Source organism: Megascapheus bottae, chromosome X (assembly GCF_031878675.1).
Source record: "Megascapheus bottae isolate mThoBot1 chromosome X, mThoBot2.hap1, whole genome shotgun sequence".
Lineage (NCBI taxonomy): Eukaryota > Metazoa > Chordata > Mammalia > Rodentia > Geomyidae > Megascapheus > Megascapheus bottae.
Window position 1 is genome coordinate 82053735 of NC_143547.1, and position 72089 is coordinate 82125823.

At 35.0% G+C, this 72089-nt stretch overlaps 1 pseudogene; it reads left to right on the plus strand.

The window, feature by feature from the left end:
• Positions 1-15994: 15994 nt before the first annotated feature.
• Positions 15995-46677, plus strand: LOC150041461 (NEDD8-activating enzyme E1 catalytic subunit pseudogene; annotated as a pseudogene).
• The last annotated feature ends 25412 nt before the right edge of the window (positions 46678-72089 follow it).

Genomic DNA, 72089 nt, shown 5'->3' on the forward strand with positions numbered 1-72089 from the left:
TATTCAAAATAAATGGTATCAATAGATAATAGAAAGTAGTTGAGTTAGACAGCCATGGCTCAGCCTTGTAATTATGTGTATTTGAGAATTACTGGTTAAAGGAAGCTCATGCAGGGATGACACATTTCCAATTAATTAGCAAAAAGCTAGAAATGAAACCTGGCTCAGCCTTGAGTGACGGGTCAGTGCCCAGTCCCTGATTTCAAGGCCTAGTACTAGCACAAAATAAGAAATCAAGCAATGATGATATCATTCTTGACCTAATCACAAGGGTATAATCTTCTAAAAACTTTGAGAAAAATAAATAGCAAATGTTAGGATGAGGGTGAGGATAATAAGTAGAAAACTCTATCAACTATCATTTAAATGAGCACTTTTATAGTGTAATGTCTTACCATCTCCTTATATGGAGGAGTGGGAAAATTAGTTTGGTAGTAGAGACTTACACAATTTTTTAAAGACAATTGTTCAAACGAATAGTCTTGTAGTTCCTTGTATATGCTATCTTCAGGAATAGATCTCTAGATTCTTATCTTTGGAAATCAATTCATAGTACTCTAGGTAAATCATTGAAAATTATATTAGATAAAGGAACTTAGGCTCAATGGTTTACCTCATTTGTCATAACCAGTAGAAACCTTGGGCTCTACTAGCAGAGATCTGCAATAGAGCAAAACCTTGATATATAAAGCCATATAGTATGAAGCTAATTGAAAGGACCTCCAGGATACTGAAACAAAAGCCATATAATGAATGATTGTTGTCCTTAATGTACTATGTTATCTTTCCTCTCCTTTGCTGTCTCTTGGGTATCTCATATTGTTGCAGCATCTCACTTTGTTATCTGACATATTGAATTTATTGGTATTTGGTTATTTGAAATTTGATAGGGAAAGGGGGAAAACCAAGAAGGGGGGTGGGTAGTGGGTGGGGGGGAGGGTGATGGGTACCAAGACATGTGAAAGGGTATCAATGTATGTGAATTAATGCACCTTCTATCTGGCAAATATCGTGTAACCCTTTTATTAATTACAATAAAAATTATTAAAAAACAAAAAAGAAAAAGGAACCTGTCCCAAACTCAATGGATTAGATAATCCACTATCACAAGTACACATATTAAACTTTTTGAAGATACTACAATTTCTATCACTTAGTATTAGACACTCAGACCCACAATCATAATCAAACTTCTTTGTGCATTAATATTTTAGGAGAAATGTTTTTCTACTTCATATGTCCTGTCCTCAAATGTGTCCAAATAATGAAATACTTTTGTGTGTTACCAACATTGCCTTAAGGATTGAAGAACATTTGGGTACATTATGTAATAGAAAATTCAAATTAGTTAACTTGTTCTATATTTTTCCTAAGATAACATGAGTTCAATATATTCTTGCTTAACAAAGTAGTATTTCTCAGTCAGTGCCGACCATTCCTCTCCATGCTTTATTTATGTTCCAAATTTTATATTTGGAGGGAGGGAGATTAAATCTACATGATATTCATAACCATAGCAAATATAGCTGAGAAAAATGTTGGTATATTTAGCAGGTCATATTCCTTTAAGATTTTGGTACATTTAACAAGTCATATTCCTTTAAAATGTGCACATATGTACATCAAAGAACACTATGCATAAGTGTGATGTAAGTTCTTAACATTTCCAATTGGATGCACACTGAAGAATCAAACGCCAAGCATTTTGAGATTCATATAATTTTGTGTATTTGATGATATTTTCAAAAATTTCATGTTTTCTTTATCAATTTAAAACCTTGTAATTTTCATTAATGTATAAAATAAATATTCAATAAACCTTCTATATTGCTTACTAACTTAATTTTGAATGATTAGAAGAAAAATGACATCTGAAAGCATATATGAAAATGATAATTTTAGCATATCAATTTAAATTTATGATCATAAATTTAATACACATACATTTGGACAGGATTATTTCTTGTGGTTAAATATTTTATGACTAAGAATAATATGAAAATGGGTATCAATAGTAATCTATAATATGATATGAATTTCAGTAATATGGCTATCAATTATTATATGAAAGGCTATCAATTATTATATGAAAGGCACAGAAAAATAAATTATATGGAATGGATATTTATAAATTATCAGTTATGTTCATATATTATCATTCATTGAATTTATATGAGATAATCAATAACAAACAGAATGCTAATTAATTATTAATTTTCTATACTTTTCAAAATATTAATATTATAAAACAGTTCCCTCATGTTTTTTAACATATAAAAGGAAAGGACTAGCTGGGAGGATGGTGATGGTTCAGGGTGAGTCTTTCTGAACTCTCGCCAAGATACCAGTTTTATCATTGTAGCAGAAAGTTTATAGCTAAAGAATGATACTAAGTAAGCTGTAGTAGCACAGATTTCAGTCAGAGAGGAAAAAAATCAGCAGCCTGCTTATGACGACATTTTGATCCCACATCATTGGCAACGGCAGCACCTGCAGCTGCAGCTCTCCAGTGCAGTTGGGCTAAGATAAAGATAGCAGAGCCAGAGTGCTCAGCACCTCACTTACCTGCAGCACAGACTAACCAGCTGTAGACAGACACAAACAACCAAGGGGAATAGCCAGTACCTCACTAAAGACATTCTCACTCCTGCTCACAAAACAGCATTGGAAAGGCAGCCTCTCTCCCACCAACCAACAGCAGCACCATCTTGGCTACTGGCAAAGACCTTGCTAGAACAACTAGCACATAACTGGAACCTGAGAAGTGGTGGTGTCAGCAACGCTATCTCTCAAAAGGGCAAAAAGTTTCTGACCACTGTCAGCTTAGCCAAGGCTTTGGTTTCCTGCCCTGGAGGATGCAATTCCTCCCTGGCAGGGCAGCTTTCCTCTCCCTGTAAACAAAGCCAGAGGAAGCTCAACCTCTAGGCTCTCTGCTGAAATAGATAAAAAAATATTGGCCCCAGGCTAGATCAGAGTGAGTTCTGAAGCTCACCATTGAGTCCACATAGAATACAACTCCATTCTCGTTCAAGCTACCAAAAACTGCTAACTTTCTCCTGCAGTACACATAAAGCTCATCACCCTGCTAGTAAATTAACCTGGGTGAGCAGTCACAAAGACCGCAGGTCTATTAGGCAGAACTATTTTTGCCCAATCAAGCAAACTTACTGGAAAAGCAAACTAAGCCAAAACACAGACAAAAAGAGACTTCTTAAAGCATCTGGATCCTGAATTTAGTGGAAACATGTTTCCCCCCAAAAACACTGAGGAATAAATTTTCCAATAATATTTTTTAAAATTTTACTATTTTTAATTTTCATTTTTACTTGTTCCTCTTTTTTAAAGCCATTTTTTTCTTCTGTCATTGTGGTCATTCTTAGAAACATAGTGACAGCAATTAGTAGTACCATGCTTTCATTGTATACAGACTTGTTTCAAATAATATTATTTACTCAGTCCCCTGCTTTTTATTCTTTCAGTTTTTAATCATAAGATTTCTTCTTTAAGAACTCATAATTGTGAGGTCTCTTTTTATAATCATTGATCTATTTTATATGTATTTTCTTCTTTTCTTTCATATCTTTTTATTATTCTTTTTTAAGTTTAATTTTTTAATTGTTTATTCTTTTATTTTCCCTATCACGTTAGGTCACAGTTATCTTCACTCTATTCCTGTCCTTTATTACTATATTGCTGTTACGCTTTTACATTACTCTTATCTCCCCCTCAAGTTTTTCATAATATCTTTCTGTCTCTGGTCCTTTGTTCTTTTTAATTTTCATAATGCATGGATCTATAGTTGATTATTGATGACCAAGACAATATATGTATTTTCTTCAATTATACTTTAGGTCCAGGGGCTGGGACTTTGGCTTAGTGGTAAAGTGCTTGCCTAGCATGCATGAAGGCCTGGGTTCGATTCCTCGGTACCACATACATAGAAAAGCTGGAAGTGGTGCTGTGGCTCATGTGGCAGAGCGCTAGCCTTGAGGAAAAGTCCAAGGACAGAGCTCAAGCTCCAGAACTGGAAAAAAGTATACTGTAGGTCCAAAGTGATTTAAATGTCATAGAGATTGAATTATGTGTTTTTTGGTCATAAAACTGTGTTCAGTGGTTATGCTAGGTTTGATTGTAAGAGCACAAAAGGAGAGAGAGAAAGAGAGAGAGAGAGAGAGAGAGAGAGAGAGAGAGAGAGAGAGAGAGAGAGAGAGAGAGAGAGCAAAAATACCTGTCTAAAATTGTGAACCTCTGTAGTCTGGGCAGCTAAAGAGCACTAGGTTGGTTATTTTTTAAAATTTTAATCTTGTATGGTATTAGTCTTTTTTTCATATATTTTTATATGGTATTAGTTTTGCTCCCATTTTCAAATGGGAAGAATAAGAAACTCAAGAAAAACAGCAAATCCAGAAATAGCATCTCCCACTCAAATTAAACAGGCAATAGAGCAGTCAATGGAAATTCTAGAGGAGAGTCCTCTAAATGCTCTACAAATGCAATTGGCAAGCATGATCAATGAAAAGTTTGAAAACATAAAGAAGGATATACGCGAACATGAGGAAGATAATTAAAACATAGTGTAGGAATTTATAGAATTCACAAACTGAAAGCTGATTGAATTCCAATAAAAATCCAATGAGAATAAAGCTTCTGAGCTAAAGGACTTCAAAGAGACCACTCAAATTGAAATCAAGGAGGTAATGAGGTCCATACATAATCTAAAACTAGAGATGCATGGCATAAAAAATTACAAATTAGGAGGAAGGGAAATGAAGAACAAAATAGAAAGTATTGGTAGCAGGTTAGGCAATGGGGAAAAGAGACTCTCTGGAGTTGAAGATAACCCCGAAGTTACAGAGAAAAACCAGAAAATGATTCAAACCAAATCTAAAAAATATGACAGATCTCATCAGGAGCTCCAAGATACAATTAGGAAGCCTAATTTAATGCTAATCAATATTGAGGAGATCCTGGAGAAGGAAGCCAATGGAATTGGAAATATATTTCAGGGAATCATTTCAAAGAACTTCCAAAATATCTAGAAGGACAGGCCCATCAAAATGCAAAAGGCATTTAGAACCCCAAACAGACCTGATCAGAAAAGGACATCCCACTGCCACATTATAATCTGTACAGGATCAATGGAGACCAAGGAAAGGATCCTAAAAATGGCCAGAGAACAATTATCTACAAAGGAAAACTAATAGAATAAGCACAGATTTCTCAGCAGAGAACATGCAAGCAAGGAGAGCTTGGAACGATGTATGCCATGCCCTAAAGACAATTAACTACCAACCAAGATAGTTGAGGGAACATTAAAAATATTCCATACCAAGTAAAAGCTGCAACATTATGTAGTGACAAAACTAGCATTACAAAATTTTTTCAGACTTTCTGCACATTGAAAATCAATGCAATCATGCTACTGACAGAGAAATGAGAATTAAAAATCATACCATCTAATTAGAGAAATAATTGATATATCACAGGCCCTAATGAAATTTTTAAAAATGGAAGGAACTGGTAAATATTTTTCAATCCTAAACCTCAATACCAATGAAATTAACTCACCAATTAAATGGCATAGATTGTCTAGTTGTATCAAAAAGCAAGATCCATTTTTCTGCAGTCTGAAGACTGCAGAGGCATATCTTGCCCCCTCTTTAAAAAATAAACATATTTTGAGAGTGAGAGGCTGGAATAAAATCTGTCAAGCTAATAGCCCCCATAAAAAGGCCAGAGTTGCCCTCCGCATACCAGACAAAATAGACTTCAAACTAAAATTAGTGAGAGTAGACAAAGAAGATTATTACATACTATTAAAGTGATGTCTCGTCCAGTAGGGTATAACAATCCTAAATATCTACACACCTAATTCCAGAGCACCCAACTTCACTAAACAAACTTTACTTACACTAAAACCACACACACACCCAACCATAGTAATTGTTGGTGATGTTAACACACCACTGTTACCTCTGGATAGATCAACCAGGTAAAAACTCAACAAAGAAACCTCAGAATTAAACAATTGCATAGACCAACTGGACGTAACAGACATCTGCAGATGTCTACCCAGCAACACCAGAATATATGTTATTTTACAGTAGCACATGGAACATTTTCTAAAATAGAACACATTTTAGGGCATAAAGAACACCTGTGCAGATTCAGAAACACTGAAATTATTCCCTACATTCTCTCAGACCACAGGGCATCATCAGCAATCACCACCATGGAAAACCCTGTAACTCATACAGATTGAGCAACACATGGATGAATCCCAAGTGGGTCATTGAGGAGATCAGAACAGAATTTCAACAGTTTATGGAATTTAACAAAAAGAAGAACACAAAATACCAGTTCCTTTAGGACAGAGCAAAGGCAGTACTCAGGGGAAAATTTATAGCTCTGAGTGCCTACATTAACAAATTGAAAAAAATCACAAGCCAATAGTGTAAAATGGTGCATCTTAAGCTCTTGGAAAAAGAGCAACAAACCAATCCCAATTGAGGTGGAAGGAAGCAAATCCTTAAAATTAAATGAATTATAGTCCAAAAAAATCAACAAAACAAGGAGTCGGTTCTTTGAAAAAATTAACAAAATCGACAGACCCTTAGCAAATCTTACCAAAAAAAAGGGAGCAAACCCAAATAAATAAAATCATGGACAAGAATGGAAATATCATGATAGAAATTAACAAGATCTAGAACATCACGAGGGAATACTTTTCAAACCTTTATGCCAAAAACTTGAGAATCTAGAAGAGATGCAAGAATTTCTAGCCAATATTTACATAAACAAACTGAACCAAGAAAATATAATCCAACTACATAGACCTGTTTTAAGTACTGAAATAGAAACTGCAATAAGATACCTCCCATCCAATAAAAGCATAGGACCTGTTGGATTCACAGCTGGACTCTATAGTGCCTTCAAAGCAGAGATCACACCAATACTCCTCAAGATCTTCAATGAAACTGGAAGCAAAGGCTCTTTGTGAAACTCATTCTATGAAGCCAGAATAACTCTAATACCAAAACCTGACAGGGACTCATTGAAGAAGAAATATAGACCCATTTCTTCAATGAATTTCGATGCAAAGCTTCTCAACAAAATACTAGCCAACCATCTTCTGCAACTCATCCAAAAATTGCACACTATGATCAAACAGGATTCATCACAGGGATGCAAAGCTGGTTCAGTATATGCAAGTTAATAAATATAATTCAATACATCAACAGGATCAAGGACAAGAATTATACGATTGTTTCAATACATGTAGAAAAGGCATTTAACAAGATACAACACCCCTTTATGCTAAAAGCTCTGGAGAAACTAGGAATCCGTGTAACATTCCTCAGTATAAAAAAAGTCTGTGTATGACAAACACAAACCTATCATTACACTGAATGGAGAAAAACTCAAGCCATTTTCTCTAAAACCAGGAAGGAGACATGGATGCCCAAAATCTCCACTCCTCTTTAACATAATTATAGAATTAGTAGCCACAGCAATAAGGCAAGAAGCAAGCATAACGTGGACCCAAATAGGAAAAGAGGAAGTGAAACTTTCACTCTTTGCAGATGACATGATCCTGTTTTTAAAGAACACTATAACCCACTCCTACGTTCCTTGGGCTTATTTGATACTTTGGTAAGGTAGCAGGGTATAAAATCAACTGCTTTCCTGTATGCCAACAACATGAGAATCAAGACAGAAATCAGGAGAGCAACTAATTTTGCAATAGCCTCACAGAAAATACTTAGGAATAAACTTAGCTAAATGAGTAAAGGAACTTTATGATTAAAACTTTAAAACCCTGAAAAAGGAAATTAAAGAGGAACTGAAGAAGTGGAAAAACCTCCCATGCTCCTGGAATAATTAACATCATGAAAATGGCAATTTTGCCAAGGGTTATCTACAAATTCAATGCAATACCCATCAATATCCCAATGTCATTCTTTAAGGGAATAGAAGAAGCATTCTAAAATTTCATATGGAATAATAAAAGACCCTGTATAGCAAAAACACTTCTTAGCAGAAAGAACAATGCAGGAGGAATATCAGTACCAAACTTAGTCTATTACAGAGCTATAGCAAGCAAAGCAGATGGTACCGGCATAAGGAAAGACCTGAGGACCAATGGAATACAACTGAAGACCCAGAAATCAACCCCGCAGAGGTATAGCCACCTAACATTGATAAGGGAGCCAAAAAATAGAATGGAAGAAAGACAGCCTCATCAACAAGTGGTGCTGGTAGAACTGGTAAAGCACTAAATTTGGATACTTCTGTGTCACCCTGCACCAGGATTAATTACAAATAGATTAAAGATCTTGAGGTAAAACCAGATACCCTGAAAACTTATAAGAAGAAATAGGGGATACACTAGGTCTCCTTGGCACAGGTCGCAACTTTCTTAATAAAGAGCCAGAAATACAACAAATTAAAGAAATTTGGGCAAATGGGACTGCATTAAAGTGCATAGCATCTGTATGGCAAAAGACATAGCTAGCAAAGTAAATAGAAAGCCCACAGAGAGGGAGAAGATATTCACTAGCCATACAACACACATAGGCCTCATATCTAAAATATATCTACAGCTAAAAAAATTGAATCTCTCTAAAGAAAATATTCAGAGAAATAATTTTCCCATTTAAAGATGGACTAAAGACTTAGAGACTTCTCTAAAGAGGAAATAAGAATGGCCTATAGACAGATGAAAAAATGCTCAATATCTCTGGCTATAAAAAAATCATGTTAAATGAAGTAAGCCAGACTCAAAGGAACATAGGCTCAATGGTTTCCCTCATTTGTCATAATCATTAGAATCCTTGGGCTTTCCTAGCAGAGATTTACAATAGAACAAAGCCTACATACATAAGGCCATATAGTATAACGCTAAATGAATGGACCTCCAGGATATAGAAAGAAAAGCCATATAATGAGTGATCGTTGTCCTTAATGTACTATGTTGTCTCTCATCTCTTTTGCTGTCCCTTGGTTATCTCATATTGTTGCAGTATTTCACCTTGTTATCTGATATATTAGATATATGCACATTTGGTTATTTGAAATTGGATAGGGAAGGGGGAGAAACAAGATGAGGGGCGGGGGTGAGGGGAGGGAAATGGGGACCAAGACATGAGAAAGGGTATCAATGTATGTGAAGTAATACACCTTCCATCTGGAGAATATAATGTGACCCTTCTATTAATTACAATAAAAATACATGGAAAAAAGAAATGCAAATCAAAACATATTTGAGATTATACCTCATTCGCATTAGAATGGCCATTATCAATGAATTTAATAACAACAGATGCTGGTGGGGATGTGGCCAGGATGGATCGCTACTACAGTATTGGTGTGATTGTAAGCTTGTTCAGCTACTCTGGAAGTCACTATGGCGATACCTCAAAAGACTAAACATAGCCAGGCTGGGTTGGTTATGACTGTTATTATAGGTACTCAGGAGGCTGATATCTGAGGATCAAGGATCAAAGCCAGCCATGGGACACAAAAGGACCTGAGACTGTTATCTCCATTCTAAGCTCTAGAAAATGGAAAGTGGGTATTGGCTCATAGTAGGGCGTTAGTCTTGAGCTGAAGAGGTCTGGGACAATGCCCAGGGCAAGTTCAAGCCACATGACCCACAAAAAAAAAAGACTAAACATAGATCTCCCCTATGACCTAGAAATTCCACAACTAGGAATTTACGCAAATATCCAGAAACCAGTACATAGTAATGACACTAGCACAACCATTGCAGCAATATTTGCCATAGCATAGATATGGAACCAACCCATATGTATCCCAGTAGATGATTGAATCAAGAAGATGTCGTGTTTATACACAACAGAATTCAATGCTGCCATCAGAAAGAATGACATTGCTTCATTTGTAGGGAAATGAAAAGAGATGGAAAAATTATATTAAGTGAAATAAGCCAAAGGAACATATGCTCAATGATTATTCTCATATTTAATAATTATTACATCTGTAGGACACTCCTAGCATTCAATTACAATAGCTCAAAACCTGTGTAAATAAAGCTATACAGGATGAGACTAAATGAAAGGATCTCTAGGGTATGGAGACAAGAGCTTTATCTTGTGTGATTGTTGTTCTTAATGTACTGTTATTTCTCTTCTCTTTTGTTGTCCTTTCTTCAAGCTCTTATTGTTACTGTGCCTGACTTTGTTACCTGGTATATTGTATATATGTTTATTTGATTATATGAAATAGGAAAGGGAAGCAGGAAAACAAGATGATTGGGAGATTGGGGGAAAATGGGGACAATATCATGAGAAGGGGTATTATTGTGTGGGAAGTTCTATGCCTAATATCTGGCAAATGTAACTGTAACTCCTCTATACATTACCTTGACAATTAAAAAATAAAATAAAATTTAAAAATTATAAAGGAAAATCATACATTTTTATTCAAATAATTGTTAACTTGATGAGAAAATCAAAATGTTAAATTATGGTTGTCAAAATGTATTCAGATCTCTTGAATTTTCTTTAGCATTTCAGATATCTTAATATGTTATTATTAATAATACCATGCAAAAGCTTTTTTTAAATAATTTTTTGTTTCCTTATCCTGGAGGTCCTTACATTTAGTGTCGTACTATTTGGCCTAATGTCTCTAGATTCTGTTCTATTGTAAATCACTGCTAGGAGAGCTCAAGGTTTCTACTGATTATGACAAATGAGGGAGACTATTGGGCCTATGTTCCTTTGAGTCTGGCTTACTTCACTTATTATGATTTTTTCTAAGTCTTTCCATTTCCTTACAAATGGGGCGATGTCATTCTTTCTGACTGCAGCGTAGAATTCCATTGTGTATAAACACCACATCTTGTTGATGCACTCATCAACTGAGGGACATCTGGGTTGGTTCCATATCTTTGCTATGGTAAACAGTGATGCAATGAACATCACTGTGCTAGTGGATTTAGTATGCCCTTAATTCTGGATGATTGGGTAAATGCCAAGTAGTGGAATTGCTGGGTTATAGGGGAGCTCTGTGTTTAGTCTTTTGAGGAACTGCCATACTGCTTTCCAGAGTGGTTGAGTGAGTTTATACTCCCACCAACAATATAGTAGTGATCCCTCCTGGCCACATCCCCTCCAGCATCTGTTGTTATTAGATTTCTTGATCCTGGCCATTCTAACTGGAGTGAGGTGGAATCTTAGAGTTGTTTTGATTTGCATTTCTTTTATGACCAGAGATGTCAAGCATTTCTTCATGTGTCTATAGGCCATCTTTATTTCTTCTTCAGAGAAGACTCTCTTTAAGTCTTTGGCCCATCTTTTAATGGGATGGTTGATACTTTGGAGTTTTGTTTTGGAGTGATTCAATTTTCTGAGCTGTTGATATAGTTTAGATATGAGGTCTTTGTCCATTTTATGGTTAGTGAAGATCTTCTCCAATTCTGTAGGCTTTCTAATTAATTTACTAGCTATGTCCTTTGCCTTACAGAAGATCTGCAGTTTAATGCAGTCCCACTTATCCAGCCTTTCTCTGATCTGTTGTGTTTCTTGGTCCTTATTGAGAAAGTTTCGACCTGTGCCAAGGAGGCCTAGAGTATCTCCAATTTCTTTTGTAAAGTTTTCAGTGTATCTGTTTTTACCTCTAGGTATTTGATCCATTTGGAATTAATCCTGGTGCAGGGTGACATAGAAGGATTCAAACTTTAGTTTTCTGTTGGTGCTTAACCAGTTCTGCCAGCACCACTTGTTGAAGAGGCTGTCTTTCTTCCATTCTATTTTTCTGCCTCCCTTGTCAAAAATTAGGTGGCCATATGTCTGTGGTTTAATATCTGGGTCCTCAGTTCTATTCCATTGGTCTTTAGGCCTGTTCTCGTGCCAGTGCCAAGCTGTTTTGTTTTTTGTAACTGTGTAACAGAGTCTAAAGTTTGGTATTAAAATTCCTCCTGTGCTGTTCTTTCTGCTAAGAAGTGTTTTTGCTCTTTGAAATTTGATTTTTTTTTTACCTTTGTTGCGTATTTACCTGCTCTCTGCCCTCCTGACAATTATTGAGGTCCAGATTTCCTGTATAAGTCTTAGAGCTAAGATCAGTAATAAAGTCATATTAGTGAAAGTTAGAACCTAGAATTAAAAGTTCTCTATGGTATGACAGGCTGAGTATGTCACCTGCTTCAGCTACCATGATAAAATTAATAGCTGAGTAACTATTAAGGCTTTGTCTAAAATAAGCTTAATTTTATTTATTTATTTATTTATTTATTTATTTATTTATTTATTTATTTATTTATGTATTTGTCAGTCATTCGGCTTGAACTCAGGTACTGGATATGTCTCCAGAACTCCTTGCTTAAGGCTAGTGCTCTCTCACTTTGAGCCACTGCTCCACTTCTAGGTTTTGAGTACTTAGTTGGAGATAAGGTTCTCATGAGGATTTTCTGCCTGGACTGGCTTGAACTACAGTCCTCAGATTTCAGCCTTCCAATTAGCTAGGTTTGCATGCCTGGGCTAAAATAAATTAACAATGCATGTCATGCATATTACTTGTGGTAAATAAATATAAATGCTGATTATAGTCATATAGGATAAATACCAATATAATCTAATGATATCAAGGAATTGACATTTTGGAAGAATAGCATACTTTATATAGCCTGAAGTTTCTATAGAATCTCTAGGTCTTGGGCAATATTTTGACATGCAATACAGAGTATCAAGAAGAGAGTTTGACAAGAAAGATATGATCATGTTCACTGGTGTTGAAAAACACAAGGATATTATAATAATAGTACTAAAGCTGCACAGACAGAGAAAACAAACAAAAAAGGAAAATCCTTGCTGTAAGTCCTAAATGATAATATATAAGAAGAAAAATGTTCTTTCTTTTCATATTTTGAATTGGGCACTTTATTAACACTGAAGAAAAAAAGTCAGGGATAATTTGTATTTTATTTAAATTCATCTGTTCTATGTTCTGATCTCTGATCTAAATAAAAGTGCTGTTTACTAGTAGTTTTCATTTAGTTCAGATAACTTATGGGAAAAGTCTTTTTGAACTTTCTAGCGTTGATACCATGGTACATTTTATTTTTCTTTTTTAAAACAATTTTAATGAAATTATTTTTATTGTGATTAATAGGATTACATTATATTCACCACATAGAAAGTGCATAACTTCACAAACATTGATACCCTTTTTTATGACATGGTCCCCATTTCCCTCCCACTCTCCCTCCACTTATCTTGGTTTCTCCCCTTTCCTATCCAATTCAAATAACCAATTAAGCACATATAAAATATATCAGATAACAAGGTGAAAAATTGTAACAATATGAGATAACCAAGGGATGGCAAAAGAGATGAGCAATAACATAGTACATTAAAGACAACAGTCACTATATGGCTTTTGTTTCCTTATGTTGGAGATCCTTACATTTAGTGTCGTACTATTTGGCCTATTGTCTCTAGATTTTGTTCTATTGTAAAAAAAAAAACCTGAAAAAGGAAATTAAAGCAGAACTGAGGAAATGGAAAAACCTCCCATGCTCCTGGATTGGAAGAATCAATATCGTGAAAATGACAATCTTGCCAATGGCTTTCTACAAATTCAGTGCAATACCTGTCAATATCCCAATGTCATTCTTTAAAGAAATAGAAGAGGCAATCCAAAATTTCATATGGAATAATAAAAGACCCTGTATAGCAAAAACACTTCTTAGCAGAAAGAACAGTGCAGGAGGAATTTCAATACCAAACTTTAGACTCCATTACAGAGTTATAAAAATCAAAACAGCTTGGCACTGGCACAAGAACAGGCCTGAAGACCAATGGAATAGAACTGTGGACCCAGATATTAACCCACAGACCTATGGCCACCTACTCTTTGATATTGGAGCCAAAAAAATAGAATGGAAGAAAGACAGTCTCTTCAGCAAGTGGTGCTGGCCGAACTGGTTAAGCACCAACAGAAAACTAAAGTTGGATCCTTCTTTGTCACCCTGCACTTTAATTAATTCCAAATGGATCAAAGACCTCAAGGTAAAAGCTGACACACTGAAAACTTTACAAGAAGGAATAGGAGACACACTAGGCCTCCTTGGAACAGGTCGAAACTTTCTCAATAAGGACCAAAAACACAACAAATCATTTTATTTTTCTTATAATAGATTAGAATCTCAATGAAAGCCTAGAAGATATCATTGTTTGTTCTTTGCTTAAAATTATTTTCCTTTTAGTGTTCTCTAGTTTTGTGGGCATAGGTTATGAGATCACTGAAAATATAAAATGTATATAGCCTTGAGCTCTTTTGATAATATATATAAATGGATAATCAAATTCTTAAGTCATTTATTAATAGCAATTTTGTTAGGGAGCCTGTTATTGGCACAGTGCCCTAGCATACAATATATATGAGCAATAAAATATATACATACAAGATTTTAGTATCCACTCAAAAGTGAACAAGCGATTTTGCTTCAAGAAATACAGAGAATATTTTTCAAATATTTGTTAAACAAAGCTGTATCTAATTTTGTTTTGGCTTTCTGAATCGTTAGCTGCTTTACTTTGAATTATGGATTCAAAATTTGAATAAAAATGTATCTCAGCCTCACAGACATTTATAGAGACTGAGAGAGAAGGATCAGACATTGCAATGTGTTAAAAATACCAGAACGGGTCCTCAACTTCATCTTCATAAAGAACATAGATAATGGCTAACAAACATAAACATATCCCTAGAAAGACAACTAAATTAGCACAATGAGGATTGAAAGACCTTACACATGTTTCTTTAGTTCCTCTTCTCAAGGTAGTTGGAGACAATGAGAATTTGAAAGATTTCTCCCTATCCAGTATTTGTCAATACTGTCCTACATCGGGATCCTTTTCCAGAACTCCTATGAATGTCTCCTGGAAATACACAATCTCCTCATCACACTCGTACACTGTAAAAGAGGCCTACATGTTGTGGATTAACTGCAATTCTTTATGGACTTGAGGACCACAGAAGGTATGGGAATGCTTTTTTATGATTTGGAGAGTCTTATCCATTTTTGACAGACGTTAAGTCAGGTGGCACTATGCTCAGTGGCTTCTAAGTTTACAAAAGGAAGGGTTCATATGGATACTTTGGAGATCATTGCTGGCTGTGAGAATTTGTTCCTCCTTAGTGTACCACAAAATATATTGTTGTTCTTGGGTGTTGGGGATACAAACACTGTAAGTGGCATGAGGCCTCACTTCTATATATTTCTCATCATTTCTCATCCTCCAAGTGGAGCATCTGCGGTCATGTGAGGGAAATTGTGGGAAGCTTGGCATGGATAGACCACATGCCCATCATGGTCAGGAACATTATATCATTGCAGGCTGTCTGGCATGGCTACCTTCTTCTGCCTGTTCTTAGGAGTTAATGCATTTATTTGTCTGTTTGTTTACTTTGCCCCACGCATCAGTTTGTTCATTTTTATCTAGCACCAAGGGTGAGAAGGTTCTCAGTACTTCACTTGCTTAAATCTTACACACCAACACTCATTTACTAGCCTCTTCAGTACTCATATAACAATTACTGTGCAAAATCTGATTTTTGTCCTAGATCTTCTGGTAGGCACTACATGTCACGTGGATGTAGCTTTGCCTTTTCATCCATTCTTGCTAGAATATAGGGAGTGGAATCCTAGAAAGTGATGAGGTAGCTGACCTCTCATAGATTCTTCACTGGGATTCTGGGAGTCTATGAGCGGTAGGAGAAGGTCTAAATTCTTAATATTGCATCTTTTTGTGTCGTTGAATCTAAAATGGATATCATATAGATAGGAATATTTTTATGTTTTCAATCTGCATTATGATTGATAAGATGTAGCCATTTAATTTTGAAAATGATTACTGATGAAGAAGAAATTATTTTGCCACTTGATTACGTTTTTCATATCTTTTAATGTTTTTGTGAATACATTTCCCAATAAGTCTCACTTTTATATTTTATTTTTATTGGCAATATGGCGGATGGCGAGGAGCTGGAGAAGAAAAGAAGGAAAATAGAGGAGCTGCTGGTTGAGAAAATGGCTGTTGATGGTGGGTGTGGGGACACTGGAGACTGGGAAGGTCGCTGGAACCATGTAAAGAAGTTCCTCGAGCGATCTGGACCCTTCACACACCTTGATTTCGAACCGAGCACTGAATCTCTCCAGTTTTTGTTAGATACATGTAAAGTTCTAGTCATTGGAGCTGGCGGCTTAGGATGTGAGCTCCTAAAAAACCTGGCATTATCTGGTTTTAGACAGATTCATATTATAGACATGGACACTATAGATGTTTCCAATCTAAATAGACAGTTTTTATTTAGGCCTAAAGACGTTGGAAGACCTAAGGCTGAAGTTGCTGCATAATTTCTAAATGACAGAGTTCCTAATTTTAATGTAGTTCCGTATTTCAACAAGATTCAAGATTTTAATGACATTTTTTATCGACAATTTCATATTATTGTGTGTGGATTGGACTCTATCATAGCCAGACAATGGATAAATGGCATGCTGATATCGCTGCTAAATTATGAAGATGGTGTGTTAGATCCAAGCTCTATTGTCCCTTTGATAGATGGGGGGACGGGAGGTTTTAAAGGAAATGCTCAGGTGATTTTACCTGGGATGACTGCTTGTATTGAGTGTACACTGGAACTTTATCCACTACAGGCTAATTTCCACAATGGCAAGTTATTTTGTTTTCCTTATTTCCATTTTTCAATATTTACTTTCTGGTTGCTATAGACATTGTATGTAACACCCTACTTTTTTTCTTTAAAGTTCAGTTTCAATTTATACTTTGTAAACAGATGCAGGAAAAACACATAGGCTTATTCAATTTAACAACCTACTTTCTATCAACCTTTTTTTGACTAATGTAAACTTCACTTATCCTCAGTGATAAACAAATTGTGTGTTCTTTCTCATTCGTTTACATTTTTCCATGGAAGCACAGTTTATATATAGTAATCTCAGTAGCATATACAACTATTTCATGCATTCAGCTTTAAACCTGTAGGAAACAAGGGATAAAGATAAAAACTAAATGTACAATAATTGCCTTTTATATTTTTTCTTGTGTTGGCCTTTATTTTTCACATGGTACTGAGTTGCTTTTACTCTCTTTTAATTTCTACCTGATGCTTTTTTGTATTTCATGTAGAGCATTTCTTATAATACAGACTCCCACAGTTTGTTTTCGCTTTTCACTATTTTATTAATGTTGTGCTTATAAAATTTAATTTTAAGTAATTTGAACAATGGTTCACAAAGCACCAAGACTTACCAATGAATGCTTGTGAGCTACTTTGAAAGAGTTCCAGCATGCATCTCTGTTAACATTATTATAGCATACATTTATTTTTGGATTATATCATATCTCATTATCCAAGCAATACCATAATTCTTCTCTGTAGATAATTTGTGTTTTAAGTGAATTTATTCCAGTTAGGATAATGTGATATGTTTCCAGTTGTTTTTGATATTTTGATAGATATGTTCCTGATAGCAGTATTCTTACCCTTGGGTAAATAATAATACTTCCTTTTATAATGAAATGATTCTGCTATTTCTAATCAGGACTTTTCCTTGGCACATGAGAATTTCAGTGGTACCCTAAGTTTTGCTTCAATATTTTGCTAAACATACTGAGTTCTTTTGAACATAATACTGTCCTTTCTACCTTTGATGAACCTTATATCATCCAGTAGCACTTTGTTAAATTTTTCTATTCTTTTTAAAATATTTTTATTGTAATTAATAAAAGGGTTACATGATATTTGCCAGATAGAAGGTGCATTAATTCGCATATATTGATACCCTTTCACATGCCTTGGTCCCCATTACCTTCCCCCACCCCCCATTTTGGTTTTCCCCCCTTCCCTATCCAATTTCAAATAACCAAATACAAATATATCAGATAACAAAGTGAGATACTGTACAAATATGAGATAACCAAGGGACAGCAAAAGAGATGAGAGATAACATAGTACATTAAGGACAACAATCATTCATTATATGGCTTTTGTTTCAATATTAAGTAGTTAAAATGTACCTCAGTTAAATTTTCACTTAACATAATATTTGAGTAAGTATGTAATATATTTTAGGATTGCCGTATTTGCTATGCCAAAATAGTATCAGTTTCTTGTAGTTAATTCATTGTATTCTTGCTTGGAAAATAGTTTTCCTTGAATTTTAAAATAAAATTTCTTATCTGTTTTATAAAATCTTCAGCTTCAGAACAATTGAAATGAAATTAAGCTATTCATTCTACACTGTTCATACTTTCAGTGAAATGTTTTAATAGAAAAAAATGAACTGAATTTGAAACAGTAGCAATCAATTCTTGGATATGCGAAGCCTACTGGTTGAACTGTTTTCTTTGAGTTGTGGCCAGGGTATACATTGCTTACAATTCTGAAGACAGGTATTTTCTTCCTTTTTAATAAGAAATGCCAGTTTACAGAAGCAGTGACTATTTAGGAAGTATTTGACCTTTTCAATGATTGCCATTATGTGTTTCCAAAGGTTTCCCCTATGATGTCAAAAAATTAGCATTGTATTGAATAACATGCTTTCTTTTCCAAACATTATGACATGACCTTTAAATAAAATGCTTGTTTTAAAAATAAATATTTTTCATTTATCCAGCGTATACACTGAATGTTTTATAGTTGTCAAGTACTATGCTAAATCTTTCCACACTGATCACTTTGCAATTTTCAAAAACAAATTAAGAGAAAACTAAGGCTTGGAATGGTTTTGTAACCTATTTAAAAACATGCATTTAGTAAAAAGCAGAGGAATTACATGAACATATTATATGAACACTTAAATTTTTCTCACCATTTTCCTCATAAAAATCGATCCTAGCTGGGTGCTGGTGGCTCATACTTGTAAACTCAGGCTACACTTGATACTGATATTTGGAGGTTCATAGTTCCAAGCAAACCCTGATAGGAAAATCTGAGGGATTCACTCTCCAAAATAAGCAATAAATAGAGAAATATTTCAAGTAGAGTGCCATGTACTTTGGGAGTGCAAGACTGAGTTCAAGTACTAGTACTATAAAAAACAGACAAAATCTATCCCAACTGTAACAAAATATTTTAATGCAATGTTATTTATAAGAAGTAACAGTAATATAAGAATCTTTAATCCAAGTTCTGTCAATCAAAGAACACTTATCTATTGGGTCATCCATTGGTTGCTGTTGTTTTTGTTGTCAGATAAGGAGTGTCCTATAGAGTGTAAAATATTTAATAGAATCTTTAGTGTGAGGTACCACTGAAAAGATTCAACCATTTTCAACTGTGATAACTAAAAGCTTTTGAGATGTGCTTAATATCCCTGAAGAGGAAAAAAATTAGATGCCTTCACTGAGGGTACTGTTGTTCTAGACACCAAATGCCACATTTCCCCTTTATCATTAAACTTATTACCAAGTTTATGGTTCTCAGTGGCCTAATAAAATAAAAAACCCATTATAAATGCATTTCTTTTCATAGCTGTTATTATCACAAAACCTAGAAAAAGGTCATTTTTATATTACTTTATACTCCTGACTGAACTTTTAAGCTAAAATAAATTTGATTAATTATAAGTATTTTTAACATTTAATATCCTTTAATTACAATGTCTTATTATTGTGACACAATTTGAGTTTCTTCAGAAAAAGTAAAATATAGTCATGTTCTTGTAAGTTAACAAATGTAATCTTAAGCAAAGGTTATGTACTGTTGATGTTTTTATCAAAAATGGAATCTGAGAGGAAGTATGTAGAATATTTTGGCTTTCAAAATCACTTGAAGTTCACTATGTAATGTTATTCCATAAATTGAAATAGTATGCTATTCTATGAGATATCGATTCAAATATAACAAGATATAAAGTAATTGAATGTGTACTAAAGTCTGCCTGGGTATTACCATTATTGTTTTTTCTTTTTATTGTCTTACTACATTTTTTTGAGTTTTTTTGTGATTAATAGAAGGGTTACATTATATTCACCAGACAAAAGGTGCATAACTTCACAAACATTGATACTCTTTCTCATCTCATGACATGGCCCCCATTTCCCTCCCACCCTCCCCCTGCTTGTCTTTCCCCCCTTCCTATCCAATTTCAAATAATCAGTTAAGCACTTATAAAATATATCAGATAGCAAGGTGAAATATTGTAACAATATGAGATATCCAAGGGATGGCAAAAACATGAGAGATAACATACAATTTTGCCGAGGGCTATCTACAAATTCAACGCAATACCCATCAATATCCCAATGTCATTCTTTGAAGAAATGAAGAAGCAATCCAAAATTTCATATGGAATAATAAAAGACTATGTATAGCAAAGTCACTTCTTAGCAGAAAGAACAGTGCAGGAGGAATTTCAGTCCAAACTTTAGACTCTATTACAGAGCTATTGCAAGCAAAACAGCTTGATACTTGCAAAAGAACAGGCCTGAGGTCAAATGGAATAGAATTGAAGACACAGAAATCAACCAGCAGACCTATGGCCACCTATTTGTTGATAACGGAGCCAAAAAAATGGAATGGAAGAAAGACAGCCTCTTCAAGTGGTGCTGGCTGAACTGGTTAAGCACCAACAGAAAACGAAATTTGGATCCTTCTATGTCACCCTGCACCAGGATTAATTCCAAATGGATCAAATACCTAGAGGTAAAAACAGATACACTGAAAACTTTACAAAAGAAATTGGAGATACTCTAGGCCTCCTTGGCACAGGTCGAAACTTTCTCAATAAGGACCAAGAAACACAACAGATCAGAGAAAGGCTGGATAAGTGGGACTGCATTAAACTGCAGACCTGTAAGGCAAAGGATATAGCTACTAAATTAATTAGGAAGCCTACAGAATTGGAGAAGTTCTTCACTAACCACACAATGGACAAAGGCCTCATATCTAAACTACATCAACAGCTCAGAAAATTGAATCACTCCAAAACAAATCTCCAATGTATCAACCATCCCATTAAAAGATGGGCCAAAGACTTAAAGAGAGTCTTCTCTGAAGAAGAAGTAAAGATGGCCTATAGACACATGAAGAAATGCTTGACATCTCTGGTCATAAAGAAATGCAAATCAAAACAACTCTAAGATTCCACCTCACTCCAGTTAGAATGGCCAGGATCAAGAAAGCTAATAACAACAGATGCTGGAGGGGATGTGGCCAGGAGGGATCACTACTATATTGTTGGTGGGAGTATAAACTCACTCAACCACTCTGGAAAGCAGTATGGCAGTTCCTCAAAAGACTAAACACAGAGCTCCCCTATGACCCAGCAATTCCACTACTTGGCATTTACCCAATCATCCAGAAATAAGGACATACTAAATCCACTAGCACAGTGAGGTTCATTGCAGCACTGTTTACCATAGCAAAGATATGGAACCAACCCAGATGTCCCTCAGTTGATGAGTGCATCAACAAGATGTGGTGTTTATACACAATGGAATTCTACGCTGCAGTCAGAAAGAATGACATCGCCCCATTTGTAAGGAAATGGAAAGACTTAGAAAAAATCATATTAAGTGAAGTAAGCCAGACTCAAAGGAACACAGGCCCAATAGTCTCCCTCATTTGTCATAATCAGTAGAAACCTTGAGCTCTCCTAGCAGAGATTTACAATAGAACAAAATCTCGAGACATTAGGCCAATAGTATGACACTAAATGTAAGGACCTCCAGGATAAGGAAACAAAAGCCATATAATAAATGACTGTTGTTCTTAATGTACAATTATTTTTTTAAATTTTTTATTGTAAAAGTGATGTACAGAGGGGTTACAGCTACAGTTACATAAGTAAGATAATGAGTACGTTTGTTTTTCAATAGTATTACCCATTCCCTCATTTCCTCCTGGTTTCGGTCCCCCTGGCTCCAAGTTTCCCCCAGTTGTCAAGTTCATTTCTTACATAGTGTCTTGTGAGGATCACTCTTGTATTGGTTCACCTTTTGTCCTTTTTCATAACATTTCTGTGATCCCACTTCCCATCCCCAAATGAGATAAATATATAGAATACAAAGGGTATGAAAGCCAAAAACATGGACAACAGAGGGCAATCCAAAGAGTGGGTTGGGGAAAAGAAAACAATAGAAAAAGAAAGAAGCTTTTAGAACCCCAAACAGACCTGACCAGAAAAGAACATCTCACCGCCACATCGTAATCCGAACTGGATCAGTAGAAACCAAAAAAAGGATCCTAAAGGCAGCCAGGGAAAAGGGTTCAGTAACCTATAAAGGAAAACCAATCAGAATAACCCGATTACTCAGCAGAGACCATGCAAGCAAGAAGTGACTGGAAGCATATATGTCATGCCCTTAAGTCAAATAACTACCAACCAAGAATACTGTACCCAGCTAAGCTCTCATTCATAACTGAGGGAACAATAAAAACATTCCATTCCAGGGAAAAACTGCAACAATATGTCGCAACAAAACCAACACTACAGAGAATTCTGAAAGATGTTCTATACATAGAAAACCAAAATAAATGCAATATAGGGAAAGAAATGGCACCTAAACAGCATACCACCTAAGGACCACAAGAACTGTCAAGACACAGGCCCAAATAAAAGCTTTTAAAAATGGTAGGACCTAATAAATATCTCTCAATCCTAACTCTCAATATCAATGGACTCAACTCTCCAATTAAACAGCATAGGCTGTCTAGTTGGATCAAAAAGCAAGAGCCATCGTTCTGCTGTCTTCAAGAGACACATCTTACCCCAAAAAACAAGCATCTTTTGAAAGTGAGAGGTTGGAATAAACTCTATCAAGCTAACGGCCCCCATAAACAGGCTGGAGTTGCCATCCTCATATCAGATAAAATAGACTTCAAACCAAAATTAGTAAGAAAAGACAAAGAAGGTTACTACATACTACTCCAGGAAGACATAACGATCCTAAATATTTACACACCCAATCCCGGAGCTCCAAACTTCATCAAGCAGAACTGGTTAAGCACCTGCAGAAAACTAAAGCTGGATCCTTCTTTGTCACCTTGCACTAGAATTAACTCCAAATGGATCAAAGACCTGGAGGTAAAAGCTGACACACTGAAAACTCTACAGGAAGGAATAGGAGATACACTAGGCCTCCTTGGCACAGGTCGAAACTTTCTTAATAAGGACCAAGAATCACAACAAATCAGAGAAAGGCTGGATAAGTGGGACTGCATTAAACTGCAGAGCTTTTGTATGGCAAAGGACATAGCTAGTAAACTAATCAGGAAGCCTACAGAGTGGGAGAAGATCTTCACCAACCAAACAACGGACAAAGGCCTCATATCTAAAATATATCAACAACTCAAAAAATTGAATCACTCCAAAACTAACCTCCAAAGTAACAACCATCCCATTAAAAAATGGGCCAAAGTCTTAAAGAGAGTCTTCTCTGAAGAAGAAACAAAAATGGCCTATAGACACATGAAGAAATGCTCAACATCTCTGGTCATAAAAGAAATGCAAATCAAAACAACTCTAAGATTCCACCTCACTCCAGCTAGAATGGCCAGGATCAGGAAAACGAATGACAACAGATGCTGGAGGGGATGTGGCCAGGAGGGATCACTACTACACTGTTGGTGGGAGTGCAAACTCGTTCAACCACTATGGAAAGCAGTGTGGCAGTGCCTCAAAAGGCTAAACATAGAACTCCCCTATGACCCAGCAATTCCACTACTTGGCATTTACCCAACCACCCAGAAACAAGGACATACTAAACCCACTAGCACAACAATGTTCATTGCAGCACTATTCACCATAGCAAAGATATGGAACCAACCTAGATGTCCCTCAGTTGATGAGTGGATCAACAAGTTGTGGTATTTGTACACAATGGAATTCTATGCTGCAGTCAGAAAGAATGACATCGCCCCATTTGTTAGCAAATGGAAAGACTTAGAAAAAATCATATTAAGTGAAGTAAGCCAGACTCAAAGGAACTTAGGCTCAATGGTTTCCCTCATTCTTCATAATCAGTAGAAACCTTGGGCTCTACTAGCAGAGATTTGCAATAGAGCAAAATCTTGATACATAAGGACATATAATGTGAAGCTAATTGAAAGGACCTCCAGGATATTGAAACAAAAGCCATATAATGAATGATTGTTGTCCTTAATGTACTATGTTGTCTCTCATCTCCTTTGCTGTCCCTTGGTTATCTCATATTGGTATAGTATCTCACTTTGTTATCTGATATATTGAATTTATTTGTATTTGGATATTTGAAATTTGATAGGGAAGGGGGGAAAACCAAGACGGGTGGGGGGTGTGGGGGGAGGAGGGAAACGGGTACCAAGACATGTGAAAGGGTATCAATGTATGTGAATTAATGCACCTTCTATCTGGCAAATATCATGTAACCCTTTTACTAATTACAATAAAAAAAACTGCATACCGTACACTAAGAAGAAAACAAAACAAAACAAAAAACCCTCTTATTTACATATCTTGTAGTTCATTTTGATTAGTATCATTTTGTAAGATCATATGTACATAACTATTGAAGTGTTATGCTCCTCTGCTAAAACAATCCTAGACATGTACTAATTATTACAAATGAGGGAAACATCCTATGTTTCTTTGGGTGTGGCTTACTTCACTTAATATGATTTTTACTAAATTCCTCAGTATGTAAGAATCTTATTTAGGTTTGTCATATACTAATCTTAATTTCAATTCACAGAGTAGTTCAACTCTCTAATCTCTCTAGCTATGCTTTGGAAGTTATTATCATTTTAACATTTAGCAGATAAATCCTTTGACCTAAGGAGAACAGTCTGCTTACAGTTTTCCAAATATATCTAAGAAAATTTCATATTGTTGTCAAGGGAGATAAATCACTGGACTAAATGATAACTCAATTCCTATGAAGCACAGTATATACTATCTTTTACTCATGTTTACTACATGTTTCATTTTTATTGACACAAGTACATTTCTAGTGATATGGTACACAGAGACACTTCATTTGCTTTCTAATTTATACATTAAAGCTAAAAAGGTTGTTGTGCTGAATTAAGATACCATTAATACTGTACTTTTGAAGTATTAGCTTTGTGGAAAAATAGTCACACTTGAATGTCTCAAAGCTATGCCACTGGAGAATGTAGCCACTTTTCTTACCAGTCCTTGTCTGGAAAGCTTCATTGAATTTTGCTAGTAATCTTACTTATTCCCTATCACTATGCCATTATTCTCTTCCCAAGTAAATCATATTTATGAAACACTAGAACAAATAAATAAACTGTGTGTTTATTGTGTTTACTCAACACTGATGGTTCCTTTCCAAATTGCATGGCTCAGCTCTGACTGCTGTTCAAGCAGTGCCATGGTGCCTTCCAAACTGCCCTGCCAACATGTTTGTCTTTGCATACATTTTTTTTCTTTGAAAATTGGAGAATAGCAATTAGGCAATTCCAGGTGGTGTGGTTACAAGAACATAATCACATCTTGAAGCCATTAGAAGCTTCATAAGCACAGAGGCTTTGCAATTCTCTGGGGTATGATTATCTCATTCCTGCTCCTCTTTACACCATATCAATATCCCCTACTATTTGCACAGAACTAAGTTGCACATTCTTCAATCCCTTCCCCCCAATTAGGTCCATTCAACCATGTAATCATTCTCAAAACAGTGTCAGAAAAGAACAACTACCAAAAGCAAGACAACATTGTACTGAGTCAACATTCTGGGATTTTGTTTCAACATTTAATTGCAGTATGTTTTCTATTTCTCAGAAAATTACTGTTTTGGGAAAATTAGGAGGGAAATTGGTGGACATCTAGAATCTAGCAAATTAAGACTGTGGAAAGCAGTAGCTAAATCTCAGTCACCTCAATAATCCCAACTGATCCCCTTCCATCTTCATATCATATGTACATAAAGCATGAACAAGAGTATATATGCAACATTCAACAGCTAATAGAACACAGCAAAGCCCGAAATAGTAACTCTAACCATGAATGTTAATTTTCTTCAAAATATTTTCAAATGAATCTCTATTTTAATGAGTATAGTCCATGACACCATAGTGTGCCATAAAATATTCACAGCCTGTAAAAACACTATAGTCATTCAAATTTTAAAATATTTGGGTTAGTAAATTTCACTAATGTTTGAAGGTTCTGACAAATCCTGCTTTCTAGCACATTGACACTTTGCAGTAAGATTTTTTTCCAATGAATGAGTTTTACAATTTATTTTACTATAGATGCTCCTCTATACTTTTGTTGTTTTCATGATAGATTATAAAAATAAAACATACAAGAAAAAATACTGTAGACCCAAACAAAATTAACTAGCTAAAATATGCGTAATTTACAAATTCAATGCTTGATATTCATATATAAGCTTCAAGCAATCAATGTTGGCATCATTAATTACTGATTACTCCTTGAGAATTTATAATACATATTAGTAAGCTACTCATTTCACTTGGGTAAAGAAAGGCTTAATTGGAGAATGGAGCATTTTATCTTCATTATTTCGAAGATCAGAGATCATAAAGAAATGTTATTCCACTGAAAATACATGGATTAAACAGTGGAATTTTAGAACAAGGTAAAATGCTTGTTGTTTTAGGCAGGATGAAATGTTTCATCATGCTTGACATTAGGATGAATTTGCTTTTATTAAAGATTTATGAGCATGAGCATTACAATGACAAGTAATATAAAGAAAATAGGTTGGAATCAAATTGAGAAGACTGAACTGAGCACCAGGATTTGGGCTTTTTACAATTCCTCATTTTCATACTTCTGATTGCCTTCTGTCTATATGTAATTTCCCCACATTATAAAGTAACAATAGTTAAATAGATTTTTATATATGGCCATATAAAATGGTACTATTCAAAACTAACAGCAAGATATGGCAAAAGAGGGCTTTTTTTTCTTTTTAAATCTTTAATTTTTTTCTTGAAAAGGTGATGAGGAGAGGGATTACAGTAACATAAAGAAGGTAATGAGTACATTTGTTTTTAAACACTGTTAACATGTCCCTCATTTTCCTTTGCTTACCTTGCCCTAATCCACTCTCCCCAAAACTGTTCATATAAACATAATATAAAGTTCATCCTTTGCTCTGCTGTTTCTGTGGTTCTATTTCCCTCCCACAAATCAAATAAACTTATATACAAGATACAAGGTAGAGAAAACTATGGAAAATGAAAGAATAAACACCCTATATACAGGAAGTAATAAGAAATGCTTGTTTACATGTTTTGGAGTTTATGTTGATGTGCTTCATTATATATTGTCCTGTGCACTAAGCAATTGCATTATTGAGATCCCCTCTGATTTGTTACCTGGTATATTTTATATTTATTTATTTATTTGAAATAGGGAAGGAAAGGTGGAAAACAAGATAATGGAGTGGGAGTGGAGAGAGGGAAACAGGAACAAAAACACGAGAAGGGGTATCAATGTACGAGAAGTAATACACCTGCTACCTGACGAATGTATCTGTTACTCTTCTATATATTACACTGACAATAATGTTTAAAAACGAGAAAAGAAAGGAAAACGATAATATCATAGACATATTCTAGTTCTTCCAAATGAGGGAAACCATGCACACAACTGTTTAGGGTCTGGCCTACTTCAGTTAATAAATTTTTTTACAAGACTTACCATTTCTTATGAATGGGACAATGCCATTCTTTCTGATGGAAGCATAGAACTATATTGTATATAAATATCACACCTTCTTGATACCTTCATCATCTGAAAGGCATCTGAGTTTGTTCCATGTCTTACCTATTGTTAAAAAATGCTATAATGAAAATGGTAGTGGTGTTAGCTTTAGTATGACTTTGTTTGTGGTGATTTGGGTAAATGCCTAGGAGTGGGATTGCTGGATCATAGGGGAGCTTTGTGTATAGTTTTTTGAGAAAACTCCATACTGGTTTCTGGAGTGGACACATGAAGAAATGATCAATATCTCTGGCCATAAAAGAAATGCAAATCAAAACAACTCTGATATCCCACCTCACTCCAGTTAGAATGGCCATGATCAAGAAATCTAATGATGTTCATTGTTGCACTATTTACCATAAAAAGGATATGTAACCAAACCAAATGTCCCTCTGTAGATGAATGGATCAAGAAGATGTGGTACACAATGGAATTCTATGCTGTCATCAGAAAGAATGACATTGCCCCATTTGTAATAAAATGGAAACACTTAGAAAAAATCATATTAAATGTAGTTAGCCAGTCCCAAAGGAACATAGGCTCAATGGTTTCCCTCATTTGTAATAATTAGCACACATCTAGACTCTCTTAGCAGAGGATTACAATAGCTCAGCACCTAAGTACATAAGGTTATATAGGATGAGACTAAATGAAATGATCTCTAGGATATGGAAAGAAGAGGTTAATTTTGCGTGATTGGTGTTCTTAATGCACTATATTATTTCTCAACTCTTTTGTTGCCCTTTGGTTAATCTCATATTGTTACTGTTCTGACTTTACCTGGTATATTCTATATATGTTTATTTGTTTATTTGAAATAGAAAAAGGAAGGGGGGAAACAAGATACTTGGGACGGGGTGGGGGTAGCAAAATGGGGATAAAAACATGAGAAGGAGATATGAATGTGTGAGAAGTAATGCACCTACTACCTGGCGAATGTAACTGTATCCTGTGTATACATTACCCCGACCCAGAAAAAAAAATCTGTTAACAGAATTTTTAATTAACGAAAATGAAATCCAGAAACAATTTTGGTCCCAAGCTTTTCAGATAAAATGGGTAAATTCGTCTCACTCCTTGTAAGTGAATTCAGTTCTTACTGTCTAATGCTGTTTTGTGTCTTCATTGATGATCTTGATATCATTGTACTCTATTATTACTTAAATTGATCCACAATAATAAAATTACTCTATGGATTGAGGGACAGTAAAAAAAATAAATGTATTCATTACCTTACTTATGTAACTGTAACTCATATGTACATCACTTATACAATACAATAAAATTAAATTAAAAAAGAAAGTTAGCTGATTATAATATATCAGCCCTTTGGTAGTCGTTCACATCTGTAATACTAACTACTCAGTAGGCTGAGGTCTGAGGATCACAGTTCAGTCAGCCCATGCATGAATGTGCTAGAGACTCTTATCTCCAATTAATGACCAGAAATCCAAAAGTGGCACTGACGCTAAAAGTGGTCCAGCACTACCCTTGAACAAAAGAAGCTCAGGTATAGTGCCCAGGTATTGAGATCAAGCACTATAGCTGGAAAAAAGGAAAGAAAGAGAAAGAGAAAGAAAGAGAGATAGAGAGAAAGGAAGGAAGGAAGGGAGGAAAGAAAAAGAAAAAAATATGGAAGAAAGAAAAAGAAAGATTGAAAGAAAGAAGGAATTTTTAGATTTTGTAATGGCAAATATAATTTCACTGACACTTAGATGTTTGAGCTGGAATGGACTTTAGAGAGCAGCAAATTCAAGTTCCAAGCAGACTATTGTGTTTAATTTATTATTATATGAAAGATAAGTGACTGTACCATCAACAACTCCCACTTGATTAAATGCTTTCTAGAGCTGCGTGCCTATGATTAGGCTTACAAGTCTGTTGTCATCAATTTTTGTTCTGCTTACCTTGTCATTATGTTTTCAGCTTTTTGGTGAGCTAGGGCTAGAGAAAATTTTCTATATTTTTTCCATATTACTATGGAAGTGGAACAGGAAGTGAAAGAGGGTAGAGAATGGTTAAGGAGTGATAGTGTGATAAGTATGACCCAAGAACATTATTTGCTTATATGGAAGTGTTATGATGAAATTTATTGCTATGTACAATGTAATATATGCCTGCTACCTAAATATATCCATAGTTGAAGTTTCAAAGCATTCTACTAATAAGTATTAGCCATTGAATAATAAACCATTCTTTTCTGACAGTCCTTGAATTAGGGCCTGAATGTGCTGTCTCTTGAGCACTTTTAGTTATTTTGATGATTAATTGGAGATAAAGGTTCTCATGGATTTTCCTACCGGGCTGATTTTAAAACTCAGATCTTTGTCTCTTGCGTAGTCAGTGGCATCTAGCCTAAATTATTTTTAAGTTGAAAACAAAAAGATTTAAATAAAAATGAAACCATAAGCATTGTAGGTTTTAAGTAACCCACTTCCGTAAAAAATTTTTAAGATAAAAAACTATTAAGATCATATAACACCTCTGGAAAATAAAGTATAAATAACACTATCTAACTGCCTGCTTCTAAAGACTAATATTTTGTTCATTTATCAGATATTTACTAAACATCTGCTATGTGTCTGACATGAAGATAAATTGATTTTTTAAATAATATAAGCTTTTTGAAGTATTATGTTGAAATTTTATTAAAAGAATTACACTTGAAATGTTAACATATTTAGACAATTTGTGTATATTTAGAATACATGTATCATTCACCTCATCTTTAAGCATATACTGTATGGGCATGTGCTACATAACATGTCAACCCATTATTCATGTGTGGCTATTTACATTTAAATTAACTAAAAGTGCATATATACTTCATTTCCAGTTTTGAAGGCAATTCCATTGTAAAGGTCTGATCAAGTCTCTGATCAAACTCATTCAGTAATATAAAAACCTGAAATGAGTGGACAAATACAGCATACTTTCTGCTAGTATTGTTTCTCATTTAATACTGACTAGGGAAATGAATTTGTGGTTTCCAAGCTTGCACTTTATGCCAAGTCATTACTTTCTTCTCATACATGGTTTTAGAATCCTCATGTGACATATCTCTTTCTGCATTTCCAAAAACTCTGTGTCTATCTCTTCCAGGCACTTCCTGCATATTAGAAGCATTGGTTTACTTGTTCTTCTCTATATTGTGTCTCCGGTAATGGCACCACAGATTATAGAGGGGTTTTTAAATGAATTTTGCGTAGTGCCTATTCAAGTGAGATATCAAAGCATCCCAAATTGGTCATTAATAGTGAGATGACATGAGGTATTTTAAATAATGGAATTTTGTTAATTCTACATATCCAAACATTTTTGCATGACCAACTGTTATTCTTAAAAGTTTTATTTTCTATTCATGCTTTTAGAGTTGAGCTTGAGTGGAGTGGCAGTGTAGTAATGCAGTATTCATCCTGAAAGACTATAGAGTGCTAAATACAAAGGAGATGAAATCCCCTGAAGTAAGTACAGAGGTGAGGAGGGACAAATGATTTGGTATTTTAAAGGAGAAATATAGTCCATTCTTTTTTTAAGTAGGTGGATATGAAAATGCATCAGACTTAATTTGCTAGCTGAGTCAGAAGCCGCACTCCCAAGGCAATTCATTGCAGCCAGGTATCCACATTGCTTTGTGTTGATTAATTACCCAAGATTATTGATTTTGATTTTTAATGAAATAAATTCACAGAGACTAAGCTGGTAAATAAAAAGATCACAAGCTTAGTCTCAGTGAAATCTTTGGCCTCTCATAAAAATAGAACTGGCTTATGTATAGGGTGCTGGGACACCTGGGATTGCAGAGTAAACAGCACAGCAAGTATGCAGACAAAATACCTGCTTTTCATAATTAACACTGGGAGATAAAGATGGACTGTTTATATTTTTTCATGTTTGCCTAAAACATTACAAGCTTTCAATATTTGTCTCCCAGTTATATCAAATTTTTTCCTGATAAATGAGGCCACGATTTTAGGCAAAGTATGAATGTGGCCTTACCATCTGATAGAATAATAGTTTTTCACTTTGTCACTATGTTTCCTGAAATGCTTCCTAATTTTAAATATCTAGTCCTTGCATTTCCATTTCTCCTTGGGAAAGTTCAGTTCTCACTATTGTCAGCACTAGCAGTTGCTCTGTGTGGTGCAACAAGCCTGATGGATGGTTTTAATTCCCTAGTCCCAGACTGCCTTTACAATTGCTCAGGTCCTGGAGAGAGCTGGCCACCCAAGACAGTAATCATTGCCTTTATGTTTCAACACCTGCCTCAATAGCCTGAAGGCATGGGAATTGGTGCCAAGGAGAAGATGATTTCTTCATTATTCAAGCTTAGTGGGGTAGAGGATGGTCTTAGAACTGACCAGCTTCCTATTTGGTACCATTGAACTCAGTCATTTTAGGAACTGTCTGCTTATCATGAGAAGGAAACCTGGAAAAACAGAAGACTTTTCACCCACTTTAACTTTAGGATATTGTTTGCTTTGATACATAAAACAAACCATATCTTCTTAAAATTTCTTCTTTTAATTTCATTACTATCATCTGCCTTACATTTATTCCCTTCATTCTTATTTTCCTTTATTAATTGGCCATATTATTTCTGCACACACCTTTACTGGTACAAATTTACAAAGATTCCAGGAAACTGACAAAGTTGTTTTAACCATCTCTGTTTCTTCTAGTTTTTTCATAGCAAATGAGTCAGCTATAGGGGAGAGATTAAAAAACATAAAAAAATTACAGACAATTTTTTTCTGTGAATACTACCATTTTTTCCAGTGACAGCTCTGTAAGTCAACTGTATTATTGCTTGAGACCATGGGAGATGTAGTCACCTGTACCTCAACATAATCCAGTTAAAGTTAATCTCTGAAAACACAGAGGCCTGGACATCATAAATAGTAGGCATGAAGGCTTTCCATTTTGATATGTAGTTGGTTGTTTTATCAGTTTCCACCCTCCGACCTCCCCTGGGATCTTAATACTTATACACAATCACTCAAGAGAACTCAAAGCTCCTCACCAAGAAAAAAAGAAGAAAAACAAAGTGAAAATAAAACCCAGAAGTTCTACAGTTTATACTTCAAAGCCTGACATATTTTGTTACTAGTTTTCCTCAATGTAAAATATTAGTAATTCTGGAAGCACATTTGTATTCTAGTAAACTCTGACAATTAACTCATAAAATATTTACAAGTAGTTAATCATACCTTAATCAGAAATAAAAATCTTCCCAATATTTTCAAATCAAACTGATTTCAAAAAACAAATGAATTTTTCTCATTGTCCCATTGAGAATAGCTATATCAGTTACTACCATCTTCAAAAGGCTCACACTGTAGAGATTTTTCCTGCTACCATCATCACATGAATAGATGACAAATTTTCTTGATGGGCAAAGTGGTTTCACCAAAGTAATCATATTTTCTTTATCTCCTTTGTGAATTTTATTGCCAGGTAACGTGAAACAGATCTGGAGTATAATCCGTTGTTTTCCTTATCACAGATCTATAACTAAATTTAGCATTATTTTTGAACCTCTGTATTGTTTTTAACAGAATGAGAATTTAGAAATATCCCTTCTTCCATATATAATTCTTTCTGTTTTGTTTTGCTTTGTTTTGTTATAGGAAAAACTTGCTGCTCCATAAAGCAGAATAATACATTACCAAGGTAAAAACAATATTTTAAGTCTATTTCCCAATTCCATAGTAAATGTAGGGAAATTGAAATTAGGTTAAAATAGCTTCAATAAAGAATTGACCAGGATGATTGGCACTTTTAAGATGATTTAGTTTGTCCAGCTTCAAAAATCATAGTGGGATGGGACTGACCTTAGTGAAAGCTTCTTGAACAAAATCTCTGAAGATTTGTATTATGTACAGATCTTTTTGAATTACAAAGATTACATTTATCCTTCTTATAGAAGTTTTTTGAGAATGTTGAGCAAAGATGGAGAACAAAATGTCAGGCATTGGGGTTAGCTACTCATCAAACACTTGTGTATAATTGACTCTGAATTGTATTGAGGGCATAGAATTTGATTTCTGCTCCTGCTCATTGCAAGGTGTTTTCTCTCAGGCAGCAGCTGGGAGCAATTGGCTATTTAACACATAAAAGAAGGTTGCTTTATAATCAGGCTCTGATCCTTGACAAATATTTCATTTGCTTGGAGAAAAATGGTTGGAAATCAAAAACACATATATCCTTTTATTTTTTACAAAGTGTAGAAAGTCATTGGAATTGGAGGATAAACTATTTTTACACTCTTATTTTTTAGATGAATTAGATCCAAAAGCACAAATTTATTTTCCTGAATACACTTATTGAAAGTACAAGCAATAATTTGAAGCCAATTTAATAGCTTTTGTTTACCATTTTGCTTCCCTCTGTTTTGTTGTTGTTGAACATATTTGATTTAGGGCAGGCTACATAGCATTTTAGAGAACTCTAAAGACTTTGTTCTCTATATAAAAACTGACTGACTTCAGAATGTGGGTAGAATTACTCCATTCTGTAGACAGACATTTGCCATATCTCATGTAATGGACTGACAATGCAGTCAGTTTAAGAACTTCGGTTCAGATAAGAAAAGTATTGGAATGTTATAGTATTCTGAACCAATACATACTTTATTAATTCTGCTTTGCAAAATTGAAAATGAGTGCCAACAGGCTCCCTTATTTCTTCTTTCTGTTAATATATTTCTAATCATGCACCAAGACTATAAAATGAAACACATACTGAGTGTTCTCTACTTGTGTTGAATGCAGAATGTCTGACTGAGCACATAGAAGAGCCTTCATGGGTGATTTTCACATAATCAATTTTTACATTTTTTATTAAATAATTTATTAACATTGATTTTTACATCATATTTCAAATGATGTGTTTAACAAACAAGTATTCAAGAAGGGAATCTCTATATAAATTCACTGGCACTTAGATTTTAGAACATAACTAAAATTAGGCTGAAGGTTTGTATGCCATAGATGTATATTAATCTATGTAATAAACATAGACATAAAAATTTATGACTCTATAGATGTAATGCTTTATTACATTTTTCACATTTTTATTGCTAGTTTTGTGGTATGGGCACTGTCCCTGAGTTCTTTTGCTTAAGTGTAATGCTCTACACTTTGAGACACTACTCCAGTTCCAGTTTTCTGATTCTTAGAGATAAGAGTCTCAGGGATGAACCAAGATCCTCAGATCTCAGCCTCCTGCTCTAGGATTACACATACAAGTCACCAGTGCCTGGCACCTTTTTTACTATTTTATTTGGGAATCAGGGCTGTGGGATCAATTTGTTTCAAAGTAAGTTTTCCTTACTATACAACTATATTTTGGGATGAGAATGAAGAATGGGGAGAAAAAGAAGGAAGGGGTTACATTGTCCAAAAAGAGATGTACTCATTACCTGATTCATGAAATGTTAAACCATCTGTATATCATCTTTATAATAGTAATAAAAAGAAATAAGTTTGCCTTAAGTATTTACAAAGGCATACTAACATAATCATTAAATTTTTGCAAGAAAAATCATAGCAGTGAAAATGAAAATCCAGATTGCTAATTTCCAAAAATATTTCAATGGTAGCCTTATTCAGTAGAATAATAACGTGCAGTGGAGATTAATCTTCTTATCTTACTTGAAGCAAATGCTAGATATCTACAAATATAATTCATAAAATTTCTTGGGCTTTCAGAATACTTTAAAGAACAACTTTATACATCTTTATTTTACAGATTTAGAACATTAATGAAAAGTATCTATGGCCTCTCAAAAGTTTAAGGGAAAATGTGATATTTTGTCCCAGGTGCAGACTCATAACAATTTACTGATCTTTATTCTATTTCTGTGTATATGGGCTTTATAGTGTTGAATTAAGATGAAATATGAACTTTTGAATGATTTAGTAGCTCACAGTGCATTGCAGGTCTGAAAAATGATCATTTTCAACTACTGTACAAAATTAAAGTAATGCCAAATATGAAAATTACAACTTTTTTCTACTGTTTTATTACATTTGATGCTATATTGGATACTTATAGTTGATGGCTTGTGAGCTCCTAAAAGAATAGATGAATATGACAATACAGAAATGGCACAGAATGATTATAAAACTATGAAAACTAAAATAATATTCTTTGAAAGAAGTTTGGAGGATTAATTTTAGTTTGTTTAGGAGAAAAATAGAGATTGAATTTCTTTCCATTACCCAAACAAGAAGTACCTATAGAACATCATTTTAAAATTAACATGCTTTATATACATAAGCACCAGATTTAGAATATCATTTTTTCATATTATATTGTGCATAAAAGTATAAAGTGAAAATAGTTCCTGAATAAAACAGTTCCATTATATCCCTAAGTTCTGATATTCCTTTTTCTATGCAAATCACATCCTCAGCACTCCCAAGCGGTGATATGCTTGTAGTCTCATGAGTTGCACCTTTTTCTGGAATGTCTAATGATGTTATCCATAAATTACCTATGCTTTTGAATCTGAGTTATTTATATTACTGTATTGCCTTCAGTTCTTCTATAGCATTAGTAGTTGCCATTGTGTATTTTTGTTGGTGTTATTTTTGCAGAATTCTAAGCTGTTTTGTGATTAATATTCACTGATTGAAGAAATTTTGGGTTGTTTTCAAGCTTTAAATGAAAAAGCTTCTATAAACATTTATGTGCAGTGTGTTGTACACATATGTTTTGCCATTCACCAAAGCAGCTTATGAATTTTACACATTCATTGTACCATTGGTATGTGCATACTGGCTCAAATCATTAACAGTTGCTTGACTATTAAGAAAGTAGTAATGTTCAAGAAGTAATGTACTCATTACTTTACGGATGTGACTAACTCTTCTATAATCAACCTGACAATAAAGTAAACTTTTTTTAAAGCATTGATTTTTGAAGGGGCTGAATCATTTTATATTTTCAATTGAAATGACAGAGTTCGAGGTTGCATCATATTCTCACCAGCACTTTGCATTGCCTTTAACATATAAAAATTCTACTGCATGCCCAGTGTTATCTCATGATTTAATTTTCATTTTCAGTGGACAATGATATTGAACACTGTGTCATTTATCATTTCTTATATCTTTAAAGAGGTGATGTGTTTGTGCATTTTTAAGTTGAGCTCCTTATTACCTTATTATTCAATTTTAGTAATTTTTAAAAATACTTTGTAGATGTAATTCATGATGAGATACATGATTGAATAATTCTCTTTGTTACACTTCTTATTTGCATCTTACTGGTTTTCTCTATAGGATAGATGCCCTAAATTCTGGTGAAGTTCAATTGATCAGTTTAGTTTCAGAAAATTATCTAATGTTTTTAATGACATGTCTTACAAATATTGGATAATTTCAGTGCACTAAAATTTTCTACTATTTCTTTTAAGAAATTATAGTTGTAATTTGTTATATTTTATGCTTACGTTTATTATCTATTTAAGGTTTTAATTTTTCACATATAGGATGAGAGATATCCCTTGAGGAATTTTCCAATGCTTTGCGTTTGTTCTGCAAATTTGTATATCTAATTTTTCTTGGGATATATAATTACTATACATCTTGTTCAAAAATCAGTTCAACACAAATGCTATCTATGGACTGGTGAGCAGCCTCTGGAATGAGAGCTTGGCAATAAAATGGATTTGTGCTAGAAAATTGCTGCTCAGTAGTCATCCTTTTGGGAGCTGAAATGAAAGTTATACAAATCTTATAGGTTAAAAAAAATCTTATAGGTACTATAGGTTGTTAGACTAAACAACAGAACATAGAAAACAGTCAACTATAATAGCAGAATTAAGGAAATTGGAAGCATGAAAAGACCGCAGGCTATCATTGTGGACAGAACTAGAGTTCAGTAATGGATCTCTAAAACAAGGACAAGGTAGGTTTGAATAGAAAATGCTGAGCTTTTTCATATGATATTCTATTATGTGGGAGTGTGGCTTCCTTGTGCTATTCAGAAGTTTTCCTATCCTTTCTAATTTTCTTCAGTACTTTTTAATTTTGTCATTTTATTATCAGAGTGATGTATAGAAAGGTTATATTTACATTCTTTTTTGTGGGTCATGGGGCTTGAATTTTGGGCCTGGGCCCTGTCCCTGAGCTTTTAAGCTCAAGGCCACTGCTCTACCCCTGGGCCTGGATGTTGTCCCTGAGCTCTTCAAGACTATTACCTTACCCCTGGAACCTCCATCCACTTCCTGTTTTCCAGTGGTTAATTGGAGATAAGATTCTCCTGTCCTTTAGTGCCCAGGCTGGCTTTGAAACATGATTCTCACATCTCAGCCTCCTGAGTAGCTAGGATTACAGGCTTGAGCAACTGCTCTGGCTTACAATGACATTCTTAACATAGTGAGTATATTACTTCATGAACATTGTTACCACTTCCATTGTTTGTCTTCCAATTTCCCTTCCTCCACACTCTTCCAAGTTGAGTACATTTCCAACTTTATATGACCTACCTATAAATATCATATCATGTTATACTCAAAAAGTCCAGCTAAAATATTCAATACATATGAAAGCTAAGACTAAATTATGGCAATTCTACAGGATATACTGCTCATTCATAGATTAAATGTTGTCTAAAATCAGGAATACAAGGGACCACACTTTGAGAGTGATGTTTTCTTGCAGTTTCTGAATTACAGCTAAGAAATAAAAAATAATGTGCTCTTGATGTATAAAATGATGACTTGATATGTTTATACTACATCACATACTTAAGGAGTATTTGTATAATGGAATTTAAATTTCTTAGCAGATTTTAAGTATGCAATACATTTATTTTTTTGCCAGTCATGGGCTTGAGCTCAGGGCCTGAGCCCTGTCCTTGGACTTTCTCAAGGTTAGAGCTCTACCACTTGAGCCTCAGCACCATTTCTGGCTTTTTTCTATGTATGTGGTACTGAGGAATCGAACCCGGGTCTTCATGCGTGCTAGGCAAGCACTCTACCACTAGGCCAAAATCCCGGCCCCTAGACCTTAATTTTATAACAGAATATTTGTACCCATTGACTCTCTGATATTTTTTCCCATCTCACAATTCTGGTACAACAGTAGTTGTATCCTTTGCTTCTATTAATAAAAATAACATGTATTTAACATATGAGATGAATTGTTGAAAATTATGTCTTTTGTTGAAAATGTTGTCTTTCATCCATCCTATTTTTTAATACACCATTAGGTGACCATTTTTCTGCAGGTTGATTTCATGGTCTTCAGTTCTTTATTTTTATATTGTCTTTTATTGTAATTAATAGAAGGGTTGCAGTTATATTCGCCAGATAGAAGGTGCATTACTTCACACATATTGATACCCCTTCTCATGTTTTGTCCCCATTTCCCTCCCCCTAACCCTCCCCTCATCTTGTTTTCCCTCCTTCCCTTTCCTATTTCAAATAAACAGATAATCGTATACAAATTATACTAGAAAATAAGATAAGATATTGTAACAATATGAGAATAAAAAGGGAAAATATTAAGAACAACAATCACACATTATATGGCTCTTGTTTCCATATCTTGGAGGTCCTTTCATTTAGCCTCATATTGAATTATGCATCTAGGTTTTGAGATATCATAATCCTCTGCTAGGAGAGTATTTAGTATTACGAATGAGGTAAACCAATGAGCCTATATTCCTTTGGGTCCGGCTTACTTCACTTAATATGATTTTTTCCATTTCCTTATGAATGGGGAAATGTTCTTTCTGACAGCAGCATAGAATTATATTGTGTATAAATACCACATCATGTTGATCCAATCATCTACCGAGGGGCATCTGGGTTGGTTCCATATCTTCATTATGATAAATAGTGCTGCAATGAACATCATTGTGCTAGTTGGTTTAGTATGTCATTGTTTCTGGACATTTGGGTAAATGCCAAGTATTGGAATGGCTGAGTCATAGGGGAGCTCTATGTATAGTCTTTTGAGGAACAGGCATACTGCTTTCCATAGTGGTTGAACAAGTTTGCACTCCCACCAACAGTGTAGTAGTGATCCTCCTGGCCAAATCCACCGCTGACATCTGTTGTTATTAGATTGCTTGATTGTGGGCATTCTAATTGGAGTGAGGTGGAATATCAGAGTTGTTTTGATTTGTATTTTTTTTATGACCAGAGATGTTGAGCATTTCTTCATGTGTCTACAGGTCATCCTTTTTTTAAAAAATATATTTATTTTAATTAATAAAAGGGTTACATGATATTTGCCAGATAGAAGGTGCAGTAATGCACATACATTGATAAACTTTCCCATGTCTTGGTCCCTATTACCCTCCCCCCCAATCCCCATCTTGGTTTTTCCCCGTACCCTATCCAATTACAAATAAACAAATACAAGTATATCCAATATATCAGATAACAAAGTGAGATACTGTTACAATATGAGATAACCAAGGGACAGCAAAAGAGATGAGAGATATAATAGTACATTAAGGACAACAGTCATTCGTTATATGGCTTTTGTTTCAATATTCTAGAGGTCATTTCACTTAGTTTCATATTATATGGCCTTATGTATCAAGCTTTTGCTCTATTGAAAATATCTACTAGGAGAGGCCAAGGTTTCTACTGATTTTGAGAAATGACGGAAACCATTGACCCTACGTTTCTTTGAGTCTGGCTTACTTCACTTAATATGATTTTTTCTAAGTCTTTCCATTTCCTAATAAATGGGGCGATGTCATTTTTTTCTGACAGCAGCATAGAATTCCATTGCGTACAAATACCACACCTTGTTGATCCATTCATCAACTGAGGGACATCTAGGTTGGTTCCATATTTTTGCTATGGTGAATAATGCTGCAATGAACATTGTTGTGCTGGTGGATTTAGCATGCCCTAATTTCTGGATGGTTGGGTAAATGCCAACTAGTGGGATTGCTGGGTCACAGGGGAGCTCTATGTTTAGTCTTTTGAGGCACTGCCATACTGCTTTCCATAGTGGTTGAACAAGTTTGCGCTCCCACCAACAGTGTAGTAGTGATCCCTCCTGGCCACATCACCTCCAGCATCTGTTGTTATTTGTTTTCCTGATCCTGGCCATTCTAAATGGAGTGAGGGGGAATCTTAGAGTTGTTTTGATTTGCATTTCTTTTATGGCCAGAGATGTTGAGCATTTCTTCATGTGTCTATAGGCCATTTTTGTTTCTTCTTCAGAGAAGACTCTCTTTAAGTCTTTGGCCCATTTTTTAATGGGATGGATGTTACTTTGGATATTAGTTTTTGAGTGATTCAATTTTAGATATGAGGACTTTGTCCATTGTTTCGTTGGTGAACATCTTCTCCCATTCTGTAGGCTTCTTATTTAATTTATTAGCTATGTCCTTTGCCTTACAGAAGGTCTGCAGTTTAATGCAGTCCCACTTATCCAGCCTTTCTCTGATATGTTTTGATTCTTGGTCCTTATTAAGAAAGTTTCAACCTGTGCCAAGGAGGCCTATTATATCTCCTATTCCTTATTGTAAAGTTTTCAGTGTGTCAGCTTTTACCTCCAGGTCTTTGATCCATTTGGAGTTAATTCTAGTGCAGGGTGTTAAAGAAGGATCCAACTTTAGTTTTCTGCAGTTGCTTAACCAGTTCTGCCAGCACAACTTGTTGAAGAGGCTGTCTTTCTTCCATTCTATTTCTTTGGGCTCCCTTGTCAAAGATTAGGTGGCCATAGGTCTGTGGTTTAATATCTGGGTCCTCAGTTCTATTCCATTGGTCTTCAGGCCTGTTCTTGTGCCAGTACCAAGCTGTTGTGATAATTATAGCTCTGTAATAGAGTCTAAAGTTTGGAATTGAAATTCCTCCAGCACTGTTCTTTCTGCTAAGTAGTGTTTTTGCTATACAGGGTCTTTTATTATTCCATATGAAATTTTGAATTGCCTCTTCTACTTCTTTAAAGAATGACATTGGGATATTGATGGGTATTGCGTTTAATTTGTAGATAGCCCTTGGCAAGACTGTCATTTTCACGATGTTGATTCTTCCAATCCAGGAGCATGGGATGTTTTTCCATTTCCTTAGTTCTGCTTTAATTTCCTTTTTCAGAGTTGTAAAGTTTTCATCAAAAAGGTCCTTTACATTCTTAGTTAAGATAATTCCTAGGTACTTCATTTTCTTTGAGGCTATTGCAAAAGGAGTTGCTTTCCTGATTGTTGCCTGGTTCCTCTCACTGTTGGAGTAGAGGAAGGCAGTTGATTTTTGAAGGCTAATTTTATACCCTGCTACCCTTCCAAAGTTTTGAATCAGCTCAAGGAGCTTGGGAGTAGAGTCTATAGGATTCTTTAAATACAGAATCATGTCATCTGCAAAGAGAGATAGTTTTACTTCCTCTTTCCCTATTTGGATCCCCTTTATGCTTGCTGCTTGCCTTATTGCACTGGCTAGGAATTCTAATACTATGTTAAAGAGGAGTGGAACGAGTGGGCATCCTTGTTTCGTTCCTGATTTTAGAGGGAATGGCTTTAGCTTTTTGCCATTAAGTATAATACTAGCAGTCAGTTTGTCACACACAGCCTTTATTATACTGAGGAATGTTCCATGGATTCCTACTTTCTCCAGTGCTTTTCCGCATCTACTGAGACAATCAGGTGACTTTTGTCCTTGCTCCTGTTGATGTGTTGAATTATATTAATTGATTTCATATGCTGAACCAGCTTTGCCTCCCTGTGATGAATCCTGTTTGGTCATAGTGTATACTTCTTTTGATAAGTTGTTGTAGATGGTTGGCCAGTATTTTTTTGAGAAGATTTGCATTGATGTTCATCAAAGAAATAGGTCTTTAGTTCTCTTTCTTTGATGAATCTCTGTCTGGTTTGGGGATGAGGGTTATACTGGCTTCATAGAATGAGTTTGGTAAAGAACCTTCATTTTCAATTTCGTTGAAGAGCTTGAGGAGTATTGGTGTGAACTCTGCTTTGAAGACCTTATAGAATTCAGCTGTGAATCCATCTGGCCTTGGGCTTTTCTTAGGTGGAAGTTGTCTTATTGCAATTTCTATTTCAGTGCTTGAAATAGGCCTGTTCAGTTGGGTTAGTCTTTCTTGGTTCAGTGGGCATATGTTAATATTGGCTAGGAATTCATCCATTTCTTCTAGATTCTCAAATTTGTTGGCGTAAAGGTTTGAGAAGCATTCCCTCATGATATTCTGGATCTTGGTAATTTCGGTCGTGATATTACCATTTTTGTCTGTGATTTTATTTTGGTATGCTCTCTTCTTTTTTTGGTAAGATTCGCTAAGGGTTTGTCAATTTTGTTAATTCTTTCTAAGAACCAACTCCTTGTTTTATTGATTCTTTCTATAGTTTTTTTGGATTCCAAATAAGTTAATTCTGCTTTGATTTTAAAAATTTGCTTCCTTCCATTGGGATTAGGTTTGGTTTGTTGCTCTTTTTCCAGGAGCTTAAGGTGACACATTAACTTGTTTGTTTGTGATTTTTCCAAGTTGTTGTTGTAGGCACTCAGAGTTATAAATTTTCATCTGTGTACTGCCTTTGCCATGTCCCAAAGGAGCTGGTATTTTGTGTGCTCCTTTTTGTTAAATTTCATAAACTGTTAGATTTCTGTTCTGATCTCTTTGTTGATCCATTGGTGATTCAACAATGTGTTGTTCAATCTCCATTACTTACAGGGTTTTCGTTGGTGGAGATGGGTGTTCAGTTCCGATTTGATGCCTTTGTGGTCTGAAAGCGTGCAGGTAATAATTTCAGTGTTTCTGAATCTGTCCAGGTTTGTTTGATGGCCTACGATGTTGTCTATTTTGGAAAATGTTGCATATGCTGCAGAAAGAAACGTATATTGTTTTGTTGCCGGGTGGAATATTCTGCAGATGTCTGTTAGATCTAGTTGGTCTATATAGTTGTTCAATTCTAAGGTTTCTCTGTTGAGTTTTTGCCTTGTTGATCTGTCTATTGGTGAGAGTGGTGTGTTAAAGTCACCAACAATCACTGTGTTTTGATCTATGTATGGTTTCAGTGAAAGTAAAGTTTGCTAGATGAAGTTCGGAGCTCCGGGATTCGGTGTGTAGATATTTTGGATGGTTATGACCTCCTGGAGGAAAGATCCCTTTAGTAGTATGTAGTAACCTTCTTTGTCTTTTCTTACTACTTTTAGTTTGAAGTCTATTTTATCTGATATGAGGATGGCAACTCCAGCCTGTTTATGGGGGCCGTTAGCTTGAATGAGTCTATTCCAACCTCTCACTTTCAAAAGATGATTGTTTTTTTGGGTAAGATGTGTCTCTTGAAGACTGCAGAACGATGGATCTTGCTTTTTGATCCAACTAGTCCGTCTATGCCGTTTAATTGGAGAGTTAAGTCCATTGATATTGAGAGTTAGGATTCAGAGATATTTATTTGTTCCTACCATTTTTAAAAGCTTTCATTAGGGCCTGTGTCTTGACAGTTCTTGTGGTACTTATATGGTATGATATTTAGGTGCCATTTCTTTCTCTATATTGCATTTATGTTGGTTTTCTATGTGTAGAACATCTTTGAGAATTTTTTGTAATGCTGGTTTGGTTGCTACATAATGTTGCAGCTTTTCCCTGGAATGGAATGTTTTTATTGTTCCCTCAGTTGTGAATGAGAGCTTAGGTGGGTACAGTATTCTTGGTTGGTAGTTATTTGACTTAAGGGCATGACATATATGCTTCCAGTCACTTCTTGCTTGCATGGTCTCTGCTGAGAAATCTGGGGTTATTCTGATTAGTTTGCCTTTATAGGTGATTGATCCCTCTTCCCTGGCTGCCTTTAGGACACTTTGTTTTGTCTCTATTGATCCAGTTTGGATTATAATGTGGCAGTGTGATATCCTTTTCTGGTCAGGTCTCTTTGGGGTTCTAAAGGCTTCTTGTATCTGGATGGGCCTGCCCTTCTGGATATTTGGGAAATTCTCTGAGATTATTCCCTGAAATATATTTCCAATACCATTTATTTTTTTCTCCAGACTCTCCTCAATACCAATTGGCCTTAAATTAGGCTTTCTAATTGTATCTTGAACCTCCTGAATCGCTCTCTCATATTTCCTAGATTTGGATTGACTCATTTTCTGTTCTTTCTCTATAACAACTAAATTATCTTCAGCCACGGAAATTCTCTCTTCTGCATTGTCTAACCTGCTATCAAAGCTATCTACTTTATTCTTCATCTCCATTGCTTCTAGTTGCCCATTTTTGATGCCTTGCATCTCTTCTTTTAGATCATGTATGGATTTCTTTAGCTCCTTGATTTCCATTTGAGTGGTTAGCTCAGTAGCTTTATTTTCTTTGGACATTTGCTGGAGTTCGGTCACCTTTTTGTTTGTGGATTCTATGAATTCGTCCATTTTTCTTTGAAAAACCTTTATTATGGCCTCCTTTACGGCTTCTCCTTTTTCACTTATCACCTTGTTTATGGTTTCCTCTTGTTTAACTATGGCTTCCTCCCTTATATCTTTCTTTATATTTTCACATTTTTCATTAATGATGTTTATCAATTGCATTTGTATAGCACTTGGAAGACTCTCCTCTAGGTTTGCAAGTGACTGTTCCATTGTCTGTTTATATTGGGTGGGGGACATTATTTCTTGATTTGACATTTTTCTTGATTTTCTTGTTCTGCCCATTTGAAAATTGGAGCAAGATTAATAGTAAACACGATTATAGTTTTTCAGATATAACCAACGTAGACCTCTTTAGCTGGCAGACACTAGATGTTCACAATTTTTGATTGGTATTATCACTCTTTCTTTTTGTGCACTTACAGACCAGTTTAATACAACCACTGATAACCGATTTATGACCAAAACAATAATCCTCTCAATCCAATCTCTATTGTATTTAAGTCCCTCTGGGCCTAGAGTATAATTAAACACCTAGATATACAGTATTGCTCAACAGCCATCAAGTGTAGAACCATGCATTATAAGGGTTGAAAAATGAACAGAGGACCATAGATAGAAATAGTATGAGAGAGACCAGGGGAGGTTCAAGCGGAATAACATAGGAGTGTAAGATTATTAAAGTAGTGAAGAAAAGGTATAGTGTAAGGATAACTGACCTAAGTTGGTAAGTAGGTAGCGTATTTGAGTGCAAAGTTTGGAAAGTATTAGAGAAGAGTTATGGAAGTAGAAGGTTAATAAGAAGAATATATTGAGAAAAGAGGGAGGTAGATATAGGAGATTTCAATGATGAAAAATTTTAAAAAGAAAGAGAAAAAAATGCAAATTAAGACAACAACCACAACAAGCACAAAAAAAACAAAAAAACCCATAACAAATGCAAAACAGAGAAACAAAAAACAAAAACCAAAAAGCAAAAACAACAACAACAAAAAAAACAAAATCAAAAAAAAAGAAAAGAAAAAGAAAAAGGTAGGGGAGATTCCTCACTATTGTGAGCTCTTACTTAAGAAATACTCAGGTTGAGACCAGGAGATTATAAAGCAGATGACTGTATCAATATAGGTATCGTTTGTATTCAGACTGTACCCAGAGGTGTCACTATGTTTCTGGGAACAACCACAGTGACAGAGGGATGCAGGAGAGAAAAGAGAAAAAAAAAGTATAGGTAGGATGGTAAAGAGAAAATAAGAACACCTATAAATGCAAATAAAAAAAAGGGGTGGAAGAAAAAAAAGAAAAAAAACCCAAAACAAAGAAAAAGAACAAAAAAATTAAAGAGAAAGAAAAAAAGGGTATTCTTCAGGATTTTTTTGGGGGGGGGGGGTCAGGGCAGGATGGAAACTTGTGTCTCAACTAAATTCAGGAACCGAACAGTTCAGAAAGTCTTTTTCTCTTGTGATTTGGTTATGACGTTTTTCGGATCTGATTGTTTGTTTGGGAAAATGCAGCTGAAAGATCCCCAGCGGCTTTGTTTACCAGGTCTGTGGCCGGGGCAGGGGAGCAACTCTGGAGCCGGATTTCCAGCTAAGGGATCTCTGGGAAATCCTTTGCCAGTAAGAAAGATGGCGCTGTCAGCAACACCTCTCAGGCTCCAATTGCTTTGGCCAGGTCGTTGCCGGTAGTGAAGATGGCGCTAGTCTCAGCTGGAGGGGGAGGGGCTCCCTCCCAATGCCGATCCATGAGCAGAAGTGGAAACTTCTCCTCAGAAGTACTCACAAATTGCCGGATTCTCCGGTTCCATGAAGCTGGCAGGTCCGTACCTGGCCGGGTGTCGGTTCTGGGCTCCCGCAGGCTCTGTGTGGCTCTGTCTGCAGCTGGCGGATTGCGGCACCAAGCAGCGCTGCTGCTCAGATTCAGAAGAGTCTCCCTTGCTGCTGGAATCGGTCCCTGCTGTCTTCATTGTGTCGGATTTCTGCCTTTTTCCTCTGTGACTGAGGTCTCTGTATCGCTAAAGCTTACTTAGGATCGATTTGAGGTATGTGCTATCCCCTATGCTGCCAAAACTGGTATCTTGGTGAGAGCTCAGAAAGACTCAAACTGAACCACCGCCATCTTCTGCTGCCTTCTTCCACATATTTGCCTCTTATAAGACAGTGTCACATATACTTTCTATGTTGAGCTAGAGGCTGCTAAAATAGTTTTCTCTATTTTGATAAAGATATCTCATTGCACAGTAAATCTCAGTAAATGTATTAACTCTCAAGAATTATCTAAGAGAGTAGGGTTTCCTACTCCTGTTCTCTTATCTGCTTTCTTCCTGCATGACACCAACTCCTCCCATACAGGTCTTTCTTATTTTCTTCTTCAGAGAAGTCTCTCTTTAAGTCTTTGGTCCATCTTTTAATGGGATGGTTGTTTCTTGGAAGATTAGTTTGGGAGTGAATCAGCTTTTTGAGCTATTGGTATATTTTAGATATGAAGCCTTTGACTGTTGTATGATTAGTGAAGAACTTCTCCCACTCTATGGGCTTTCTATTTATTTTGCTGTCTATGTCCTTTGCCATAGAGAAGCTCTATAATTTAATGCAGTCCCATTTGTTCAAACTTTCTTTACTTTGTTGTGTTTCTGAGTCTTTATTAAGAAAGTTTTGACCTATGCCAAGGAAACCTAGTGAATCTCCAATTCTTTCTTATGAAGTTTTCAGGGAATCTGTTTTTATCTCTAGGTATTTGATCCATTTGGAATTAATCCTGGTGTAGGGTGATATAGAAGGATCCAACTTTAATTTTCTGCAGGTGCTTAACCAGTTCTGCAAGCACCACTTGTTGAAGAGGCTGTCTTTCTTCCATTCTATTTATTTAGCTCCCTTATCAACAAATAGGTGGCCATAGGTCTGCTGGTTGATTTCTGTGTATTCAATTCTATTACTTGTTCCTCAGGCCTGTTGTTTTGCATGTACCAAGCTGTTTTGCTTGCTATAGGTCTGTAATAGCATCTAAAGTTAGGACTGAAATTCCTCCTGCGCTGTTCTTTCTGCTAAGAATTGTTTTTGTTATATGGGTTTTTTTTATTATTCCATATGTAATTTTGGATTGCTTCTTTTATTTCCTTAAAGAATTACATTGGGATATTGATGGGTATTGCATATAGTTTGTAGATAGCCTTTGGCAAGATTGCCATTTTCACCATGTTAATTCTTCCAATCCAGGAGCATGGGAGGTTTTTCCATTTCCTCAGTTTTGCTTTAATTTCCTTTTTCAGAATTTTAAAGTTTTCATCATAAAGGTTCTTTACATTCTTAATTAAGTTAATTCCTAGATATGCTATTTTCTTTGAGGCTCTTGCAAAAGGAGTTGCTTTTCTGATTTCTGCTTGATCCTTTCGTTTTGGCATAAAAGAAGGCAGTTGACTTTTGATGTTTAATATTATATGCTGCTACCTTGCCAAAGTTTTGAAACAGCTCAAGCAACTCAGGAGTGAAGTTTATATAGTTCTTTAAGTACTGGATCATATCATTTGCAAAAAGGGAAAGTTTCACTTTCTCTTTCCCTATTTGGGTCCCCTATATGCTTGCTTCTTGACTTATTGCTGTGGCCTGGAATTCTAATAATAAGTTAAAGAGGAGTGGAAAGTGTGGGCATCCTTGTCTCGTTCCTGATTTTAGAGGGAATGGCTTTAGCTTTTCACCATTATATATAATAGTACATGTGGGTTTGTCATACACAGCCTTTATTATGCTGAGGAATATTCCATGGATTCCTAGTTTTTCCAGACCTTTTAGCATAAAGCGGTGTTGGGTCTTGTTAAATTCTTTTTCTCCATCTATTGAGAAAATCATGTGATTCTTGTCCTTGCTCTTGTTGATGTGATGAATTATATTAACTGACTTGCATATATTGACCACCTTTGCATCCCTCTGGTGAATCCGGTTTGATCATAGTGCGTAATTTTTTTGTTGAATTGCTGAAGACAGTAGGCCAGAATTTTGTTGAGAAGTTTTACATCAATATTCATCAAAGAAATGAGTCTATAGTTCTCTTTCTTTGATGAATCTCTGGTTTCTGGATGAGGGTTATGGCTTCGTAGAATGAGTTTGGCAAAGAGCCTTCATTTTCAATTTCGTTTAAGAGCTTGAGTAGTATTGTTGTGAGCTCCGCTGTGAAGGTCTTATAGTACTCAGCTGTGAATCTGTCTGTCCATGGGCTGTTCTTGGATGGGAGGTCTCCTATTGCCATTTCTATTTCAGTGCTTGGAATATGTCTGTTTAGTTGGATTAGGTCTTCTTGGTTCAGTGTGGGTACGTTAATATTGGCTAGAAATTCATCCATCTCTTTTAGATTCTCAAATTTGTTGGCGTAAAGGTTTGAAAAGTATTCCCTAATAATGCTCTGGATCTTGGTAATTTCTGTCGTGATATTTCCGTTCTCATCTGTGATTTTGTTTATTTTGGTGTGCTCAATTCTGGTTTTTGGTAAGATTTGCTAAGGGTCTATCAATTTTGTTAATTTATTCAAAGAACCAACTCCTTGTTTTTTTGACTCTTTCTATAGTTTTTTGGACTCCAATTCATTTAATTCTGCCTTGATTTTAATAATTTGCTTCTTCTACTGGGATTAGGGCTGGTTTGTTGCTCTTTTTCCAGGTGCTTAAGGTGACACATTAAATTGTTGGTTTGTGATTTTTCTAATGTGTTAATGTAGGCACTCAGAGGTATAAATTTTCCTTTGAGTACTGCTTTTTCTGTGTCCCAAAGGAGTTGGTGTTTTGTGTGCTTTTTTGTTAAATTTTATAAGCTATTGAATTTTTGTTTCTCTCTCCTCGTTGACACAATGGTGATTCAACAATGTGTGGTTCAATCTCAATGAGTTACAGTGTTCTTGTTCATGGAGATTGATGTTCAGTTCCAATTTGATGCCCCTGTGGTCTGAGAGAATGCAGGGATTAATTTCAGTTTTTCTGAATCTGCACAGATTTGCTTTATGGTCTAAAATGTGGTCTATTTTAGAAAATGTTCCATGTGCTGCTGATAAAATTGTGTATTCAGGTGTTACTTGGTGGAATAATCTGTGGTCTGAACATTTGTTCTATTCTGAGGTTTCTCTGTTGAATTTTTGTCGGGTTGATCTGTCCATAGGTAACAGTGGTGTCTTAGAGTCACCAACAATCACTGTGTTTGGATCTATGTGTGGTTTTAGTGAAAATAAAGTTTGCCTGATGAGGTTGAGTGCCCTGGCATTAAGTGCGCAGATATTTAGGGTGGTTATATCCTCCTGGAGGAGAAATTCCTTTATCAGTATGCAATAACCCTCTTTGTCTCTTCTCACTAATTTTAGTTTGAAGTCTATTTTATCTGATGTGAGGATGGCAACTCCAGCCTCTTTATGGGGGCCGTTAGCTTGATAGATTTTATTCCGATGTCTCACTTTCAAAATATGTTTAATTTTGGGCAAGATGTGTCTCCTGAAGACAGCTGAACGATGGATCCTGTTTTTTGATCCAACTAGGTGTCCAAGCCATTTAATTATTGAGTTAAGTCCATTGATATTGAAAGTTAATACTGAAAAATATTCACTAGTTCCTGGCATTTTTAAAAATTTCGTTGGGGCCTGTGATTTGTCAATTCTTTCTGTAATTAGATTTTTATGATTTTTAGGTGCCATTTCTCTGTCAGTACCATGTTTGTGTTGGTTTTCATTGTGTAAAACATCTTTGAGAATTTTCTGTAATTCTGGTTTGGTCAATACGTTTCAGTTTTTCCTTGCTGTGGAAGTTTTTTTTTTCTTCCCTCCCCCTCAGCTATGAAGGAGAGCTTGGTTGGTAGTCATTTGTCTTTAGTGGATGGCATACATCATTCCAAGCTTTTCTTGCTTGCTTGGTCTCTGTTAAGAAATTTGTGCTTATTCAGTTTGGTTTTCCTTTGTATGTGATTGTTCTTTTCTCTCTGGCTGCTTTTTAGGATCTTTTTCTTGGTCTCTATCGATCCTGTACAGATTATAATGTGACAGTGGAATGTCCTTTTCTGGTCAGGTCTGTTTGGAGTTCTAAAATCTTCTTATATTTGTATAGGCTTGTCCTCTAGATATTTGGGAAGTTCTCTGAGATGGTTCTCAGAAATATATTTCCAATTCCATTAATCTCCTTCTCCAGGCCCTCCTAAATTCCTAATAGCTTTAAATTAGACTTCTTAATTGTATCGTGGAGCTCCTGAAGAGATCTCCCATATTTATTAGACTTGATTTGAATCATTTTGTGGTCTTTATCTATAAATTCTAGGTTTTCTTCAACTGCTATGATTCTCTCTTTTGCATTGTCTAACTTGCTTTCAATACTTTCTAGTTTGTTCTCCATCTCATCTCCTTTTCTTCTAGTTTTCATTATTAATGCCTTGGGTCTCTTGTTTGAGATCTTGCATGGAGTTTACATCCTTGATTTCAATTTGAGTGCTTTCTTTGATATCCATTAGCTCATTGGAATTTTGTTGCAGTTGATTCCACTTTTGGTGTGGATTCTATGAATTCCTCCATTATCTTTTATTAGTTTAATCACATTCATGTTCATGTATATCATTCCTCTTGCTTTCAAACTTTTCATTGATCATGTTTATCAGTAGCATTTGGGGAACACTTGGAGAACTCTTCTCTAGGTTTTCCATTGACTGCTCTGTTGCCTGTTTAATTTGCGTGGGGAATGCAACTCCTTGATTTGCCATTTGTCTTGAGTTTCTTGTTTTGCCCTATTGGAAATTGGAGCACAAATAATATCACACAAGATTACAATTTTAAGATAAAAGCCAACCTAGTGCCCTATAACTGCCCAGACTATCGAAGTTCACAATCTGAGACTGGTATTTTCATTCTCTCTCTTGTTTTGTGCACTTACAAACAAACCCAACACCACCACTAACACACTTTATACCATATCTGGTTTACAGTAAACAGTGCTGCAATGAACATAAATGTGCTGCTGGTTTAGTTTGTTCTGGTTTGTGGTTCATTGGATAAGTGCTCAGGAGTTGGGTTGCTTGGTTACAAGGAGGTTCTAGATTTAGTCTTCTTAAGGACCTCCAGAATAATTGAACAAATTTAACCGTGCAAAAACAAATCCTCAAGGAAACAATCCAAGTAATATATTGATTAAAGAGAGGCTTGTCCAAAAAAGGCATAAGAATTGTCAAAAGATATATGAAGAGATGTTACACATCTGTAGCCAGAAAAGAAATGCAAATAATGACAACATTGAGATATCCCCTTACCCCAGTTATCAAGAAAAACAAACAATAATGCTGGCAAAGATGTGGCCAAAAGGGAAGGTTACTATACTGTTGGTGGTAATAGCAGATTCTTGCTCCTAGGTAACTATAGCGTAGTACACATTCACCAATCATTTTGTATTCCTCTATTCTCCCTAAAATCTTCTGTCTGGTAAATAATATTATACTCTAATTGTCTGTGAGATAGTCTTTTCTGGAGTTTACATATGTGATTCTTGTATTTATATGCATTCATTATTTTACTTAACATATTTATTTTTAGTTTGATTCATGTTTTCACAAAAGACAAGATTTGGGGCCAGAAGAGTAGTCTAGTGGTAGAGTGTTTGCCTAGCATGCATGAAGCCCTGAGTTTGAGTCCTTGGTATCACACAAAAAGAAAATGTTGGAAATGGTACTGTAGCTCAAGAACAGTGCCTAGGCCTGAGTTAAGGCTCAAGACTGGCACAATGAAAGCAAAATGACAATGACACGATTTTACTTTTCTATCTAAATAATATTTACATATGTATATATATCATGTATGAGTTGTTGAAACTGTTACTCTTTCATAGCTATTGTGAATATTACTGCTATAAATATGGAAATGTATTTGCCTCTGAAGCATACTAAGTCATTTGGTTAGGACACTCCTAGGACTGGATTTTCTGAATCATATGATATTTTTATTTTTTAAAAAATTGAGGAACATCTGTTTTCTATAGAGACTGTAATAACTTACATTCATATCAACAGCATACAAACATTACGTTTGACATCTCTTCATCAGCAATGTTATATATATATATATATATAACTATCATAAGCCAGGTTCTGTTGTCTCATGCTGATACTCCTAGCCACTCAGGAGGCTGAGATCTGAGAATCACATTTCCAGCCATGTCCAACACATTTTCAAGACTCTACTTTCAATTAATAGGCAAAAACACCAGTATGTGTTGCTTATTTCTAGAGTTGGCTATAGTTCTAAGATTTTTACAATTGGATATGTACAAACTGGTACTAGTTTGAAAAGGGGTTATGTTTCTTTCCCTGACACTACAGTATCATATAATGCTAATGCTTTATATCTACTTATATGTTGATAAGAATTTTTATATTCACACTCTAGTTACTATAAATAATTTTGCAATGGAACATGAGTAAGCAATTATTTGTTTGAGGTACTGATTATATTTCTTAGAATTCATAGCCAAATATGGTATTGCTAGATAGTATAATAATACTATTTGAAACTACTTGTAGGTTAGGAAGATTGCCTAGTGGTAGAATTCTTGCCTGGAATGCATAAGGCCCTGGGTTTGATTCTTCTGTATGAAATAAACATAAAATTAATAAAGAAAAATAACTATTACTTTTTTTGCTAGTCCTTGACTTGACTTCAGGGCCTGAGCACTGTCCTTGAGCTTTCTCAAGGCTAGAGCTCTACCATGGAGCCTCAGCACCACTTTCTGCTCTTTTTTTTTTCTATTTATGTGGTACGGTGGATTCGAACCCTAGTCTTTGTGCATGATAGGCAAGCACTATACCACTACACCAAACTCCCAGCCCTATTACATTTTTTTTAAAAAAGAAGCTACTTGTGGAACCTTCATAGCATTAACCATAATGACTATACTAATCTATATTCCTCCCAACAGTGTACAAAATTTGTTGTTGTTGTTGCTGTTGTTGTTTGCCAGTCCTGGGCCTTGAACTCAGGGCCAGGACACTGTCTTATGATTTTTCAAGGCTAGAGCTCTACCACTTGAACCACAGCACCATTTCTGGATTTTTTTCTGTGTATGTGGTACCGAGGAATTGAACCCGGTTCTTCGTGTATGCTAGGCAAGCACTCTACCACTAGGCTATACTCCGGTCCCAAAAGTTCTTTTTTCTTCCTATCCTCACCAACATTTATTTAATCTTGCCTTTATGACATAGTTAACCTATGACATTTTAAGGAAAAGGCATTGTGGTAACAATTTAGATGTACCTGGTAATTAAATATGTTGAAAGTTCTTTGTTAATGTATAAATATTTACATTGGTATGTTTTCTTTGGAAAATATCTAGTAAAGCCCAATGATTATTTGAATTTTTTGCTATTTTTATATGATGAATTTCTTCTATAATTTGATATGAATTCCTTATTAATCATATAGTTTGCAAACATTTTCTCCCATTCTATGACTTGTTCTTTTGAACACTTTCCTTTTCTATGCACATACTTTGTGGCCCAATGTAATATCACTTGTTTATATTTCTTTTGCTCATTAAGTTTGCTATTGAACAGAAAGACTATTAGCAAGATAAAAGTTATAGATGTTTCTATGGTCACTTCTAGTTTTTTTTATTTCATTTGTGTGTGTGTGTGTGTGTGTGTGTGTGTGTGTGTGTGTGTGTGTGTGTATGTGTGTATGCTGGTATTGGGGCTTGGATTTGGGGCATGGACATTGTCCCATAGCTTTTTTGCTCAATGCTGGTAATCTACTACTCAACTCTCAACTCTCACAACAATTTACTTGGTGGTTAATTGAAGATATTGTTTCACAGGCTTTTCTATCTTGGCTGGCTATGAACCCCAGTCATCAAATTTCAGCCGCCGGAGTAGCTAGGACTACAGGTATGAGCTGCTTGGCTTCAGTTGTATAACAAACATTGTCTCAATATTTGTTTTTGCTCTTCTTTACCGTTTTTTCATATAAAGACAATTATACTGATTTGTTCCCAGCTCCTGATTATATCACCATTTTGGGGCAATTTCTGGGTATATTTCATTTGACTGATATTTCCTTTCCCTGTTGTATCATAATGAGATTACATCTTACTCAGGTTAGAATGGCCATTATCCACGAAAACAAATAGTATTTTCCTGCTTATTTGAAAGTATGGTGATTTTTATTGGATTACAGACATTGTGAGTTTTTCTTCGTCATGAGTTTATTATTATAATTCTATTCATGATGTTGAACTTTTGCTGGTACACAAATATTTTTCATATAGTTTTGTTTTTCTGTGAATAACTGAAATAAGAATGACTGTTCCTATGATGACCTTTTCTTTATTTTTGGTACTTTGTTCCTTATTGACTTCACAATTACATGACATATGTGTTCTGTAATTTATGCACATCTCAAATTGTTGCATATTAGCCATGAGAATTCTTAATATAGATATTGATTATGCATGCCAGAGACACTAGTAAACCCATTTAAAATAAAATGTTTTCTTCTCCTAGTATATATAAACCACAGGTAGGATTCCAGTTTCTTTTATGTAGTCATGTGACCAGTATGTGAACAACTATAGTTTTCCAGGGAGATAAAATTCTGTGAATACACTGGCCTAATCAGAAGAATCAAGACAGGAAATGATTATCAAAACAAAACATAGGGCTGGGAGTTTGGTCTAGTGGTAGAGTGCTTACCTGGGTTCAATTCCTTGGTACCACACACATAGAAAAAGCATGGTGCTGTAGATCTAGTGATAGAGCTCTAGCCTTGAGAAAAAAAAACCAAAGGACAGTGCACAGGCCCTGAGCTCAGGCCCAGGACTGGCCAAAAACAAAAACAAAAACAAAAACAAAAAACACAAAGCAACATATAATAATTAACTGTGTCAAAGTAATATTAGGATGCAAATTTATTGTTCAAACAACTACGTTGTAACACTAAGGAAAGCAGCTTTCAAATACGTATCAGGAAGCATACAATGTTTATATTTATGACTAGAATTCTAATTTTGAAGTTTTGTTAACATTTAGTTATGGATGTAAAAGTTTAAGGAAAGTCATAGCTATATTTTATGTATTAGTATTTTTTGCCTCATATCAGTTATACAAAGTGAACATTTTATGCTTCCATCTCAACAATCAAAATTTACCTTCCTAAGGTACTTACTTCCCTACTCTAAAGCATAGTTATTATATGTTAACATACAAAAAAAGAAAAATTGGGGGCCGGGAGTTTGGCCTAGTGGTTAAAGTGCTTGCCTAGCATGCATGAAGACCCAGGTTCGATTCCTCGGTACCACATACATAGAAAAAAGCCAGAAGTTGTGCTGAGGCTCAAGTGGCAGAGCTCTAGCCTTGAGAAAGTCCAAGGACAGTGCTTAGGCCCTGAGCTCAAGCCCAGGACTGGCAAAAAAAAAAAGAAAAATTGGAAATAATATTAAAGTCCAAGAATAGGACAATGCCTACACAAGATGTGGAAATTTCATGTGAGTATATAATATATCTTGAAATATTTTTCCAGACATGTCATTTTAAATCACTCTAATGTTCTATTTTAATAATAAACCTATATCCAAAAGTTAGAAGTTATTGATATAATTGATAAGCTGGCTAAATGGAAAGGCTCACTCATGGTTTATCTAAGTTCTCTAGGGCTATGAAGTTTCTTGCAGGTAGAGCTTTCAGTGAAAAACTATGAAAATCTGGGATGAAGTTGTTTAACACCCTGACTCCACCAGACAAGAGCTACATTTGGAGGACAAAGATTCAATCAACATTACTAATCTTCCATTCTCTGGATTAACACATACTTCTTGATGAACATAAACTAGAAAATGGAAATTTCCATTTCATTTAAACTATAGAGATCAACTTCCACAAAAAGAGAATGGTTAAAGATCAAATTAGGGATTAGAGACACTGCTTAACAAAAGAGCACATGCCTAGGAAGTGCGATAGCCTTAGTTTAAAGCCAAGTAACATAAATAAATAAATAATAAATAAATGAATGCAATATAAAAGGGGTAAATAATAAGTATCACCACAATCATATTCAGGAAGTGTTTTATTTTTCAAATATACTAGTATAAATATATCTCATCTAAAGAATATCTATTTGAATATTTTTATTGATTGTGAATCAAGCACGTCACATTGGTTTGAAAGCTCTCATCATTAATCTAGAACATGCTTTCCTTTTTTTTTTACTCCAAACATTTTTATTTTTCCAATCAAAAGAAGATATCAATTAGGTCATAGTATTCCACTTTTTCCCTTCCTCTGGTCCCAAGTAATTTCTTTTTTTTAAATAATTTTTATTGTGGTTAATAGAAGGGTTACATTATATTCACCAGATAGAAGGTTTTAACATATAATATGTGTGTGTGTGTGTGTGTGTGTGTGTGTGTGTATTTTACTGATTTGAATAATTGAGCCTGGGCTCTAATATTATGTAAAATATCTCACAGACAAGATGAGTTTATATCACACGGCTTGGTTTTAGTACTTCCTCCGTTCCTTTATTTTCTATAAAATATTTGCTACTAAGATTTTGTTAATACTTTTTTCTTTTTTTGTATTTTATTGTCAGGGTAGTGTATAAAGGGGTCACCTTTAAATTCATCAGGTAGTGGGTTTATTACTTAAGATTTTGTTAATTCTATGTTCAGTAGTTTTGGCAATAATACATAATAGCTGGTGGTTTCCAATTTATATCGTATAATATCAAAATACAGGTTGACATAGTTTTTCTTAACTTTTGGTTTGAATGGTTTTCACTGGGTTGAAATAATATTTAAATGATGTCTTTATTGTGAAATTTCTCATGAATCATCTTTGTCTAATGACTTCATTTATTGATAAATGCTCAGTGAATTAAAAAATATTTTAAATCAATTATTTTCTTAATTGTGAAATTTATTCTATATGTACTGTTTGGGAAATCTCTCTCTCTCTCTCTCTCTCTCTCTCTCTCTCTCTCTCTCTCTCTCTCTCTCTCTCTCTCTCTTTTCATGAAAAGTCATGGGGCTTGAAATCTGGGTCTGGTCATGGGCCCTGAGCTGTTCATCTCAAGGCAAAAGCTCTATCACTTGAGCCACAGAGCCACTTCTGGTTTTCTGTTGGCTATTTGGAGATGAGAGTTTCAGACTTTTCGTGCCCAGGCTGGGTTTGTACTGTGATCCTCATATTTCAGCCCCCTGAGTAGCTAGAATTAAAGTTTTTTTCATATAATTTTTGCTGCAATTAATAGAAGGGTTACATTATATTTGCCAGATGGGAGGTGCATTAATTCACATACATTGATACCCTTTCTCATGTCTTGGTCCCCATTTCCCTCCCCCCCCACCCCCACCCCTCATCTTGTTTTCCCCTCCTCCACAAGCTGATAGCAGCGCAACATTGACTGCTGGCAAGGACCCGGCCAAAGCAATTGGAACCTGAGTGGTGATGCTAAAATTGCCATCTTTCTAACTGGGTAAAGGATTTCCCAGAGATCCCTTAGCCTGAAATGCGGTACCAGCACTGCTGAAGTCCGTCCCCTGTGTCATCCACAGACCTAGTAAACAAAGCCGCCTGTGGATCTTTCAGCTTTGTTTTACCAATCAAGCAATCTGATCCGAAAAACCGCAGAGCCAAATCACAAGAGAAAAAGACTTTGTGAAGTGTTTGGATCCCGAATTTAGTGGAGACACAAATTTCCTATCCTGTCCCCCCCAAAAAAACTGAAGAATACCCTTTTTCTTTTTTTTCTTTTTTTTTTGTTCTTCTACCCCTTTTCATTTGCATTTTAACGTGTTCTCATTTTTCTCTTTACCATTATACCTACACCTTTTTTTCTAGTGTTATGATTCATTCCTTTCTTTTTCCCTTTTTTTCCCTTTTTCTCCTCTCTTTGTCTGCATCACTTCTGTCACTGTGGTCGTTCCTAGAAACCCAGTGACAGCTCTGGGTACAGTCTGAATAAAAATGATATCCATATTGATACAGTCACCAGCTTTTATAAACTCAACCCAAGTGTCTCTTGGTGAAGAACTCACAATAGTGAGGAATCTCCCCCCCAATTTTTTTTTTTTGGTTTGTTTTTTCTTTTTAGTTTTTCTTTTCTTTTCTTTTTTTTTGCCAGTCCTGGGCTTAAGCTCAGGGCCTGAGCACTGTCCTTGGACTTTCTCAAGGCTAGAGCTCTACCACTTGAGCCTCAGCACCACTTCCGGCTTTTTTCTATTTATGTGGTACCAAGGAATCGAACCTGGGACTTCATGCATGCTAGGCAAGCACTCTGCCACTAGGCCAAACTCTCGGCCCTCTTTTTAGTTTTTTTGTTTTTTGTTTTTGGTGTGTGTGTGTGTGTGTGTGTGTGTGTGTGTGTTCTGTTTTATTTTGTTGTTGTTTTGTTTCTTTTTAAAATTTGTATCATTGAAATCTCCCATATCTACCTCCCTCTTTTCTCTATATATTCTTATCACTCTTCTTATTTTCATAAGTTTTATCTAAGTTCATCTAAACTTTATACTCAAATATTCTACCTGTCTATCACCTTAGGTCAGTTATCCTTACACTATCTCTTTTCTTCATTGCTATAATAATCTTACACTCCTGCAGTATTCTTTTCCTACCTCCCTGTTGTCTTTCATATCATTATTCTATTTCTGGTCCTCTGTTCATCCTTCAACTCTTATAATGCATGGATCTACATTTGATGGTTGTTGAGCAATGCTGTGTATCTAGGTGTTCAATTATACTCTAGGTCCAGAGGGACTTAAATACAATAGAGATTGGATTGAGGGGCTTATTGTTTTGGTCATAAATTGATAATCTGTGGTTGTATTAGATTTGTATGCAAGTGCACAAAAAGAAAGAGTGATAATACCAATCAAAAATTATGAACATCTAGTGTCTGCCAGTTAAGAGGTCTAGGTTGGCTATATCTGAAAATTTATAATCTTGTTTAGTATTAATCTTGCTCCCATTTTCAAACGGGAAGAACAAGAAACTCAAGAGAAATGTCCAATCAAGGAATAGCATCTCCCACCCAACATAAACAGGCAATGGAGCAGTCAGTGGCAAATCCAGAGGACAGTCTTCTAAGTACTATACAAATGCAATTGATAAACATCATTAATGAAAAATGTGAAAACATAAAGAAAAAGATAAGGGAGGAAGCCATAGCTAAACAAGAGGAAACCATAAATAAGGTGATATGTGAAAAAGGGGAAGCCATAAAGGAGGCCATAATAAAGGTTTTTCAAAGAAAAATGGACGAATTCATAGAATCCACAAACAAAAATATGACTGAACTCCAACAAATGTCCAAAGAGAGTAGAATTAAAGTTTCCAACAGAATTATAGAGGTAGTTCTTTAAAATATATATATATATATAAATATGCATATGTATATATTCTGAAAAAGATAGTTGAAGCAGTATAGGTTCTAGGTTCTAGATCCATGCTCTGGCATACTTTCTTTTTTTCCATAAGAAGTCTCTCAAAAGTATATTCAGTATCATTTTCCTGATATTCTTTTTCTCCATGTATTTTTATTGTAATTAATAGAAGGGTAACATTATATTCACTAGATAGAGGATGCATTATTTTACATATATTGATACCCTTTCTCATGTCTTGGTCCCCATTTCCTTCCCTACAACCTCACCCCTCATCTTGTTTCTCCCCTTCCCTATCCTATTTTAAGTAACCAAATATGCATATATACAATATATCAGATAACAAGGTGAAATAGTGTAACAATATGAGATAACCAAGGGACAGCAAAAGAGATGAGAGATAACATAGTACATTAAGGACAACAATCACTCATTATATGGCTTTTGTTTCTATATCCTGGAGGTCCTTTCACTTAGCGTCATATTTTATGGCCTTAAGTAACTAGGTTTTGTTCTATTGTAAATCTCTGCTAGGAGAGCCCAAGGTTTCTACTGATTATGACAAATGAGGGAGACTATTGGGCCTATGTTCCTTTGAATCTGGCTTACTTCAATTAATATGATTTTTTAAGTTTTTCCATGTAAATTTAAAATTAGTATAACACCATATTCTTCCATAAAAGAAGGTAGTTTCTAATTCTGTACAGGTTAATAAGATGGATGTAAATAACTAATACAAATGCAAAGTGAATATCATATTTTTCTTCATTCTGTTACCGTAAGGCTCTCTATTTTTGCCTTTCAGTACATTGTCATCCTCCAGAGGGAAAAAGCTATGCCTTACTATCTATAGGCATTTGCTGCAATTCACACACAGTATTTATTACTTTTATATAATGGTAGCTCACTAATTCCTAATTGATTTTAATTAATGAACTGAAATTATAGAGAAGAGAGTGGATATTAGTGAACAGGTTAATAAATATTCTACAAACACTTTTTAGGATGAAAACAAAATTCATAATTAAATAATTCTATCTGCATTTTTAGATGAATATAAAATCAGTAACTATAATTTAATCCGTTTGACTGTAGCAAGAGACAAAATTTTTAATACAGTTTGAAAACATCCATCATTGGGATAATGAAGAGATATATTACAGTAGTCTTTTTTAATAAGGTAGATTATGGAATTCCTATTTTCTATTATGCCAGTATTATTTTGCATTGCAAAATAATAAATGGTTTGAATTTTTGTTTTGTTTTTGCAAAGTAACAGTAGCATCATATGAAAATAGACCATGCTTTATCTCTGGATTTTGTGAAAATTCTTGGTTAAAGAACAGATTGGAAAGTTGTAGTTAGTCTTTGCCTTATTGTATGAGAAAGAACATATTGAATTTAACTTAATTTAAGCTAAATACTAACAAAATTATGGATATGAAAAGGGTTAATATAAATATTGTAAGAAAATACATACTGTTTAACCATTATGGGGCTGGAAGAAAGGGAAAAGAATGAATTTTTTTGAAAACTCAAGACAAATCTTCTCTGTGACTAACTGTTCTGAGAGAAAATATGATTCTCCTAATCCTCTTATACAAGTTTATCTGCCAAACAGCATGTTAACTCATGATGCTTCATATAAGTGAATTTAAAAACATATGTTAGGAGGTGGGTAGGGAAATGGATTTGGAAATATAAGAATGGAAATGATCTATTTATGTAAGTGCTTTCTGGTGCTTATCGGAATTGTTAGTAGGGGAAGATAGGAATGCAAGCACAAACCCCAAAGACGGGAAACTCTTGACTGGAGGAGGCTTTGTTCAAACATTTTGACTAGAGGTAAAGGTTTTATATGAGACTACTTAGTTCAGACAAATATGCTAAACTTATCAAGCCAAACAAGAATGTGGATTTTTCATCCTTTCTGAGGGATTGGCAAATAGAGATGACTAAGAAAATTTCTGCTGAGCACTCAACTTTTATATTTTAACATTAAAATCTAAACATGTTTATATGTTGTTTGAATGTTTCATGGCTTTAAAATAAAGAAATAAAATAAGAAATACTTTTAGTTCTAATGTTTTCTTTGGTAGCCCAGGGGCTTAAACACAGAGCCTAGAGACTGTCCTTAAGCTTTTTTTGTGTGGGGGGAAGGGGTTATGGGGCTTGAACTCTGGCCTGGCCACTTTCCCTGAGCTCTTCAGCTCAAGGATACTGCTCTACCCTTGAGTCATAGCCTCACTTCCTGTTTACTAGTGATTAATTGGAGATAACAGTGTCATGGCTTTGTATTCCCTGCGTTGGCTTTGATCCATGATCCTCAGATCTCAGCCTTCCGAGTAGCTAGTATTACAGGCATGAGCCACTGCCCAGGGCTTGTCCTTGAGCTTTCTAATGGCTAGTCCTTTACCACTTTAACCACAGCACCATTTCCAGCTTTTTTTTTTCTGCGTGTGTGGTACTTAGAAATCAAACGCAGGGCTTTGTGCATGATAGGCAATCACTCTACCACTAAGCCATGCTCTCTGCTATTTCTAATTTTTAAAGGTACTTCCGTAGCAGGATAAAATACCGGTTCTACCACTGTCAGTAGTTCTGGGGAAATAATCCAAAAGATTATATATGTTACACAAATACTGTATAACTGAGCTCCATTTACAGTTCCATTTCTCTTCTACTATTACAGAGGGATGAACAACATCCTTTTTAAATTTCCCAAGCCATATATTGGTTAGAAATTAAAGTATAAAAATAGACATGGTAGCACATATCTTTAATTCCAGCTGCTTTGGAAGCTGAAGGAGGAGAATCAATTGTTTGACACAAAATTTCATGGCCAGCCTGTGCAATATATCAATATCATAGGAAGGAAAGAAAGGAGAGAGGGGGGGAGGAAAAAGAAGTAAAGAGAGAAAACGAAAAAAAGAGAAAAAGATAGGGAAAAGAGAAAGGGAATGAAAGAATAAGAGAAAAGACAGGAGAGAAGGAATGAAGGAGGGAAGGAAGGAAAGAAATAAAGAAGGAAAGAAGGAAGCATAACAGCACAAAAATGAAATAATACTGTGACAATGAAACATTTTAGTGGGAAAGAAAAACACTATCAAAATATATCCAAATAGCTTGGATGTTAATAGTCATACTTTTTCATGGCCGGCATGCAGTCGCTCTGTTTACATAAGTTCAAACTTTGCCTTAGAAATATAGTACTCTAATTACCCAGAGAATAATATTGGGTATTATTCTTAAATAAATTTGGGAGTAATTTTGATTTTGTAAACCAAAGTATGATAAAAACAAACCTGTTACAGATTGCCCCAGGATACTATGGATTATTTGTCCAAAATATATTTCTTTAAAATGTGGTCAAAATAACTATTTCTCAAAGCAAGATACTTATTTTTTTTCAAAACTCAGAATGGTATTATTTTTAATAAATGGGTATGCAAAGTCAAGCTGATAAATGACTAGTATTCTAATAACTAATTTGTAATTGAATGGTTTGTTTCCATGGCAAAATCATCTCTGATTTTAAAAGCACTGTGCTAGAAACTTCGTGCTCAAGTTTTTCAGATTTAATCAACAAAATACTTGAAATATATAAATTCACTAGCAATATTTAAGTAATTTCCAACTGCCAATGTGATTTATTTCTGTGGGTCAAATAAGAGTTACAATTTAGAATGGCACAAATATTTGTGGCCAATTCTGAGAATAGCAAATAGCTCAGCCTGAATAATGCCATGACTGTTGTGAAATGGTGAAGAAAAACAGCCCTGGCATTTGTACATGTAAAACTATGTGAGATTTTGGAGAGTCTTGAAGTGATTCATTTAGATTTGATTTCTTATTAGTCAAAAATATTGAATTTTAGTTATAGATTCTTTTGCTAGTAAAAGAAGTATTTCATAAAATAATTGCTATCAGATCACTGTGCCCTAGACCCCAAATTCTACCCTGTTCATTTTCACCTAGGTGAAAATTCTGAAATCAATATAAACTATTATACATATTCTGAAATATCAATATATAAATTAAATTATATAAATATAAAATTATAAATATTGTGAAATTCTGTAAGCAATATAAACGATAATATATATCTCCTGAATATATTGGAAAGTATTAGATGGAAGGCAATGTGTGTAGTTATCTGGATTGGAATAATGTTAGAGATTGTGACAGAAAGAGGTAATAGTAACAGTAGAACATAAATTTCAAGAGAGCAAACTTTGCTTGCATCTTCTTCTTTAATGAAAAAATCTAATCTAGCTGAATATTAAACAAACATACATTGTGAAATGAACTTGGGTAATAAGTTTGAGATTGCACATATGAAGATGGGGAAGAAGGAGATCTAAGGAAGATAGCAAAGGTATGAGCCAGGATGACTTTGACTCAGCTTGTAAATTGGAACGTATTTCTTTTTTTTAAATTTTATTAAAATATCTTATTAACATCAATTTTAACATCATATTTCAAACATTAAGTTTAACAAGTATTCAAGAATGGAATCTCTATATGCATCACTGACAAATTTTAGAACAAAATTAAAATTAAGCTAAGGGTTTGTATGTCATAGACACATATTGATCTATATAATATATGATTAAGTCTATAGAATATATATCCCATCATAGATCTATATGTCTATGTAGTTATATTTATATCTCCAAGTTCATGTCAATGACCTTGAGTACCCGAGTATTGAATCATCCCTCTTGTACAGTTCAGATCTAATATCCATATATGAAGGAGACCATACCTCTTTTGCTCTTCTGGTCTTGGCTTATCTCACTCAACATGATTTGCTCTAATTTTATCCCCTTCCCAGTGAATGGCATTATTTTATTTTGTCTGGTGGCTATGTTGAATTCCATTGTATGTATGTACCACATTTGTAACCTTTCATCTGTAGTGGGACATCTGGGTTGTTTCCATCTCTTGGCTATTGTGAATAGTGCAGAAATGAACATGACTGTACAGGTTTGGACCATATTTCTAAGGAAGCCTAGATTTGAGAAAAATACAGTAATTTAATTGTGACTCTTTATTGAGGGTGACATCCACACTTAATTCCCATGAAACAATCATTTAGATGTATTAAATTTTCATTTGAAGAACCTAACACTTTTCACTACTCATGAGATCCTTTTCTAGAAACAGTATACTTTGGGGTTTTGTGGAAAAATGTTTGATGAGATAGGTAGTTTAGAACTGTGTCTCTATGATAAAATCTTGAGAATTCCCAAATTTCTATTACATTAAATTACATACAAGTTTTAATGTTGAACATGTGGGTTGGTATACACAAAGCATTAGTACCAATAATTAAAATTTGATTAAAACTTAACTGGTGTTTCAGCATTAAATACAATGCAGATATTTCTATTCATAAGTATTAAAGTAAATAAAATAGTGATTTTTTACTCTTTTACATGCCATCATAAGAAAGAAATAAGATCCCCCAATATTTAAGTAAAAATTTATTATTTTGAGGAACAAATCTAAAATGAGTATTTGTTTCTGTTGTATGTTTTTACATTACCTAACTAAATATTTTTGTGAGGGGGATTATAACAGCAATAATTACAAAAAATAATTTAGCTCAAAATAATTGCATTTTAATATCTCTAATAAAGACAGAGCTATAGGTTGTCGAGACATACTTAATAAAATCCACACTGTCAACAGGAATCCAGTTCATACCTTCTATTCTGTCATCTTTATAGCATTTTAATTACTGTTCTCATATTTGCAAAATGGTTGTCTTAGCTCCAGGAAATAGAGTCTCACAGATCCTTTTCTGTCTGTGAGCATACAAATCTATCACAGAATAGCTACTCTCATATTTTTCTTTGAGAATTGAGGTTTTCTTTGCTGATTTAGGTTAATCACAATGTATCACTTAAGAGCAGAAAGAGCAGAACTCAGAAGCATTTGGTGACTCAAGAGTTGAAAAGATTGAGAGTTTGAGTTACAAAGAAGAAAGAAAGAGTGGTTGCTGAGTGGGCAAACAATAGTACAGTTGGTAATATATGGATTACATATTGTATTAGGTACAAAGATGTATTAATTTTTTCATCTTTTTTATATATTTTATTGTAATTAATAGAACGGTTGCATTATATTTGCCAGATAGAAGGTGCATTACTTCACATACATTGATACCCTTTTTCATGTCTTGGTCCCCATTTCCCTCCCCCCGGCCCCCACAGATCAACTTGTTTTCCCCCCTTCCCTATCCAAATTCAAATAACCAAATACAAATATATCCAATATATCAGATAACAAAGTGAAATACTGTAACAATATGAGATAACCAAGGGACAGCAAAAGAGATGAGAGATAACATAGTACATTAAGGACAACAATCACTCATTATATGGCTTTTGTTTCTATATCCTAGAAGTCCTTTCATTTAGCGTCTTACTATATGGCCTTTTGTATCAAGGTTTTGCTCTATTGCAAATCTCTGCTATGAGAGCTCAAAATTTCTACTGATTATGACAAATGAGGGAAATCATTGAGCCTATGTTCCTTTGAGTCTGGCTTACTTCACTTAATATGATTTTTTCTAAGTCTTTCCATTTCCTAACAAATGGGGCAATGTCATTGTTTCTGACAGCAGCATAGAATTCCATTTTGTACAAATACCACATCTTGTTGATCCACTCATCAACTGAGGGACATCTGGGTTGGTTCCATATCTTTGCTATAGTAAATAGTGCTGCAATGAACATGGTTGTGCTACTGGATTTAGTATGTCCTTATTTCTAGACAATTGGGTTAATGCCTAGTAGTGGAATTGCTGGGTCATATGGGAGCTCTATGTTTAGTCTTTTGAGGAACTGCCATAATACTTTCCATAGTGGTTGACTGAGTTTGCACTCCCACCAACAGTGTAGTAGTGATCCCTCCTGGCCACATCCCCTCCAGCGTCTGTTGTTATTAGATTTCTTGATCCTGGCGGTGGGATGTCCTTTTCTGTTCAGGTCTGTTTGGGGTTCTAAAAGCTTCTTGTAGCTGGATGGGCCCGCCCTTCTGTATATTTGGGAAGTTCTTTGAGATGATTCCCTGAAGTATGTTTCCAATACCACTGACCTGTTTCTCCAGACCCCCCTAAATATCAAATAGCCTTAAATTAGGCTTCATAATTATATCTTGGACCTCCTGAAGCATTTTATCATATTTCCTAGATTTGAATTGACTCATTTTCTATTCTTTCTCTATAACAACTAAATTATCTTCAGCCACGGAAATTCTCTCTTCTGCATTGTCTAACCTGCTATCAAAGCTATCTACTTTATTCTTAATCTCCCTTGCTTCTTAATGCTCATTTTTGATGTCTTGCATCTCTTGTTTTTGATCATATATGGATTTCTTAACTCCTTGATTTCCATTTGAGTGTTTAGCTCAGCACCTTTATTTTGTTTGGACATTTGTTGGAGTTCAGTCACATTTTTGTTTGTGGATTAATACTAAACAAGATTATAAATTTTCAGATATAGCCTACCTAGACCTCTTTAGCTGGCAGACACCAGATGTTCACAATTTTTGATTGGTATTATCATTCTTTCTTTTTGTGCACTTACATACAAATCTAATACAACCACAGATTACCGACTTATGACCAAAACAATAAGCCCCTCAACCCAATCTCTATTGTATTTAAGTCCCTCTGGACCTAGAGTATAATTGAACACCTAGATACACAGCGTTGCTCAACAACTATCAAATGTAGATCCATGCATTATAAGAGTTGAAGGATGAACAGAGGACCAGAGATAGAATAATGATATGAAAGACAACAAGGGAGGTAGGAAAAGAATACTACAGGAGTGTAAGATTATTATAGCAATGAAGAAAAGATATAGTGTAAGGATAACTGACCTAAAGTGATAGACAGGTAGAATATTTGAGTTAAAGTTTAGAAGAACTTAGATAAAACTTATGAAAATAAGAAGAGTAACAAGAGAAATATATAGAGAAAAGAGGGAGGTAGATATAGGAGATTTCAATGATACAAATTTTAAAAAGAAAAAAGAGACAAAACACAACAAAATAACACAAAACAAAACACACCCAAAAATGTGGGGGGAGATTCCTCACTATTTTGAGTTCTTACCCAAGAGATACTATGGTTGAGGATCAGGAGATTAAAAAGCAAGTGACTCTATCAATATAGGTATCATTTTTATTCAGACTGTAATCAGAGCTGTCACTGTTTTTCTAGAAACCACCACAGTGATAGAAGGGATGCGGGAAAAGAGAGTAGAAAAGAAAAAAAGGGTATTCTTCAGGTTTTTTTTTGAGGGGGCAGGATAGGAACTTGTCTCCACTAAATTTGTGATCCAAACCCTTCACAATGTTTTTTTCTCTTGTGATTTGGCTTTGCAGTTTTTCGGATCCGATTGCTTGATTGGGAAAACAAAGCTGAAGGATTTGTGGGCGGCTTTGTTTACCAGGTCTGTGGCCTGTGCAGGGGATGGACTTCAGCAGCAGCGCTGGGGCCAGATTTCTGGCTCGGAGATCTCTGGGAAATCCTTTGCCCATTAGAATGATGGTGTTGTCAGCAACACCTCTCAGCGTCCAATTGTTTGTCTGGGTCTTTGCCAGCAGTCAAGATGGTGCTGCTCTCAGCTTGTGGGGGAGAGGCTCCCTCCCAATGCCCTTCTGCAAGCATAAGTGGAACCTTCTCCTCAGAGGTACTCACAAATTGCTGGATTCTCTGGTTCTGAGAAGCTGGCAGGTCTGTGCATGGCTGGGTATCAGCTCTAGGCTCACGTAGCCCCTGTGTGGCTCTGTCTGTAGCCAGCAGGTCTGCACCACCAAGAAGCTCTGTCTGCTCTGCGGGTTGGGGGCCTCCATGCTGTCTTCTCGCGGTGGTATTCTGCCTTTTTTCTCTCTGACTGAGATTTCTGTGGCGCTAAAGCTTAATTAGGATCAATTTTTGGTTGCAAACTTCCCCTACACTGCCAGAACTTGTATCTTGGTGGGAGCTCAGAACAACTCACACTGAAGAGCCGCCGTCTTCCGTAGATCCCACAAATATGTATTTCATAACCATTGATTCTACTTTTAAAACAGACGTAAAGCTTTTATAATATTTATATTTGTATCCTATATTAGAAAAACTCTTCCCCCTCAAATATTTCATTTATTAAGCATGAGCTTCTAAGGTAAAGAAATATAGACATATTTAAATATCTTGAAGCATTTATTTTAATGAATATACAGCTCTTATTCAGAATTGGTGAAAGATGAAATGGAATGCCTTATATGACTTATTGTTATTTCTATCAATTCCAGTGGATGTTTGTTCTGATTGTACTTTTAAGATTTTAATCAATTTACTGACAGAATTAAAGTAAGGCTAAATTATTTTAGCATAAATGGACTCAGCATGGAACTAAATATTTAACTAGGGGTAGTAGATTTAGTATAAGGTAAAGAGAAGTAATTGTAATACAGAAAAATGTATAATGTGCTATAATAACTTTATTCTTTTCATGTACTCATAACCAACAAGTCTTTTAAGAAAAGAATAAAATCCCAGTTTAGCAGTTTGTAGCCCCTCTATGCTAAGTTTGAGTGTTATTCATATGGGCCAGTGAGAGAAGAAAGCAAAATTTTCCTCAGGCTGTCTTCAGAAAATTAATAGAACATCCACTCAGGATACTCTGTCATGGGACAGTAGATATTGCCATATATATTTGCCTTTCATACAGTCCTATATTCCTCAACATATACATCTCACTGGTCTATGGCATTATGTATCTTTTTCTAATATTTTAAAACTGCAGTATTCTTCAATAATAGGCCAATTATGTCTTGTTCCTTTGCAATGTAAGGAACAAATTCAAAAATGAGAAAAAGAAGCCAGTGAAAAATGATGGAGATAGAAAGTATTTAAGTGAGCAGAAAGGAAAATCATCCTAGATCTATAAAATAAGAAACCATTTGCTTTTGTTACTTAACCTAAATTCTTTATGTACATGAGAAAAAATATGATATTTAGAAGAGGTAATTAATGTTAGAGACTCATGCTCTGCTTTACTATTGAGCATTTCCTTCCTTCATTGTTTTGCTAAGGACTTCTTTTGAGTCTAATAAATAGCTATGTCAGGAGTATCTGAGCTTTTATAGAAGAGGGATCCTCTGAATAAAAGAACAACAGCTGCAGGAATATAACACCAGCAAACAAGCAAAAAAAATCACTGCAGTAACCAACCCCCAAGTCTTCCTTTCTCCAATGAAAGTTCCTTGGCAGGTGTTAGAATTAGCTACTGGTGATGAGGCATCAATTGACTTTGGTGAAGAAAATAATTCTGCTGATGGAGTCTCTCTTTTTCTATTTCTTTTAGCAGATTTACTATTTTTCCATACCCATACTGGAGTTGTGACTTATTGAATATTGCATATTAATATTTACCCCACTACTGAACTGTACATAAATTGGTTTCTGAAAAGATTTACACACACAACAACAACAAAAATTTCAATGGAATGTCTGAATGACATGAGGATTTTTTCCTTGTTATTATTTAACACCAATATTATGATTGATACAGTGTAACTGGCAATATCCATGTATTCAAAATATTGTTAGGTACATGGTATATTGTATATCTGTTTATTTGTTTATTTGAAATAGGAATAGGGAAAACAAGGTGACTGGGGGGGGTTTGGGGAGGGAAAGGTGGATAAAAATATGAAAAAGGATATCACTGATGGAGAAGTTATGTATCCACTACCTGACGAATGAAAGTATAACTCATCTATCCATTACCCTGACAAAAATAATAAAAGTAATGATGGTAATAAAAATATTGTTAGAAACAGAAGAAAAGGAAATTCTTGCAAATATTTCATTGCAATCATAATTAAAAATCTCAACTTTTTCTAAAATATACAAAAACATATTAATAGCTGTTCTAACTTGCAGTTTTATTTTAATCATTGCCTAGTGCCATTTGCCAAGTCAAGCAAGCTGGCTATTTCATATATGCATATGGATGTTTCATAGGGTTTTAATAAAAACAAAAATTCCATTCTCTGAAGTTTCTATGGAAGCAATGCTTATTTGTAGATCCAAGTTTTACAGTGTAAATTCTCACATCCTAGAACAACTGAAGCTCATATTCTGCAAAATGTCTGAGAATTAAATTTTTGTACCTTTTTAGCAGTTATATGAAAATTTTCAGGGTAATTTTAATGGGCTAGACTATTTTAAGAGCTAACTGCCTGTTACTGAGGCAAGGCTGACAAGCTATGCTGTTTTGAGCAAAGCAAAAGTAATATATAGATAAGTAAGGACAAGGAAAGCAAAAGGTTTGATAAACAGTTGAATTTTGTAACTATCTATTGTTGGAACTAGGCTATATGAGAAACATGTTGGCAAGATCTTGATTTCACATGACATTTACAAAATTAGTAGATGCACTGAAACCTATGTTAGTTTAAAAATTTTGTCCAGACTGGGCACAGTGTCTCGTGCCTGTAATCCTAGCTATTCAGAAAGCTAAGATCTGAGGATCACAGTACAAAGCCAGCTAGGGCACTAAAGTCTATGTGACTCTTATCTCCAATTAACTCTAGAAAACAAGAAGTGGGACTTGGCTCAAGGATGA